At 43.1% G+C, this 72,089-nt stretch overlaps 3 protein-coding genes and 1 long non-coding RNA gene across 4 annotated transcripts; 1 reads left to right on the plus strand and 3 right to left on the minus strand.

Annotated features, from left to right (window-relative positions):
• Positions 1-5,398: 5,398 nt before the first annotated feature.
• LOC139421984 (uncharacterized) lies at positions 5,399-12,905 on the minus strand. Its single transcript, XR_011635693.1, has 3 exons — positions 12,751-12,905; positions 6,520-6,936; positions 5,399-6,235 (listed from the first exon to the last, which is right to left on the minus strand). It is a non-coding gene; the product is annotated as an uncharacterized lncRNA (long non-coding RNA).
• Positions 12,906-18,501: 5,596 nt separating this feature from the next.
• LOC139421985 (uncharacterized) lies at positions 18,502-21,127 on the minus strand. The gene is made up of 3 exons (XM_071173125.1): positions 20,159-21,127; positions 19,682-20,041; positions 18,502-19,462 (listed from the first exon to the last, which is right to left on the minus strand). The coding sequence occupies exons 1-3, from the start codon at positions 20,739-20,741 to the stop codon at positions 18,885-18,887; spliced, it is 1,521 nt and encodes a 506-aa protein (XP_071029226.1). The 5' UTR covers positions 20,742-21,127; the 3' UTR covers positions 18,502-18,884.
• Positions 21,128-24,422: 3,295 nt separating this feature from the next.
• Positions 24,423-37,837, plus strand: LOC139421986 (insulin receptor substrate 1-B-like). The gene is made up of 3 exons (XM_071173127.1): positions 24,423-24,804; positions 26,468-29,770; positions 37,766-37,837. The coding sequence occupies exons 1-3, from the start codon at positions 24,444-24,446 to the stop codon at positions 37,771-37,773; spliced, it is 3,672 nt and encodes a 1,223-aa protein (XP_071029228.1). The 5' UTR covers positions 24,423-24,443; the 3' UTR covers positions 37,774-37,837.
• Positions 37,838-51,051: 13,214 nt separating this feature from the next.
• On the minus strand, positions 51,052-53,313 carry LOC139422445 (asparagine-rich protein-like). Its single transcript, XM_071173620.1, has one exon. It carries the CDS (start codon positions 53,311-53,313, stop codon positions 51,052-51,054), a length of 2,262 nt encoding a protein of 753 aa, XP_071029721.1.
• Positions 53,314-72,089: the final 18,776 nt, after the last annotated feature.

Here is a 72,089-nt window from a genome sequence, read left to right on the forward strand (position 1 = left end):
CAGAGGGAGGTGTTAAGTCCCAGGGTCCTTAGCTTAGTGATGAGCTTTGTGGGCACTATGGTGTTGAATGCTGAGCTGTAGTCAATGAACAGCATCCTCACATACTGTAGGTGTTCCTTTTGTCCAGATGTGAAAGGGCAGTGTGGAGTGCGATTGAGATTGCGTCATCTGTTGGGGCAGCATGCCAGACCATAACTAAATGCTTTCATATAAACAATGTGGCATCACTGGCATGGGACCTTCCATTCAAAGAATAGGGATATTCCACTTGGAATGCAATGTTTCACTTACACATTACAACTACAGCTGAGAGCTGTGCAGCAAAAGTTTGATTGATGAGGACTATGCGAAGAAGACCTAAAGTTAAAAGTCTGTCTACTGAAAACCCTCAAAATAATAGATTTTAAGGTAAGGGTTGGGGTTGGGGTTAAGGTTAGGGACATCGCAAGGATCCAGAAAATGGATCTGGTAACCCAGAAGTAAATTCGGTCAGCTGCGTGATTAACTCTGTCTGTGCTTCTGTGTTCATGCTGTAGGTGCAGAGGAAAAGGTGAAGCGAGAGGATTTTCTCTGCTCAAAATCCAATAAATGGCCTAGCTGGCTTCTGGTTGGCAGGTCATTTGACAGTCACCCAATAGCGCCCGTACTACACTTGGTTTGTTGGCAGGTGCCGCTGCAACTGCGAGTCACTCAATAACGCCCCACTGGATAAACCGGTGTCAGTGTCAGATCTGACTGCCTAACTAATCTAACTCACTGTTGCGCGGATCTGCATCACAAACATTTTGGAAGCTGTTTCACTGATTCTCTTCCATAACTCCACCCCATAGTTACTGTTGCTATAACCAGCAGTTACTGTTCCTCATCTGTGTGGGAGCAGTTCGTGGGAAAAGGGGAGAGATTGGGCAAAGTACTGCAAGCTAACGTTAGCTAACAAGCTAGCAGCTAATTCTGTGGCTATATATTGCATGTAACTAGCTAACTAGTTAGCAACTCGTTTGTTACTGTATAAAATAGTATATGGACGTGTTGATTGTATTCTCTGAACTAATAGCTTCAGCACCTTGGTCAGTTAGTTTCCAGGCCAATAAGCTAGCTAGCAAGTTGTGTGGTCATTTAGCTAGATAGCTGCTGTGCAACATAATCAAAGCCATTTACAACCTCTAAACACATCATTGGAAAGTGTCAAGTTGTGTGTATATGTCAGCATTTTAAGGGATAAGTAGATAAGACAATCTACTGAAATCATTCTGGTTGAACACATTTTGGCACACAGTGACTGGGAGAAGAACCCCTTAGGCTGCGTTTCATTACAGTAGGCTATTTGAGTTTGTCCTTGGTGAGACAGTCTTTACAAATACTGCTGGTTTATCATTTGATAAAGTTTGTGCAGGTCCTGTTCTGACTGGAGATGTCCACCTGACTGCCCCTCCAACACCATATTTTGTGAAACAGTAAAACTTGCTTGTGTAACGGATGTGAAACTGCTAGCTAGTTAGCGCCCGGGTATGGGCGAGGGGACGGTCTAAAGTTATACTGTTACACTTGACTCAATACTGTCAATGCCGCTAGCCCTTAGTATAGCTATACTGCATAATTACTTTTTCTTTGCAAATGTCGACTGGAAATTCAGAGGCATAATAGCCGATAAGTGTTTAGTTAGTTTATTGCTTTGTCATGCCCATGCCATAGCAATCAGTCTGCACAATTAACAAATAATTGTATTAGTGACCTGTGATAGAGACATTGTTCTACAGGTAACAGTCATTCATGTCCTTGGAATCACTGGTGTTCAAGAAACATGTTATAATTTACACAACATGTTCAACTAAGTTTCCTTGATAATGGTTTCCAACATACAATTGCCAGAACTTCATTGAAGAGCAAGAACATTTTTGTATTGTAATTCTATTTGTAGAACACCTTATTGAACATGCGACTTGTTTCTGGTAACAAAGTGGCAATGTAAATTTGACTGAACAGTTTCGCAATAGTGGATAAGTCTTCCCTCTTCTTCCTCATCAGTACAGTTAGAAACATTAGCAGTAGAATTGGGGACAAAGTGATGTTCCTCCTCTGTTTCTCTCAGCTATGGAGACAGGTCATCAGCCTGAAACATCTGTGAAAAAGGAGCACAACTTATGTATTGGTTAGCATGTGTGGAAATTTAAAACAGAAGAGGTCAGTCTAATGCACCAGGGTAGTCAAGGACAAATGAAGTGTGAATGAGACTTTCTGTGTCCCGATTCACCACCCTTCTCCCCCACCATACATTTATAAACATTGAATTGATGTCGTCATTGGCTATAGAGGGAGTTTCCATCATAAAATCCATGACACTGCACATTTTGGGAGATGGGTGGACAATCAGGACTTACGCCTTACGCCTTTACCCTAAGTCAAAGTAAGCACTCATACAATCACCCTCATGGGCTTAAAAGGAATAGACGGGTGTAAGGAATATGGTGGAACTGCAGTTGGTCAGTGAAACAACTACCTTCTCATAGTTTCCTGAGGGTTGGAACACAAAATAGATAAGTTGAAAGGCACAGTTTCAGGTCTCGAGCAAATTAACTTGTATAGAAAATACTTTTCTTCCAAAGATAACTTTTGTAGCCTTCAAATATCACATCAGAAAAATGAAACTTCTATCAGACTATTTCCAGTCCATATCATAGGTCATACCCTTTCAGAGACTCTGGTACTGTCTCCACTGTTAACTTCTTGGTGACAAGGGGCAGTATTTTCACGTCCGGATGAAATGCATGCCCAAATTCAACTGCTTGCTACTCATCCCCAGAAGATAATATATGCATATTATTAGTAGATTTGGATAGAAAACTGTTTGAATCATGTCTGTGAGTATAACAGAACTTATGTAGCAGGCGAAACCCAGAGGACAAACCATTCAATGGTCAACCAAACCATTCAATGGGTTTTCATTGGGAATCCAGATTTCTAAGGGACCTTTATGCAGTTCCTACCGCTTCCACTGGATGTCACCAGTCGTTAGAAATTGGTTGATATTTTTCCTTTGTGTAATGTAGAAGTACGGCCATCTTGAACGAAGGTCACTTGAAATGTACTGTTAGATAGAGGCGCGTGACCAGAAAGGTAGCATCAGTTTGTTATCTTCCTGTATTGAACACAGATCATCCCGTCTTCAATTTTATCGATTATTTACTTTGAAAAATACCCAAAGTTGTATTACAAAAGTAGTTTGAAAAGTTTACAGGTAACTTTTGAGATATTTTGTAGTCACGTTGCGCAAGTTGGAACCAGTGTTTTTCTGGATCAAACGTGCCAAATAAATGGACATTTTGGATATATATATCGACGGAATTAATTGAACAAAAGGACCATTTGTGATGTTTATGGGACATATTGGAGTGCCAACAAAAGAAGCTCGTCAAAGTTAAGGCATGATTTATAGTTTTTATTTCTGCGTTTTGTGTCGCGCCTGCAGGGTTGAAATATGTTTTCTCTCTTTGTTTACGGAGGTGCTACCCTCAGATAATAGCATCGTTTGCTTTCGCCGAAAAGCCTTTTTGAAATCTGACATGTTGGCTGGATTCACAACACGTGTAGGTTTAATTTGGTATCTTACATGTGTGATTTCATGAAAGTTTGATTTTTATAGTAATTTATTTGAATTTGGCGCTCTGCATTTTCACTGGCTTTTGGCCAGGTGGGACGCTAGCGTCCCACATATCCCAGAGAAGTTAACAATTGACAATATTTATTTGGTATGTATACAAGGCAAAGGTAAACATGTCGTCCCCCACAAATGATTCCGTCCCCTTGGGCCAATTGAGATATTGCGTGTGATTAACACATTTCAGTTATTTACTATAGTTCCTGCCTTGGGTCAATCAGTATAATTATCTAAATGCTGGATCTCTATGGCAAGATGCATCATTCCCCCAAGTGCGGGCAAGTGTTGTCTGAGATATTGTGTGTGACGAATGTATGAATGGACAGAGACATATCCACAGTCTACTACCTCATTTCATTGCGGGGGACAACAAAACCCTGACTTGTGTGGTGGAAAGTAAAAAACAGCATAGTATGCCTAATTAAATAGCATAGTATGTAATGAATTAATTTCCTCTACATATTCTCCCTTTTGAGACTAAGTCTCAACCTAATAGGAAATGACTTACAAGCATTTCCATCAAACAAGCATTAACATGAGGGGAAGGAGGGAAAGTAGAAGACTGGTCACTATGATGGTAGTGGCCTTTAACTTTTTCACACCACCAACATATGGGTGTGATCATTCTACAGTGGTCCCTGCAGCGTACGCTCAAACCGATGTGATTAGAATGCTTATTTAGAACGTCCAGTTTTGATTGGTGCAACAGTCAGCATTTGAGCTGACCACACTGTTTTTTTCACAGAAACATTTTGCACAAACACAGTCCTTATATAGTTATGTCCAGAATGTGACCAGTTTATTTTTGGATGCAATGTTCAGACATTCACAGAAGTAGCTACAACATAACACAATCATCCAAACCGGAAAATGTAGGCTAAATTTATCCTAGCGCTAACTGAGGAAAGATTGACGTAACATAAGCATTCATATTTTCATAACTCTCGGTTGACAGAAACTACAGCAGGAATTAGCTAATAGCAATTACTATATAAAAATAATCACATCATGGGTGAGCTCACCATTGATCTAAATAATTTTGTAAAACACTTTCTAGAAATTGAAAGTAATCCAACAATGGGTTGTATGTGCACGCCACCATGTTAGTTTTTTTCTCATCAACCAAAGATAAGAGGAGACAAGATGGGTTTGGTCTGTTTATAGTATGCATGTTGAAGTTGTGTTATGGATTTTTTTTTAAATCAATAATGACTAATTATGTATACATATCAATCAGGACTGACTAATCAGAATACTATTATGTACTGTATATGTATGAATTTTCTTTTAATCCTAGTACTGAATATGTGTGTAATTATAATCAAGAATTAGAACAATGACTGTCTGTTCCGTGGTAGAAATGAATGAATCGTCAGACTGGCTAGAATGCTTATCTACACAGGAAGACCTTGGCTCAGTCATAAATTATCTAAATTGGTGTGGGACGATGCGGGAAGGCTTGAGAACTATACTGCCATTGTACCAGAGTGGAGAAGAGACGGGACAGTTCGAAAACGAATGACGTCATTTTCAGTTTATAACCTGTGGTAAACTGTATCATGTTCAGTACTCTCGAGAATAAACGCTACTGATTGATTTTGAGACTGGTCTCTGTCCATTTTATGCAAATAAGGGTCTTACAAATTCTTAGGAGTGGGCAGTGTTTAATTGAATTGGTTAAATAAAACATAAAGGAATTGAATTCCTGTAACAGTGTGTCGTCTACCATCGTTCACATCCCATCATTCACTTCTGGAAGTTTACTCAAAAAGTGAGTGAACCCTCCCTCACCTCATTTTGTTATAAAATCCTTGGTCCGACAGACGTTTACGTGAAACCCAGAATGCGTTGTATTTCAACAAACATGGCTCCACACATAACTGGAATTAGCTTAGCTCATCATAATCAGTACAACCTTCATAAAAGTATTTTACACACATAATGTGTCCATTACAATCTATGCAAGAATCGGAATGCATGATTTGTCACCAGTACTTGAAAACGTGAATAAAACAGTATATAAATAAATAATTACCACACAAAACATTTTCTGATAATGATGTATCGATACAATTGGCACGTGCCGGCAGTCAATCACGTAACCTCTCACTCCCACTCTGAGCGATTCAGTGTTGTTCTTTATGTATGTAGCTAGTGAGCTAAGCTGTAGCATTAGCAATGTCTTTCAAAAGGAGACAACTCACAAATGCGGAAAGATTTTTTACAATTCTGACAAAGTCAGGAATCAGATTCTGACAGTGACAATGTGGAGCTGCCCCCCAACCTTCTAGCCATTGAGAACCCTGGATCTGAGAACCCCTTGTCCCCTGACGAAGCCCGAGGTCCCTTTGAAGATGCTGGTGTTGACGGAGGCAGACTGACAGTGGATAATGTACAGGAGGTCTGTGGTAGCTGGAAGGCTGCCAGCCATTTCCTGGCCCTGCTGCTTGCTTTGATGAGTCCCAGTCTGGATTGCAAAGCCCCTTGCCATTTCCCTCTGAGGCAGAGTGCTTCATGCTGTTTCTGACAGAGGAGCTGGTGGGAGACATACTAGAGGAGACCAACCGCTATGCCTTGGAGCTGCAGAAGAAGAGAGAGCCAGGAGTGAGGGGGAAATTCGCTAAAAGGGTGACAATCACAATTAGTGAAATGCATACCTTCCTGGTGACAATCCTTCTCATGGGAATAGTAAAACATAACTCTCTAAGAGAATACTGGAGCACAGATCCTATGTTCGCAACTCCCTTCTTTGCCACCCTCTTTTCCCAAGGCCGCTTCCTATTTCTGCTGCGATGCCTGCATTTTGTCAACAAATCTACTGCCAACCTAAATGACCCGTTACACAAAATACGAAATGTTCTTACCAGCTTGACATTAGCATTTGGTAGGGTATTTGTGCCATACAAGGACCTATGCATTGATAAGTCCCTGATGTTACGGAAGGGTAGGCTGGCGTTCCACCCAAAAGGCAAAGGTTTGTGGTCAAGTGCTTTGTTATGTGCGACGTGAAGACAGGATTTGTCCAGGACATTATAGTTTACACAGGATCCACCATTGACATCCAACATTATGAGGGGCTTGGGGTGTCTGGTTCCACGGTGATGACCATGCTGGCTCCTCATCTCGGCAAGGGACACACTTTGAATGTGGACAATTGGTACAGCAGTCCCACACTCTTCCAGCAAGTGTTTTCTTGCTGTGTTTTCATCCAGTACTGTTAAGGAGTGAACGCTAGGATATTAAACCTGGCCTCAATCTTCAACTCCAAACATGTCCAGTTTCTGAAAGTGCAGAATAAAGAGGAATTATTAGTAATTAGAAAACAATATCAGGATATAGCAATAAAACAATATTACAAAGAAGTAACACTGCTATAAAAATTATAAAATTGTATTGTCAAAATCAATAATATGAGTCATATAACAGTAAGAAACAGTAACTGTTGAGCTCCACAAGAGTGCAGGGCAGAACAGGGCTATGCTAAACATGCCAATTGAAAACAAACCATGGTCATAAGGCCAGGGTAGCTTCAAAAGCCAGCACAAGCTAATACTTCTCCGACGCAATTATCATTGTTTTACAGAGCTAATAGAAGAATGTATGTAGCTACATAAGCACGATTTACTCAAACACCATAAAGGTTATGAAATTAGTCATGTTACCTTGCGTGTCCGCGGTTATAAGGAATACACACACATATATTATGCTCCAGACATACTGTGAGCTATAGTAGAAACAACATAACGGCATACAGAAACTTGTACAATGTAATAAGGCACTTACTTTGTTAGAAACGCACACATGTTCAAAGTTATTATAATTTAGTAATGAAAACAACAATGAAGGTGAAGCGGAAAATGCTAAAAAGTTTGTGCAGGTCCTGTTCTGACTGGAGATGCGCAAATGTCTGCGTACTTGATCTGCTGGGGCAGAACTCACGCTGGGGCAACCGCTAGATATATTTGGAAGTCAAGTGTGAAAAGGTTAACTCTACCTTGGGAGCACCATTTACAGAATCTTCGCAGTGGGCATGGCCTATGCACATGCTGCACCATTAACTCAATGTTTTTAGATGGGTGTTATGGATTATCATCATCTCCATCAGACATGTAATCAGGCATAGGGAATTCATCCGGTTTTACTGCACAATTTCTTAACACAAGATATAATAAGCATTATTGCAAAAAAGACAACTAAGCCATAAATCAACCAATGGAATATTGTAGCTCCAATAAGACCAAATAATGACTGAACCCATCCAAACGGATTCCAATCGTTGTCTGGTTGGTGTTCATTTGCGAGATCACAGCTGAGCTCTTTCAGATGTTTCACATTTTTCTCTTATGTCATTGGGCCAACTCACAATAGCATCTCTGAATTCTTTATTAGATTGGAATTTTCCGTCAGCAGGGAAATGCTGCCCAATTTTATCCATGATTAGATTTATTTTCATATTTGAGCCGAATTTGTAGAATGTTCTCACACTTCTTTAAGTGCCTCTATGGCTTTGCTATAGTTTACCTCTTCTATTCCAACTTTTACGGGCGTGTCAGAGACAATGGATGACATTTCAATGGTGGTTATTTCTGTGCCTCTCTCAACGGTGTCCAGGGTGTTTAGATTTCCTCACTCACGGTTTTAATATATGCCAATCTTAACCATTTTCCAAGGTAGTGATACCCACTTCCCCGGAGAGTAGGTATGGTATTTGTGCCTGTTGATTGGTCATGGCACCTGATACCTTGTATTAGAACCAATACTGAAGCTTCTGCCAATTTACTACTGGAGAATATGGGAGACCTAATGTCTTATACCATTCTCACGCTTCAAATGTCACTGTTGTTGACAACACATATTACCAAAATTAGGGTCCATCGTCCATCCATAATACAAATATCTCGTCAATACACACACACTCAGGAAACAAAAACAAACACACTCCCTCAAAATACTTTTTAATCACTCTATGTAATTTTACATTTTGTACCCACATGGTAGTTCCTCCAATGCAAATATCCATGTAGGGTTTAAATGTATAGCTGGTTTCCCAATCATAACCAACTGTTCTACCAGTCAACTGATTCAATTATTTTCTTTAACAATGTTTTCTAACCTGCAGGAATGTTTTTCTATCTTCTATCTCAGGATTGTGCCCCGGGATCACATAACTCGTAACCATGTCATGTCATCCCATGTCTGCTTCTGTGCTCAACAGAGAACCCCCCTACCCTGCTCCAACAGGGCAAGTCGTCCCAGAATTTCTCCTTTAATTAAAGATATCTCTGCTGCAACAGAGTTCCTAATAAAAAATTATAGGACTTCCCCTATTAGAAATAACTGAGTTTCTAACTAGGGGTGTCTTTTGTGCCAACAAAAGACTTAAAGTGCACAATCTGTTCCCAGAACAGGATTTTCTATGATGTTTGAAAGACAATCAGTCTCACTCTTAACTCCGTATGTTCGGGATGGCGTATCCGTCCACTAACGCTCCCTGCCGGGTTCGAGGCAGGTCCCTTTCTGCTCAGCTTAGTGTGGGCTCCCTAAGCCACGTCTAACGCAGCCTCTGTGCGGAGATAACCTTGGTCACCCCGGGAACGAACAGCAGACGGAGTTAGCCATCCTATGTCTTTGCCAAATTGTGATGGGAATTCTAACCAAAAGAAGAGAGACTGTAGATTTCTTCAAACAGTAAGATTTGCAACAATGAGATTTGCAACAATGGAGTAATCAATAATTACTCATATAGTTCAGAGTTGAATGCCCAATGAACAGTTGGCTCTCTCCTTTTATAGAAAGTACATCCTCGTATCTATGTGACAGTTGCAGATGTGCATAAACAGTGCCAGTGAACAGAGTTGTAAAAAGTAGTTTAGCTCATCTGTGCAGATCAAGATAGCTGATATCGCCACCATTCTATGTTCCTCCCTGCAATTCCCACATAGCTAAATTCCTGCCGATTGTAAACACAGGTCACATACTGCGGTCGTACCCAAACGGCTCCTAAATCTGTACGCTCGGATTTATGACTAAGTCACACAAGACAGGTTTGTAACAGTAAAAAATACTAGGATATAACAATGTAAAATTCTTTAAGTAAAAAACAGCATAGTATGTCTAATTAAACAGCATAGTATGTAATAAATTAATTTCCTCCACATTTGCAACAAGCAACATGTCATATACAAGAACTCAGTGGGAGAGGATGGGACTACAATATGAATAGAATTAAATGTCATGCCGTAGAGTATCCCGTATGTTCTTTTGTTGGCATAGAGGTGGTTGAGAGAGCACACAAGGGCTACGTCCCAATTCTCCACCCTTCTCCCTAAGTATGCACTTCTTGTCATGAATTGAAAAGCATAGGATTGGTGTAAGCATTGAAAGGAGGGCGTTTCCATTGCTAAATCCATGAAAAAAAGTATAGAAGTGCACACATTGGGAGAAGGAAGAGAACCTGGACACAATTCAGCAACACAATGTAAGTCCAACTCATTTGAGTACTGCCTATGAGGAGAAAGAGTGTTTCACACACAGTCTGTGACACATGATGTGTCTTTGGGTTGCACAATCAGTGCCAAGTAATGACTTACAAAGACTTGGAATCATAGAGTTAGATACAGTACAGAATCTATACCTGTATGCTTGCAAGCCCTCTACCTCCTATCTATCCAAGCAGTAGTACTTAATATGGGACACCATGTTACAGGGCCGGCGAATCAGTTAGACAGGCCTTTGAATTCCACATTTTTCACGGGATCTCCTATGTGCGCACGACAGTGAAGAACCACCGTACCTGTTTAGCTAAAAGAAACAAAAAAATTTGCATGTTATTTTGGCATTACTTCATGCATATCAGTTTGCAAACAATGTAAAAACATGAATAATAATCCTTGAGTTTAATAAAGCCGCATACAAACATGGAGGCGTTTCAGCCTAGCTCAGTGATTTCTGTGGTGGAGGGGCAGCCATCGAAAGCACAGAGCGTAGGTGTTATTAATTTTCTCTAGTTGCACCATGATTGGCTCAGTGTTCTGTCACTCATGGGGACACAACATCACTGCAGAATCTTCAGGAAGAGCTAGGCAGTTCAAGCCCCCTTGGGTGCTGCCATTGATTTACATTAGAAGTGCTCATCCACGAAGGTTTAAGGTCATTGGCCATAGATATAATGATGCCAAATCACGTTATATCTAAGGTAGCTTTGATTGGACTGATCATGTCAACATCATACTTTCAAAATCTTATCTAGCAAGGTAGCTATCTAGACAAGCAGTCATCGTCATGAATACGCTTGACAATCTACTGGCAAATCCTTTTCAATCCTTGTCAAATGAAGAGAAATTATAGATAAAACGTATCGGTGCTCATCGCCATTGGACATAAACATTAACCAACAAGTCGGAAATCCCAAATTCAACAATGAGTGGTTTGGAATGAACCAGTGGCTAACTGCAATGCAAAGCAATCACTATTTTGCTTCCCCTGCTTGCTATTCGAGGAGAGAGTGTGTGGTCCAAGTCTGGGTTTAAGTATTTAAAATATCTGTCTGAAAGAGTCACTTTTCCAAGCTTAAAAGGATAAACATTCACACGCAACACCATGGGACAGAAAAGGTTGAATAGATTGGCCAGCTGTCAATCCAGCATGACTTCTGCCGTGTTCAAAACAACTGGGAACTTAGAAATCAGAACTTGGAAATATCTAACTTCGGTGTATTCAAGACAACTGGGAACTTAGAAATCAGAACATGGAAATATCTAACTTCGGTGTATTCAAGACAACTGGGAACTTAGAAATCAGAACTTGGAAATATCTAACTTCGGTGTATTCAAGACAACTGGGAACTCGGGAAAAAACTAACTCAGACTGGGAAAATATGCGGTCATCCAAAATATGCGGTCATCCAAATTCCAAATCGCGAACTCTGGTCTCTTTCTAGAGCTCCGACTTTATTAAGACCTGAAGATCACTGACGTCATGATTCAACCTTGTTTTTTCTGAGTTTCCAGTTATCTTGAAAGTACCATATATCCAGAGAATGCCAAACTTTAATGACAAAGTGTGCCCACAGAAGGTCTGCCACGCCACCTTCCTGTTCAAGTGAGCACAACACAACAACGGTCCAAAAATAAGCCTATGTCTTGTATGCTGCTGTATAAATTATGTATTATGCCAGGGATATATGTATACTGTAGCTAAGACAGTAATACTAAGTGTATGTTGTGTAGTAAGCTGTTAGTAGCCCATGTGTCTCACCCTAAACATTTAGTCCCCCTCTCCCTCTCAGATCTTAGCCTATAGCCTACAGTTCGGACTTGGTGGTGCACGTTAAATAAAGGTTAAAACAACAACAACAAAAAATTTTTATTCTATAGCCAGTTTTAGAAAAATGTCATCATCGAATATTCTAAAAGCTTTCATTGTCTGTTTATATGCCCCTGTTATTTATCCTACATTTCTGACTTAGTGTACAGGGAGAATACTGTAAGAACGGCCCATGTTCTGAATTCTGTCGCTGTCCATTTCAAAAGTGCTGAGCAAATAGGCATATTGTCTGTCTGAGCTCGCTCATTAATGTCTTAACCAAAATTATGGCTTGCCTCGTCCTCTCATCGTCCCCTTGTTATATTGCCTATATAGGTCTGTCTCATTAGTATCTAATTAATATTTTTAGGCAATGTTGGAATGATGCATTTCTTTGTTTTGCTTATTTTGTTTATTATAATTAGCTCATATGCTTTTCTCCACAAGGAGGGGATACTATAATGTTGTTCGGTCTGTAACCATGTTTTGAAGAGAAAGTTCAGTAATAGACCCATGTAATTCAAGTTGATTTTACGAGGGTTGTGTTGATTGCGCAATGCAGTCTCTGCATCGGCATAGGCCTATTGCCTGTAAGTGGATCCTCATGATTGTTCCCTTCCTTTTTTGACCACATAGGCATAATAATAATACTAATCTCGATGCGGTAACACATGGCAGCCGGTGCCAAATGTAATATCTAAATTACCCTGCAGTAAACGCCTCAACATCTTGCTGAATTTATCTGAACTAACACCGATCTGAAACTGGGGGAAACGTAGTCGAATATTTACCTTTTCTACGCCGTTGGGTGGACGGCGTTCGCGCATGTTGGATGCATCTATGTCTTGTCGTTTGTCGTTATCCGACTGACCGGTGTTGCCAGGGGAGCCATCTTCTGCCTCTCCTCCCCTATCGGATAGCGGAGTCGAAGGAGCACAACAAGAGGAGCAAGGCAATCAATGATGGTCGCATGTCGAGAGCCATGGAAGCCGAAGACAGCATCCTCGTGCAACGCAGTCTCCACTCCGAATGAGAAATTGATGATAAAAAGATTGTGGGGGCTGCTTTGTTAGACTTCAGTGCGGCTTTTGACGTTATCGATCATAGTCTGCTGCTGGAAAAACGTATGTGTTATGGCTTTACACCCCCATGCTATATTGTGTAAATAGAGTTACGTGTCTAACAAAACACAGAGGGTGTTCTTTAAGCCCAGACTTGGACCACACACCCTCTCCACTGAATAGCAGTCCAGTGATTGCTTTGCAATGCTTGCAGTTAGCCACTGATTCCTTTCAAACCACTCATTGTTGAATTTGCGATATCCAACTTGTGCAATGCTTATGGCCGATGAGCACCGATTCGTTTTATCTATCATTTTTCTTCATATGAAAAGGATTTGCCAGTATATTGTCGACTTGATTCATGATGATGGCTGCTTGCTAGCTAAGATTTTGAAAGTATGATGTTGACATGATCAGTCCAATCAAAGCTACGGTAGATGTAACGTGATTTGACGTCATTTTATATGTAGCAGGTGAGTCTTCTTGGATGGGCTCTTCTAATGTAAATCTATGGCAGCACCCAAGGGGCTTGAATTTTCAATCTCTCCCAAATCAAATATTATTGGTCACATACACATGGTTAGCAGATGCTAATGTGAGTGTAGCGAAATGCTTGTGCCTCTAGTTCCGACAGTGCAAGTAATATAACAATTCCACAACTACCTAATACTCACAAATCTAAAGGGATGGAATAAGAATATGTACATATAAATATATGGATGAGCGATGACCGAGCGGCATAGGCAAGATGCAACAGATGGTATAAAATACATTACATACATATGAGATGAGTAATGTAAGATATGTAAACATGATTAAAGTGACGTGTTCCATTTATTAAAGTGGCCAATGATTTTGAGTATGTATGTAGGCAGCAGCCTCTGTATTAGTGATGGTTGTTTAGCAGTCTGATGGCCTTGAGATAGAAGCTGTTTTTCAGTCCCAGCTTTGATGCCCCTGTACTGACCTCGCCTTCTGGATGGTAGCGGGTTGAACAGGCAGTGGCTCGGGTGGTTGTTGTCCTTGATCTTTTTGGCCTTCTTGTGATATCGGGTGCTGTAGGTGTCCTGGAGGGCAGGTAGTTTGCCCCCGGTGATGCATTGTGCAGACCGCACCACCCTCTGGAGAGCCTTGCGGTTGTGGGCGGTGCAGTTGCCGTACCAGGCGGTGATACAGCCCGACAGGATGCTCTCAATTGTGCATCTGTAAAAGTTTGTGAGGGTTTTAGGTGGCAAGCCAAATTTCTTCAGCCTCCTGAGGTTGAAGAGGCGCTGTTGCGCCTTTTTCACCACATTGTGTGGGTGGACCATTTCAGTTTGTCCGTGATGTGTACGCTGAGAAACTTAAAACTTTCCACATTCTCCACTGCCGTCCCATCAATGTGGATAGCGGGGTGCTCCCTCTGCTCTTTCCTGACGTCAACGATCATCTCCTTTGTTTTGTTGACGTTGAGTGAGAGGTTATTTTCCTGACACCACACTCCGAGTGCCCTCACCTCCTCCCTGTAGGCTGTTTCGTTGTTAGTAATCAAGCCCACTACTGTTGTGTCGCCTGTAAACTTAATGATTAAGTTGGATGCGTGCATGGCCACGCAATCATGGGTGAACAGGGAGTACAGGAGGCAAAGCCCCCACACCACTAGAGAGATATCTTCAACCAACAACTTACTACCCTGAAACAAGGCCAGTATAATACACAGAGATCTCCCCCACGGCATGAGCCCGAGGGGTGTGCCAACCCGGACAGGACGATCACGTCAGAGACTCAAGTGATGCACCCCTCCTAGTGACTGCATGGAAGAGCACCAGTAAGCCTATGACTCAACCTCTGTAATAGGGTTAGAGGAAGAGAATCCCAGTGGAGAGAGGGGAACCGGCCAGGCAGAGACTGTAAGGGTGGTTCGTCACTCCAGTGCCTTTCCGTTCACCTTCACACCGCCTACTTTTGTTATCCAACGATTTAAGACTGGGCATAATAGGCTACTGTCCCGATAACCTTGACCTGTCCACAGCCTTCCAAATACATTTTCAGATAATCTCTCCCATCCCTAAAAAAGTCACCACACAAACAAGCTGAGTGTCTGGATGTGGGTACAAAATACAAATGTCATTATGCCCTAGTGCACACATTAAAAACAGAAATAGGTTAAGTAACAGAGTAGGCTACAAAGGCTGTTTACACAGGCAGCCCAATCCTGATATTTTTTCCACTAATTGGTCTTTTGACCATCAGATCTTTTTCAGAGTTGATCAGATACCAATTTGTTTAAAAAAATTACTTAATAAACCTGCCTGTCTAAACGCAGCCAAAGTGCATCTCTGAATGGCTCCATGCATTCATCCAAACCAGTCTGGACAGGGTTGATCTTTATGCATGGATGTTTACATATGATGTGTTTATATTATTGGAATATTGCATTGTGAATAACCTTTAGTATAGGCCTAAACAGTAACAAAGGAAAAACGTGGCATGCTGGGAGAACGGCTGTGGATTAGTTTCTTCCAAATGTTGTGATTCATATGTATACAGTGGATATGTACAAATGATCCCCAAATTGATAGTACAATGTACACACATATGTACAATTTGTGAGTGTGTGATATGGGGGTCGGAGACATTTACAAACAATGGCAACACTGCCATGTTGCACTGATCCTTTCTGTTGAAAAACCGCATCAGTGGCTGTAGCAGATGCACCTGCCCCGACTTCTGTCTGCCGTCGGTTGCTTCAGCCTTACTACTTAAACAAGCCCAATAGATAATCTTTGATACTGTTAGAAATTGAGAGTTGCCCACCCTTGCAAAAGGCCATCCCTAGTTACCACAGACAAGTCATTAACCATGCACATTTCTACAATTTATCTTATTACATTATAGTTGACATTTGAGTCATTTTGCAGATACTCTTATTCAGAGTGATTTACAGCAGAAATTAGGGTTAAGTGCCTTGCTCAAGGGCACATCGGCAGATTTGAAACCTAAACTTAACTTCTGATAGCACGTGATTATATTCCATTCTGTGGAACTTTCTGTCCATTGATGAACATAGTGTGTCCATCAACTCTGTCACATGTCCTGTGGTTACATTTGCTTCTCTCTGGCGGCTGGCTGTGATTTGCTGCAGACCCTTACACAGGAGTATCATTTCTGAAGCTGTCTAATAGCTGAAAAGAGAGAACAGTAACTTATTAGTTCAGGTTCATGTTTTGTCTACTGATACTACGTTCTCATCTACTGTTCATATACATATATAATACTGGATTAAATAATGATGTAGTAATAACTGCTTACTGTACCTCTCTCCACTGAACTCCACAGTGACCTGCTCAAAGGGTTCCTGGACTCTGCACACCTCCTCCACCACCTCCCATTCCTCTTGGGTCAGAGCATCAACAGGTGCATTGACAATGGCTAGGGTAGAGATGATGGCATCCTTTGACTCAAGAAACCGCTTCAACATATAAAATGTTGAATTCCACCTTGTAGTGCAGTCTTGTTTAAGCCTCAACTCAGGCATCCCCATCTGGCGTTGTGTAGACTTTAGTTTTTCAGCACCTACTGTGCTCCTGTGGAAGTATTCCACGGCTGCTTTCACTTTATCCACAGTGGGCTTCATCACCTTCAGAGCATCTCTTACAATCAGGTGTATTGTGTGGGCAAGACATGGATGATGGGTCCATTTTAAAATTTTCATGGCTTTGGTTATGTTAGCTGCATAACCAAATGCATCCAAATGCTACTGTGCTTCCGACTCATTTTCCAGCTGTTGTTTTCACAGCTGTCCTTCCTCTCTCTCCTCGCTGCTAAATGTGTGACTGTGAGTGAGTTGGCTCAGCCCTCCCTCACGCTTCTTTGGTTCATTGGTTGACACTGTGTGTCTGATTGACAGGAACAACAGGTGAGGCTGTTAGTCTGAGCAGACAGTCAGAATGAATGTGTGTGCTTGAGCATTTAGGCCAATATTATATAATTTTTTTGTTCTTTGAATTAGTTAATTATATTCATTTAAATCTTTTGATTATTCATACCTTTATTTTTAAATATTTTTATAAAAAGATTTGTCTCCTCTGATATGCGAGCCGGCTCCCAACGTTCACCTACAAGAGCCGGCTCTTAGAGCCGACTCGTTCGCGAACGACCCATCACTAATGTAAATACGTGCTGTTTCAGCTGCCAGTACCGCTTCTGTTGGATCTGCTTACAGTCCAGTGAGGAGTGCAGGAAATATGAGGAGCTGTACTGGTCTCTGTTCTGCACTAAACCCACAGTAGGCAGGCAGGTGTTCACCACGTAGCACTTGTTAGTGGCGAGATCATTCTGGATTTCTTACATACTCTTATTTGATTTCTTTATCCTGCTCTAGAGCTAAAACAATTTAAGCTATGAACACGAATCCATCTTTAAAACATAGACAGCCCCAACTTTTTTGATAGCATTTATACTTTTTGAAATATATTTTTTGAAATAATCTCCAGTGGATTTCAATGGCAATAAAAGGGGCCATAAACTTTAATGGAAAAAACACATTTTCTCCTCTTTTACTGTTTAAGCTATAAACACCTAGTCTGGCTGATACCAACCTCGAAGTCCTCCTGACTTCTGAGTCTGGAAAGGATGTTTGATGTTGTCGGCACGATGCGTTGATAATGAAAGGGTGGTGCTTTTACCGGTTGGTTTTCCTCTGTGTCTTTCTCACTCAGACACCCACAGGCTCAGCCACAGAAGCCCCCCCCCCTGAAAAAGTCAAGGGGTGTGAATACTTTGAAGGAACTGTAAAATCCTTAACTAAAGCTGAATCCTACATGTACAAATTACCTCGATTAACCTGTACCCCCGCACATTGACTGAGTACCGGTGCCCCCGCTGGGTGCTGCAGCGGTCTAAGGCACTGCATCTCAGTGCTAGAGGCGTCACTACAGACCCTGGTTAGATTCCAGGCTTATCAAAACTGGCCATGATTGGGAGTTCCATTGGCCCAGCGTCTTTAAGGTTTGGTTGGGATAGGCCGTCATTGTAAATAAGAATGTGTTCTTAACTGGACTTGCCTAGTTAAATAAAGGTTAAATAAATAAAAGGAGGGTAGGAAAGGAAGGATGCAAAAAAAATATAGCCTCGTGATTGTTAATTACATTTTTTACTTTAGTTTATTTAGAAAATATTTTCTTAACTATTTCTTGAACTGCTTTGTTGGTTAAGGGCTTGTAAAGTAAGCATTTCACAGTATGGTCTATAAGTTGTATTCGGTGCATGTGACAAATAAAAATGGATTTGAATCATTGAGGAACTCCCAGATCAGTACAGTAGTTGGCAGTAATGCTCCTTTTTAGACTTGACCCTGTTATTTACATAGCTGTTATTAGCCAATGCTGTTGTACATGACACTAGAATCATAGGAACAAAATGTTTGAAGATCATGTTTCTGTATTGCAAATGTGATTGATATGACAGAATATATTCAGCAAGAGATAGACAAAGGACGTATTTGTTTTGTGGGGTTTTAATACAGAAACATGTCAGTTGGCAACAGTAAAATAAGCAAGCCATCGTACAAAACACTAGCTGAGTAAATGTGTATGGGAACAGATTGTCATATTTAACAGGATATTTCAAGCCGGACATTTGTCTATACATCATCAATGATGCACCTCACCTTGTATGAACCACATCAACTGTGCTGCACTCAAAGTTCTGCTCCCTTTGCCCCCAATTTGAATTATTTCTGTTCCTTCCGTTAAAAGACAGACTAAATTTATTTTAACATGTACAGTAAGCTAATACCATTTTTTTTACCAGTCTCTCTGTATATCCCCAGTGCTTTCCTTGCTTCCTGTTTTTCCTTCCATTAGTCTTTCATGAAGACCTTATCAGCCGACCCCTCCCATTGAGTGAGTGCGTTGGTGAAATCGCAGCCCCCCACAGTTTCGGAAAGTTTTCCCACACTGGCTGCAGGTGTAGGGCTTCTCTCCTGTGTGAATGCGGAAGTGTCTTGTGAGAGCCCAAGAGTGACGGAAGCGTGCATTGCACACGGTGCAGGCATAAGGCCTCTCTCCAGTATGAATACGCTGATGGATCTTCAGGTGCTCCATGCGGTTGAAGTCTCGACCACACAGGGAACAGTGGTACGGGCTCCGCCCAGGGGGGTAGAGGTTGCGCTTGGGGAGCTTGTTCATGTCCTTCGGGTGAACAAGACTACGATGTCGCCGCAGCTCCTCAGACAGATGGAACTTTTCTCCACAGATCTTGCAGATGTGCTGTGCTGCAGCCATGTTGTTCACTTCATCTATCTGAGGGCTGTACATCTGATGTGAGTGAGAGGTGGAGGCCCCAGCAGTCTCTCTGGGTGGGTACTGCTGCTTACCAAAGCCTGCATGGGGACCTGTGGCTGAAGAAGACGATAGGATGTCCAAGTCTGGAATGTCTGGGTTGAAGATTGGGGAGTCCGCTACAAAGTCAAATGAGAGAAAATGGATTAACCACTTGAAAAACTATCAGTCACCTAACATGAGGTCAAATCCAGTTACTACAGAACTCTTTGGGCTGGTTTCCCAGACCCAACTTAAGGCTATTCCGGGACTAAACATTCTCTATTGAAATAGATTTTTTTTTGTCCGGGACTAGGCTTAATTTGTGTTTGGAAACCAGTCTGTAGTGAGGGACTTACATAGAGAGTGGCTAGTGGAGGGGGTGAATGAGTCTGGATCCCTGTGAGGGAGCTGCAGTGCCTCCGGCCTCCAATCCTCCAGCAGCCTAGTTTGAGCCAAGGAGAGACTGTCTGGACAGTAGTCCTCTTCTCCTCCTTCGGTGTGGGGACCAGAGTTCCTACTGCATCCCAGGTCTGCAGACTCCACCTTCACTTCAACCAGACACTTCACCTCTGCATTCTTTGTGGTAACTTCAGGGAAGGGATGGCTGTCAAGTGTGGATGTGTCATGTCCTGCGGTTGTCTCTGTGCATGCTCGGTTAAAATGTTCAGCATCTTCATGGGTGTCTGAGTACATGTTTGGGAGAACCGCTTTAGTCCCTGTAACGAAATATCGATAAGGAGATCATGCATTATAGCTTTGTGGAAACAATACATTACATAACATTTAAAATGTGAATAGTTAGTTCAACAGTAGTGAATGACAGTCCAACTTACCAGCTGCATCTCTTTGACTTAAGGTCGACTTGCCCAATAAATCTGGTTTAATATCTTGAGTGCAGATACGACCATCCTCACGGATCTCACAAAACGATTCGTTAAGATATGCAGGGATATCAGCAACTTCTGATTCAAATCCTCCATACCTATCCTCAACATTTTTTGTATGAAGAGACTGATTGGATTCATGAACCCCATGCTCTCCTTCTCTTCCCGATTTGATTGTATTTTGTGAGACGTTTAGAGAATTCAGCTGCTGATGAACCTGTTGAATTCTACTATTGGTACTGGCTTTGTCCCCTATTATTGATTCTACTTGACGTTCCTCTCCTCGCGCTGCACATAATTCAATTTCGGCCGCTTGCAAGCGAAACTTTAGTGACTTATTGTCCCGCAGCGTCTCGTGCATTTGATCCCGCACGTCCCTCAACACTTGGCCGACTAGTTTTGTAACCTCAACCACCGCTACCTCCACTGCTACTCCTAATGCATTTTGTATAGTAGCAGTCAATTCATCCTGAAACGAAAATGATAATTCTGCTACCAACGCCGTGTTTGGAGGACTCACGTTTGCCGACATTTTCGTGTTACCCTCGAACAAATTCTGACCTCAAGTCATGAGTTATTAATAATACTAAAGTCCAGAGATGTTTTCAAACAAGATAGCTAGTAGCTACGTATTTTAGCTTGTCCTGTATGTTAAACAACTGGCTGAGTGCATCTGGAAGTGTGCCCACGTTTGTTTGGTGAAAGCTGCTAACTCCCACCCCTTGCCTCTGACTGAACGCTGTCCCTCTGCTTGTTTAGTTCACTTACCTAGCAAGTACATAATTGAGTCTGTAGCTAACACTTAGTCACAAAATAATTGAAAACTATAATTTCAAGTGGCATTTAAAGAATTGTTGCATGCTTTCCAGTTAGCATCTTTCCTTGAATAATAACGGAAGTTTCTTCTTCCTGTTTGCTGTTAGGGCCAACCATTGTCTATACCTTCACATTGCAGCCTATACCAGCAATATATTTCAAGAGACTATATGATAGATCATATAAGTAGAATACTTAACATAAACTCAGAATGTGTAATATACATGTTGGATATTGTGTTTTTATCAAGTCGTGTGAAATATATTGAGTGAAAAGCAACGCAATGTTAAACTCTGGCTTGAGTGTTTGTTGGCCATCTATTTCAAATCAAATGGTCATGTTCGAATGGCTAGTTACCACAGCCACAAAGTCATGACCCCCCCACCTATTTCTACAATTTACCTTCTTAAAATTTGATTTTAAACATTGACCATAACCGTAACCACACTGCTGACCTTGTGTCTGACCTTTTAATACCAAAAAGCTACTTTTTGTTTTCATAATTTTTTACGATACACTTTGTGGCTATGGTAACTAGTGGAAACCGCGAGTACGAGATCGCATAATGCATCCTTCCTTTCCTACCCTCCTTGAAATGACGACTACTGGCAAATCAGAGTGAGTAAATCATTAGTGTGATCATTGTGAGGAAGGAGGAATTGACACATTTTTAAAGGGCGTTGGAATTCTGTAGGCCTACAGCTATAAAAATAGCCTTATGCCTTTGTTAGACAAAATGCTATTATTGACTGTATGATTGATTGATAGATGAGGAGGATGATGATGAGCAATTGATGTTGTTGCTGCTACAGTAGTAGGCCTAAGGTTATTGTTATCATTTTCCATCATTGACTTTTCTTACATTTCCTTCCTCCTTGCCTAATGTTACCACGTATTTTAGCAGTGGTGGAAAAAGTATCAACTTGTCAAACTTGAGTAAAATTAAAGATACCTTAATAGAAAATGACTGAAGTAAAAGTGAAAGTCAGCCAGTAAAATCTTACTATAGTATTTGGTTTTAAATATACTTAAGTATCAAAAGTAAATGTAATTGCTAAAATGTACTTCAGAATCAAAAGTAAAAGTATAAATAATTTCAAATTCTTTATATTCAGCAAAACAGACGGCACCATTTTATTTGACATTTTTTATTTATGGTTAGCCAGGGGCATGCTCCAACACTCTTGATAAGTGTGAATTAGACCATTTTCTTGTCCTGCTAAGCATTCAAAATGTATCAAGTACTTTTGGGTGTCAGAGACAATGTATGGAGTAAAAAATACATAATTTTCTTCCGGAATGTAGTGAAGTAAAAGTTGTCAAAAATGTAAATAGTAAAGTGAAGTACAGATACCCCCCAAATATGTTTACTTAAGTACTTTACACCACTGTATTTTAGTGATTGCAAAGATGAGAGCAGAATTTCCTATGATATTAATTTGAATTCCTATAATTTAGCAATTCTTAAGGCGAAAGGGGAATGGGATTCCAAAGAGTCAACAGGCCTCTCACCTGCAGCCACACAATGACACAGATCATTTAGAGCTGTTCAAACCAAGCGCAAACTCATTCCATTAATGGCCAAGTAGTGTCTGGTTTTTGTTTTTACCTTTCAATGAAGACCTAGTAGGCAACTAGGTGAGGGGAGTTATTTAGTAATTAGTGATCTTATTCATCAATCAAGAACAAGGGAGTAGCGAAAAGCCATAGACACTCTGCCCTCTGTGGGGGAAAAAGTAAGTCTATGGAAGGGGGTAAGACCCATGAGCCTCCTAGGTGTTGTATTGAAGTCAATGTACCCAGTGGAGGACAGAAGCCAGCTGTCTTCCGGCTACACCATGGTGCTACCCCACAGAGTGCTGCTGAGGCTACTGTAGACCTTCATTGCAAAACAGTGTGTTTTAATAAATTATTTAGTGATGTGAATATATTTAGTATAGTTCTATCTAAAAAGGATAATTTTTTAAATGTGTCACTGTTTTTATTTTTATGAAATTCACAGAGGATGGTCCTCCCCTTGCTCCTCTAAGAAGCCTCCATTGATAGACAAACAAAACAAGGATAGCAATTCAAATGATGTATATACAAATTTAATAAAAGGGAAACACTGCCATTTATTAAGATAACTAAGTTATTGCAGGGACATGTGGTGTGGGAGAGCCATTGTCTTTACACTGTACCACTCAGGGGGGGGGGGGGGGGGTATTTGATGTAGACATCCCCCACACTACCTCCTGGAGGTAGTGTGGGAGACATCTCTTATTAAAGAGAGGTTTGTTTGTATCTAGATCGTTCTCTTTACACTACCCAAGTATCTCTCCTGGACATAGTTTGTCTTCAAAAGTTATGTAGTGTAAAGAGGCCCTTAGCCTGTTGGACCTGGGTGCTGTTCATCCTCATGGTGCTGAAGCGTTGACCGCAGCGCTGTTAACATTTATGACGTTGAAAAACTGACGTGAAGCTGTTCACGGCCGTGGGTGCTGAATCAGCATCGATCTTTTTGCTTTCAGCGCTGACTACCGTGCAGGCTGCTTGATGCATAGCCCACAGAATGTGCAAAACCCATAAAACCCATACAGGGAGTGACCAACAGGTGTCGCAAACGCTCTGATGAAAACATGATTGAATAAATCTGTCAATGGTCAGAAGGGATACCGCATTGAATAATTAAAAAATGTTAGGTATGGAAATTGAATGATCTGACTCACAAAAATATAATCCGTAGATGTCTGGTCTTATTTTCTCTTTTTGACTAGTTAAGGGGTATATTTCTGTAAGTACATATAACGGCTAAATAGAACACGACTTAGCCTAATTGGCTAACTTGGATATGTATTGATCAGTCCATCGATGGTAAAACATGCGATCTAAAATAGCCAATATTTCTGTTTTTTTAGTAGGCCTACAGTAAACAAGAACCCGAGATCCTGTATTTTATGATAATTAACCTTAACTGAACGCAATGTCCTTTCAGTTTTGCCCCACTATCAATCTCAAGACCCAAACAGTCATTTGACTGACGTTTCAATAGAAGTGTGCAGCAGATGAACATGCATAGAGGAGCATCAATGTGACAGTCAATGCAGAGTAGTAGTAGGCCAGGCTACAGTAAACAGACGGAGTAGGAGTGGGCATAATACTCCATCCACCAAGCAGCATAGGCTGGCTATAGGGACCAGTGCAGGCGTCACTCGCCGCATGTGCCAGTCTGTGTGTGCTCGCAGACGTGAGAAAAGGTGGATTTATAGAAATAACATATGTTCAAATTAGCTCGCTTTTTCTGAACGCACGCGCGTTGGATGCTTCACTATATGGAAACGATGAGAAGGAAAATAGTAATGTGGCTATAATAAATGAATAACCTGCTCGTTTTAGTGGGGGTGATTTTAAGCAAGCAAAACAAGAGACCTGCCTAGTAATGGAGAACGAGGCTGCGGAGCTGCTACAGCAGCAGCAGAGCTACGAGGACGTTCGGAAAAGCGGGTATCTCCGCAAGCAGAAATCTATGCACCGGCGATTCTTCGTTTTGAGGGAAGCCACGGAACAGGGCCCTGCCCGTCTAGAATATTATGAGAATGAGAAGAAATTCCAAAGCAAGTCACCTGTCCCGAAAAAAGCGCTGAATCTGGAGACTTGCTTCAACATCAACAAGCGGGCGGATTCCAAGAACAAGCACATGATAGTGATGTATACCCGCGGGGAGAGCTTTGCCATTGCAGCAGACAGTGAGGAGGTCCAGAATGAATGGTACCAGGCCATGCTGGACCTTCAGTGGAAATGTAAGCCATAGTACAAGGGTTTACTATACATGCTCAATTTTCCCCTTGCGCGTTTAGTCTGCATGGGCCAATGTTGGTCTAGCCATTCTGGATTGACATCCATTTGACATTTACATCTGTAACGCGACATCATGTTAAGGTATCCTTTATAGCCCATCACACGTGTGATGCTCTTTGTAGTGTGTGTATATATATATATATATATATATATATAGTACATTGAATACAGAATATTGCTATTATAAATCAAGATATGAGCAGGTGCATGGCAGTTCAAATGGGGTGGTGGACCACTGCTGCACGCGCACTGTCTCAGCAGTATAATAACCATAATAATAATGTTTTTCATCATTTAAATTTTCCTGCATGTTACCCTACAACATTATTGCAAACGTGCATGAACCAGCATATGGAATTGTTGTATTCTTATTTGCGACCAAATAGGCTGCAGGACGCCATCATTCATAGCGCATAGTCTAGGCTACTGCAGAGGATGCAGCCGAGTAGTCCGCTGTATGTTTTTATTTTTCTACACATAATTCTGCACGTCGTGCGCATAACCTACATTTCTGTGCTATGGCGTTGGCTGGCATGGGGGAGAGCCGCAGCATCTCCGTGTTTTCATTTGGAAACGGGTTTCTATTCGTTTCCGTCGTGTTTAAAGTAGGTTGTTATGCTGTGACACTAACTCCCACTGCTATCGTTTCAGTAGTAATATGATATAAAAAAATAAAATAATGATTGTAATAATGTGGCACATCATTTCCTCAACATTACGTTTGTCTTTATTGTAAGGGCGTAGATATTGTATTTTCTATTTATATAGGCATATGCAATTGGGTCGTTCCACTAATTGGGTACCTTTTAAGTAGTGTAACTTGGTCCCAAAAACGTTTGATATTACCTAATTTTAACATCGTCAAAGAGCACATGTTCAACTTAATAAGAAACGTTTTTTCCATCTCAAGAGGTTAAATAAAAAAAAAGACTATATTAATTGTTTCGTTGAACAACCCAATTTAAGATACACTATAGAGAACAAGGCTACACTAACACATATGTTGGTTTCTTGAGTGGAGCATGAATGTTGCTAGATGAAACATATCTGGAGTTACAATGTTGATGGTCAGTAATAACTTTGTAATTAGAGTATTGACACCTTGTAGGTTATAAAGATTGATAATTTTCATGACTATAAACAGTCTTTATTGCACCAACCCAATAATGTTAAAGAAATGGTTTTGAAAAATATGCCTTATTCAAACAATATTAAATGTCACTCCACCACATGCTCTTAACCATCATGCAGGGTTTTTGTTATATGATACTGTCTTCAAAAATAGTGTTTTATGAATGCGTTCATGCAACAACACCTGCCTGCGTGAATAATGGGGCTAGTAATGTGTCTCTCACATGGACAGCGATTTTTAAGCCAGTTAAGGTGCGGCGTTTCTAAATGTGCTGTATGTGCTACAACTGACGTTCCTTCTGACCTTGACACCATAGGAATATTGTATACAATATTTTGGTCTCCTGTCTGTCAACCGTCATAATGTTCTGTCTCTCTGTGTGTGTCTCTCTCTGTCTCTACACTGTATATCTCTTTGCATAGTTTTTTGTCTTGCTGTGTATTGATATGTGTCTTTGTTGTGATTCTCTGCAGGTAAAAGCCCAGAGAATTGTGGCAGTGGTGGGGAGTGTGGACTCCCCTCTCCTCCAGGCCCAGCTTTTAAGGAGGTGTGGCAGGTCAAGGTGTGGCCTAAAGGGCTTGGCCAGGCCAGAAACCTAGTGGGCATCTACCGGCTGTGCCTGACCGACAAGACGGTCAACTTCGTCAAGCTCAACTCTGACATGGCCACCGTGGTCCTACAGCTGATGAATGTGCGTCGCTGCGGCCACTCTGAGAACTTCTTCTTCATTGAAGTGGGCCGCTCGGCCATGACGGGGCCTGGGGAGTTCTGGATGCAGGTGGAGGACTCGGTGGTGGCCCAGAACATGCATGAGACCCTGCTGGAGGCCATGAAGGCTCTGAGCGAGGAGTTCCGCCAGCGCAGTAAGTCCCAGTCTGTGGGAGCTACAGCTGGAGGTGGCACCGCCTCCAACCCCATCAGTGTCCCCACCCGCCGCCACCACCCCAACCTACCCCCCAGCAAGGTGGGCTTCGGCAGACGATCCCGGACCGAGACCCCTGGAGCAGGTGGGGCCAGCTGCACCAGCACTTCACCCACACCACGCAACGGATTCCCCAGGGCGCGTACAGCCAGCATCGGGGGAAGGATGGAGGAGGGTGGAGGTGGACCCAGGGGGGCATGGGCAAGTTCCAGTCCCAGCCTGAATGGATCCTGTTCCACTACACCCACCCTGAGACCCAAGCCCACCAGAGCTCCAACCCCAGCTAAGATCACTCTCAGCCTGGCCCGCTACACCCCCAACCCAGCCCCCTCCCCAGCCCCAAGCCTCTCCTCCAGCTCTGGTCATGGCTCAGAGTGTGGACTAGTTGGAGGGGCAATGGGAAATGTAGCCATTTCCTCTTACACCCGTGTCCCTCAAAGAGTCTCTGTGTCGGGCTCCCCTAGTGACTATGGCTCCTCAGACGAGTATGGCTCCAGCCCTGGAGAGCACTCCCTGCTTGTCCCCAGTCTGCCAGCAGGGTCCCATGGGGGGATGGGACACCATGCTCATGGAGAGAGCTCTTCCAGCTACATAGTGATGGGCCAGAGAGAGAGCCTCCCTGGGTCCCATCAGCGTCCTCAGGGCCGCAGGATGCTGCGGCGCTCCTCCAGCAGGGAGTGTGAGGCAGAGCGCAGACTCCACAGCAAGAGGTCCTCCCTGCCCCTGGCTGCCCACGAACGCCTGGCCCCTCGTAGGAAGGAGGAAGAGGATGAGGATGAAGAGTACACTGTCATGTCGCAGAGTATTAGCAGGGATGCCTTTGTGTCACAACGTGGATCAGGGGGCTCGGCAGCAGGGGGCTCGGCAGTGGCAGTCGTGGTTGGGGAGACCCGGGCGAGGGCTGATGGGGTCCGAGGAGAGGTGGGAGGAGGAGGAGGGGCACCAGTGGACAGTGGCTACATGGCCATGTTACCCAGAGTGACAGCTTCTCCTGTTTCCCTCTCTCTATCTGTGGCCGTGTCTGACGTCGGTGCCAAACCTGGGGCTGATGATGAGTACATGGCCATGACTCCCAACAATAGTGTGTCTCCCCCCCAGCACATCTGCCTGCCTGTCTCAGAGGGCTACATGGTCATGTCCCCCAATAGCAGCTGCTCCCCAGACTTGCATGGAATGGCCATGTGGGGGAGCAGGGGCAGCATGGAGAGCCGAGCTGGCAGTGACTACATGAACATGTCTCCTATTAGCATCCGCTCAGCTTGCAGCACACCCCCCTCCCAACCTGAACAGAACCAGTTACAACCCAAGATGGTCTACTCCTACTTCTCTCTGCCACGGTCCTACAAACACACACTCTCTACACGCTTCGAAGATGACTTAGATCAAGGGAAAAGAAAGGAGGGGGGTCATCATGACCACGACGGTCCTGGAAATCGGGGTGGACAAGTGGACTACAGCAAGAGGGACACAGCCACAGTTGGCCCTGCAGGAGGCTGTCAACTCTCCCTCTCCTCTTCCTCCTTCTCTTCCAGCTCAGCTAGCAGTGAGAGCCTGGATGATAGGCCAAAATCAGTGGCAACAGGGGGAGGGCTACGACTAACAAGAACAGGGACAGGGTTCAGGAATGGCGGGTTCAGGAATGGGGGAGCACGCTCAAAGGACGGATCCTATCAGCAAAAACGTGCATCGCATGGCCCAGGGGGACAGCAGATGAAGCCTCGTCCCCTCAGTGTGTCGGTGGACATGTCTAAAGCTAACACTTTGCCAAGGGTTAAGGAGAATCTCCTTCCCACAGTGCCTCAGAGCCCTGGGGATTATGTCAGCATAGTGGTCAGGGGTGGTGACATGGGGTGCAGGAGAAGAGACCAGTGGGGGCCAGAGCATGGACTGTCAGTGACCCATGGAACCCAGAGGCCCCTGCACCGTCCAGCTCTCTGCCACAGTGGCTCCACCAACCTCCCCCGCAGCTTCTCTGTACCTCTGGCCACCTCCGCTGCCTCTGCTGAGTACGTCAACATGGACTTGGGGATGGGGAACTCCCCTTGCCCATCCCCCCGGAGCCCTGTTAAATCACCTTTCAGCCTGCCCCCAGCCATCGCCCCGAAGCCCCGAGTTTTGGCCCGTAGTAGGCCCTCTCCTAGGGCAGCAGAGGGCAATGTAGGTGGGCATAGGGCGGCAGTGCCAACAGACTTACTTACATCATATACAGACTACACAGAGATGGCCTTCAGCGTGGGTTCAGTGCCTAACCCTGCAGCGCCTGCCATGCACGCTGCCCAAAGATCATCAATGGAGCAGGAAACAGGCTTGGTCTTTCCCTCAGAAAAGTCCTATTCATCTCCTGCCCAGAAGCAAAGCAGCAGGCTGGCCAGAGACAGGGTTGACAGGGGCGACCAACTGGGACGGAGACGCCACCGCTCTGAGACCTTTATCATGACTCCTCCCTCTCTCCCCTTCCACCTATCCTCCTCAGGCTCCTTGTTCTTGGAGATTGCCCAGGCAGCATCGCCTCATCGGCACGGAGGGCTGGAGGGGGGTTCACCGTGGGAGAATGCACAGGCAGCTATGTCTCAATGTGCCATTCCTGCTGCACCTGTAGCCCAGGCTTCATCCTCTGGGTCTGCTGAACAAGGCCTTAACTATATTGATCTGGACCTGGCCATTAAGGACAGCTCTCAGGCTGGACTGGAGGGGGGAGCCACCATCCCCCACAACGTCTTCACATCCGTCCACAGTGGGGTAGTTGGGGGAGGCATGACTGGTTTGGGGAACAACCCTGGCTATGCCAGTATTGATTTCTGCAAATCAGAGGAGTTGAGAGCACATCATCAGAGCAGCAGGAAAGATGTAAAAGGTAAATGTACTCTATCTGTTTTCACCAAATGCACACAGAAATTAGTATGTTAGCTATCAAAAATATGATCAGTAGTAGAAATCTTTGTTATTCTGTGTGATGGAATACATTTCTGGCACACAATTGCTTCAGTGTTGGCTGGCCTCCTAAAATGACTGCTTGAGTTGAAAAATACATCTTATTTCACCATCAGAGTTTGCAAGGGTATTTACACATAGGGAAGCATGTACAGTTTTCAACCACTCCACAAATTTGTTGTTAACAAACTATATTTTTGGCAAGTCGGTTAGGACATCTACTTTGTGTGTGACACAAGTCATTTTTCCAACAATTGTTTACAGACAGATTATTTCACTTGTCATTCACTGCATCACAATTCCAGTGGGTCAGAAGTTTACATACACTAAGTTGACTGTGCCTTTAAACAGCTTGGCAAATTCCAGAAAATTATGTCATGGCTTTAGAAGCTTCGGATAGGCTAATTGACGTAATTCGAGTCAATTGGAGGTGTACCTGTGGATGTATTTCAAGGCCTACCTTCAAACTCAATGCCACTTTGCTTGACATCATGGGAAAATCAAAAGAAATCAGCCAAGACCTCAGAAAAAAAATTGTAGACCTCCACAAGTCTGGTTCATCCTTGGGAACAATTTCCAAATTCCTGAAGGTACCACGTTCATCTGTACAAACAATAGTTAGCAAGTACAAACACCATGGGACCACACAGCCGTCATACCGCTCAGGAAGGAGATGCATTCTGTCTCCTAGAGATAAACGTACTTTGGCGCGAAAAGTGCAAATCAATCACAGAACAACAGCAAAGGACCTTGTGAAGATGCTGGAGGAAACAGGTACAAAAGTATCTATATCCACAGTAAAAATAGATCTATATCGACATAATCTGAAAGGCCGCTCAGCAAGGAAGAAGCCACTGCTCCAAAACCGCTTTAAAAAAGCCAAACTACGGTTTGCAACTGCACATGGGGACAAAGATCGTACTTTTTGGAGAAATGTCCTCTGGTCTGATGAAGCAAAAATAGAACTGTTTGGCCATAATGACCATCGTTATGTTTGGAGAAAAAAGGGGGAGGCTTGCAAGCCGAAGAACACCATCCCAACCGTGAAGCACAGGGGTGGCTGCATCATGTTTGAGGGTGCTTTGCTGCAGGAGGGACTGGTACACTTCACAAAATAGAGGGCATCATGAGGCAGGAAAATTATGTGGATATATTGAAGTAACATCTCAAGACATCAGTCAGCAAGTTAAAGCTTGGTCGCAAATGGGTCTTCCAAATAGACAATGACCCCAAGCATACTTCCAAAGTTGTGGCAAAATGGCTTAAGGACAACAAAGTCAAGGTATTGGAGTGGCCATCACAAAGCCCTGACCTCAATCCTCTAGAAAACTTGTGGGCAGAACTGAAAAAGCATGTGTGAGCATGGAGGCCTACAAACCTGACTCAGTTACACTAGCTTTGACAGGAGGAATGGGCCAAAATGCACCCAATTTCTTGTGGGAAGCTTGTGGAAGGCTACCCGAAACGTTTGACCCAAGTTAAACAATTTTAAGGCAATGCTACCCAATACTAATTGAGTGTATGTAAACTTCTGACCCACTGGGAATTTGATGAAAGAAATAACAGCTGAAATAAATAATTCTCTCTACTATTATTCTGACATTTCACAATCTTTAAATAAAGTGGTGATCCTAACTGACCTAAGACAGGGATTTTTTACTAGGATTAAATGTCAGGAATTGTGAAAACTGAGTGTAAACGTGTTTGGCTAAGGTGTATGTAAACTTCCGACTTCAACTGTAACACCAACAATCCTTCTCAAACGACCTCAAACAAACCCTGTCACCTTTTTGTCCATCTATGAGAGGTTGTCGAGACCAGTGGTTCCCAAACTTTTTATAGTCCCGTTCCCCTTCAAACACTTAACCTCCGGCTGCATACCCCCTCTAGCACCAGGGTCAGCGCATTCGCAAATGTTATTTTTTGACATCATTGTAAGCCTTCCACACACACAATATACTATACATTTATTAAACATAAGAATGAGTGTGCGTTTTTGTCACAACCCGGCTCGTGGCAAATGACAAATAGCTCCTATTGGACCAGGGAGCAAATAATAACAAAATAATAATCAATAATTTTGCTCTTTTTTTCTCCATCTTACATAGAAAACCTTATTTGTTAATCGAAAATTGTGAATAACTCACCATAGGTTAATGAGAAGGCTGTGCTTGAAAGGATGCACATAACTCCGCAATGTTGGGTTGTATTGGAGAGGATCTCAGTCTTAAATAATTTTCCACACACAGTCTGTGCCTGTATTTAGTTTTCATTCTAGTGAGGGCCGAGAATCCACTCTCACATAGGTGCGTGGTTGTAAAGGGCATCAGTGTCTTAACAGCGGGATTTGCCAAGGCAGGATACTCTGAGCGCAGCCCAATCCAGAAATCTGGCAGTGACTTCTGATTATGTTCAATTTTCACAGAACTGCTTGTTGCAATTTCGATGAGGCTCTCTTGTTCAGATTTCGGTAAGTGGACTGGAGGCAGGGCATGAAAGGGATAACGAATCCAGTTGTTTGTGTCATCCGTTTTGGGAAAGTACCTGCGTAATTGCGTACCCAACTCACTCAGGTGCTTCGCTATATCATGTTTGACATTGTTCGTAAGCTTGAGTTAATTTGCACAAAAACAAATCATACAGTGATGGAAAGACCTGTGAGTTGTCCTTGTTAATACAGACAGAGAAGAGCTCCAACTTCTTAATCATAGCCTCAATTTTGTCCCGCACACTGAATATAGTTGCGGAGAGTCCCTGTAATCATAGATTCAGATCATACAGGCGAGAAAAAACATCACCCAGATAGGTCAGTCATGTGAGAAACTCGTCATCATGCAAGCGGTCAGACATGTGAAAATTATGGTCAGTAAAGAAAACTTTAAGCTCGTCTCTCAATTTACGAAACGTGTCAATACTTTGCCCCTTGATAACCAGCACACTTCTGTATGTTGTTAAAGCGTTACATTGTTGCTTCCTATATCATTGCATAGTGAAGAAAATACACGAGAATTCAGGGGCCTTGCTTTAACAAAGTTAACAATTTTCACTATAGTGTCCAAAACATCTTTCAAGCTGTCAGGCATTCCCTTGGCAGCAAGAGCCTCTTGTGGATGCTGCAGTGTACCCAAGTGGTGTCGGGAGCAACTGCTTGCACACGTGTTACCACTATGTCTCCCTGTCATAGCTTTTGCACCATCAGTACAGCAGCTACGTTTTGCTACATACGGACCGTTAGTGTAACAGTTAATGTGATTGAATGTTAATTATTTGACTAGGCTACCTGTATATGACATTGTGTTGTTATTTCACTGAACACACGATGGTTTAATTTTATTTTTGGCAGTGAAACGAGGCTACTCGGGCGAGAAAAAAACCTCACCCAAATGTATAGCCCCGTTAGAAAATATAAATGGGTTGTTTGAAAATGTGAAGAAAAAAAAGTATATATATACAGTATATATATATATATATATATATATATATATATATATATATATATATATATATATATATATGTAAGTATTTATATATATATATATTTTAATGTGAATCCCATTTTATTTTGGCGTTCCCCCGACGGTATTGCGTCGGGGGTACTTATTCCCCAGTTTGGGAATACCTGGTCTAGACAATTGATTGTGCTGGGTCATGAAAGCTAAAGTGTAGCCCATTGATGGCTGGAGAAATAAGGGCTTTCATTGTACAGGGGTTACAATAAGATCTGTGTGGCACTCAACTATGATTTAGCATTATTAACATTGGTTGCCTTTTTAACACAGCAGAGGTTGTCATTTGTAAACTAGGACTGTTTTAGTTTGTAAAAACTTGATAAAGGCTAACCCTGGCCCCACCACCCCTGGATTACACAGGGATTAGATTGGGGAGGGGGACAAATACACACCAGGTTTACCTCCCCATTAATTCTAACCAAATCCAATGAAGGAATTCTTACTTCTGGAGAAACGCACACAAAAGAGTTTAAGAGTTAATGTTTTGTTGTAACCCTTACCCTCTTAGCTGTTTTTCATGAGGATTGCCGTTATAAAAGCTTGTGTTACTGTTGTAAGGACACCATCTTCTACAGTGTTTACCGCTGGTGTAATTAATGAACACTTCTCACGTCAAGGAGAGCCTTTGGGTGATGCACCGTAAGCCGTGTATAAAGAACTGAAGTGGAATACAGGTTAGGTTACATGACATCATCCTTTAGCATTCTTCAATCGGATGACTGAAGTTGAACCATAAACTATGACATGTCTGGTGGTCAGCAGGCTGTACATCTAACCATGCCCTGACCAGTGTCAGTGGTCTTCGTCACCTGTGGTAGAGATTGTTTGCTGTCAGTGTATGTCAAAGGATTACTCATGAGCCCTGTGTCAGCAGCATGTACACAGTGTGTTACAGAGCCTGGAGAAAGGAGCCAGATATTTTGGGTTCTTTGATTTTGCTTACGTCAAAGGAAGTCTTATTCCCTTTGTTTCCTTAGTGATGCCAATGAAAGTGTTGTTGTTTTCACTCTGCTCCCCATTGCCCAGTTCTACTGAGCATATTCTCTCTTTTTCATTTCCTCCTTGTTGTGAAACCATTTCCTTAACCCCAAGGTGCTTATCCTTCAGTGTGTGATTAAACAGCCCAGTCAGCTCTTGTGTGGTAACAACAATTACCAAGCATAAAGTGGTTACTCCTCTTAGTGCAATGTTCAGTTCCTCACCCAGCCAGATACACTTGATTTATGGATCTTTGTTTTTGCCCTAAAGCGTTCAGCCATGTCTGATGTGTACATTGGCTTCCCGTCTGTGAGAAGTGTTGAGCTGCCTTCCAGGCTGAGATTTGTATAGCTGCCTGCCAGGCTCAGGGTTGTCTATAGAGAGTCTTTCGTAATCACAAGTGGGCGTTCAGAGAGTGAAGCCAATTGATTTGTCTACTGGTAATGAGCCATTTCAGATGGGTGGAGGTGGAGGGGTCAGGATTGTGGCCAGGTGTTTGTGTTGATGTGTGGGTGGCTTGTTGGCTTTAGACTTTCACGTGGCAAATGCTGTAGGATGTTTTTGTGTGTGTGTGTGTGTGTGTGTGTGTGTGTGTGTGTGTGTGTGTGTGTGTGTGTGTGTGTGTGTGTGTGTGTGTGTGTGTGTTATATAGAAATGGAAGCCAGAGTGTATTTATATGATCCAATGACTGGAGAATTTATGTTTATCAAAGGGAACAAAACTACATTGCAATGGAGGATGATGCAAGAGGTGAGAGAGGTTTATGGATTAACATTGTCATCTGTCCACTCTGGTTGAAGGTATACAGTTTATTAGGTACACCCATCTAGAACCTGGTCAGACCCCCCTTGCCTCCAGAACATCCTGAATTATTCGGGGAATTCTACAAGGTGTCGGAAATATTCCACAGTGATGTTGGTCCATTCTAACAGAGTCATGTTTCGGAGGACTCATGACTCCTGATCTTCGCCTCGCCCGAGTCCGTAGGGGAGTTGCAGCGATGGGACAAGACTGTAAAAATACCAATTAGATATCACAAAAGGGGTACAAAGTACACAAAAAAATGTATTTAAAAAAATGTAATAGATGGTGGTACATTTATGCTGTGAACACCCATTCCATCGCATCCCAAAGATGCTCTGTTGCGTTGAGGTCTGGGGACTGTGCAGGCTGCTTAAGTACACTAAACTCGGTGTCATGTTCCAGGCAATGTTTTTCCACTCCTCAATTGTCCAGCTTTGGTGATCACATGTCCTCTGGAGACGCTTCTTCTTGTTTTTAGCTGATAAGAGTGGAACCCGGTGTGGTCGTCTGCTGCAATAGCCCATCCATGAAAAGGAAAGGAAAAGGGGGATACCTAGTCAGTTGTACAACTGAAGGATCAACGAGTTGTGCATTCCAAAATGCCGTTCTGCACACCACTGTTGTACTGTGCTGTTAGTTGTCTGTTTGTGACCTGCCTGTTATGCACGATTCTTGCCATTCTCCTTCGACCTCTCACGAACGAGCTGTTTTCGCCCACAACACTGCCGCAGACTGGATGTTTTTTGTTTGTTGCACCATTCTCTGTAAACCTTAGACACTGTCTTGCGTGAAAAGCGCAGCAGGGTGGCCGTTTCTGAGAAACTGGATCGACAATCATACCACACTCAAAGTCACTTAGGTCACTCCTTTTGCCCATTTTAACGTTCAATCAAACAGTAACTGAATGCTTCAATGCCAGTCTGCCTGCTTTATATAGCAAGCCACGGCCACGTGACTCACTGTCTATAGGAGAAATCAATTTTCGTGAACCAGGTGGTGTACCAATAAACTGGCCTGTGAGTGTAAATAGTGAGGGATGAATAGTTAGTTTTTAGTTAGTTTATGGATGTTGAAATATTGAGTTTTTATGGGAACAGAATGCAGATTCTTTGTTAACAGATGAAATATGAGCGAGAGAATAGAGATGAGAACTCTTGAGAAGGGAGGTACGGAGGACGAAGAAGGCCTTGTTCCAGCTCTTTACAACAGTGCTTGTGTTGAGAGTTCCAGCACTGACTAAGGTCACTATACAAGCAGTAATGTAACAGTAGCAGTGGAGGAGGCAGATGGGGCTGTTGAGCAGAACAGAACAGAACCACTCCAACCTGAGGTTGAGTCATCAGGTCTTTTGTATGTGCTTCCTGTGATGTAGAAGAGTAGTGGGGGACCGTAGGCTACTCATGGTGGTGGAGGCCCAATGCCATGCTTATAAACCTCTTTGAAAACTGTTTCTTCAGACTTGACAAATAAAATGTATTTTTAAAAATTCATGATCATTTGATTTGGCCACATTATAAGGAGTCCCCTGTTTTTTTGTTGGCTCATATTTAGTGTAGCAGGAGTGGAATGTGTTGTGTTGTTGTTGCCACGACTGAAGCAATGACCAAGAATGCAAAGCGCCCCTTGTTTTGTGATTGGGCTGAGTGTTTACTCCCCTTTGCCGTCTTTGGATCCACTCTTTGTCCCCAAGCTGGTTGTTCCCAAGCAGAACCCTGATATCCTTCTGTTCTACTCTCTAGTGCTGCTCACAACCATCTGTGGTGTATTGGAAACCTTATTATTCAGAGTAACCAATCATAATAATTCCAAAAAGGGTTATGGTTTTAATTAACTAATAGTAATTGGGTCACTGCCCTCCAAAGATTGTGATTGGCTAATGAGATGCAAGGGAGGGGGTCACCTGGGAAGGCAGTAGGGTTATTAGTAGGGCTGAAGCAGCAAAGAGTGATGGCTAGCTGTGTTAACTGTGTGAATGTGAAATAAACGTGTTCCGTTGTTTTACAATTAGTGAAGTCTTGGAGTCATCAGTAAAGAACCCAGCATCTAAGATGTAACACCATCCACTCAAACACTTACGTGTGAGGTCATTAATCACAATGGTCCTATGAATATTCTCTTTTCTCCCTGAATTTTCTGTTGTTTTTGTGTCAATTAAAACAGCATTGTTTAAGTGATACACTCTGAGATGTAATGTTATTTTAGCTTTCAAAAGCCATGCTTTTGTAATGCTGAAAACAAGACAAAAATATCATTATTTGATGCAGCTTTCAAACATGTCACATAATGAAATGGGTGGGGGGAAGGGAGAGGGAGAGGGGGGATTCAGTCTAGCTCACTCTCAAACAGACTGAAAAGGAGACAGACAAAGGAGTTTCCCAGTGGCATTGTTAATGACCTGTGTACAGACAGCGAGGAAAACAAAAAACAAAATCTATTGATTGACATTACAGTTACGTGCGCGTGTGAGACAGATAGAGACAAAGAAAGAGATCTCCTTTTTTTCGGGCGTCTCAACCATTTTCCCATTAGGCTTCTGAGGTGATTGTAAATCCTAGATCCTAGACCTCTCCTTGATGGTACTGCTAGGATGTTTGTTAACACCCATATTTATTCTTCCTTTCTTTCAGAATGTTAATGATACATCTTCATGTGGACATTACTCCTGGGATTGAGCAGCACTGTCCAACACTCCTCCTTCTAACCATGGTGGGGTTGGTGGGCAACGGGAGGTTTCTCACTGGAAGAGGAGTAACAGAGGTGAAGATATACCCATCAAATCATCATTAACTATTTTGTCATCCTATCCAGTTGTTGCTATCCAATACTAATGTGTGCCAAAAAACTGCTGGTTATAACCAACACGACATGGTTATTTGAGGTAGAAAAATCTAGCCAATCAAGAGTGATTACAGCAACTCCAACCAACAACAAGGATCTAATGATATTTTGTTTATTTTTCCTAAGCATAAACTTCATGGAAATTGTTATAAAAATGTGAAATAGTATAAAGGTGCATACAGAAAACAATATAGTATAAGCTACAAAAATATAGAAATATATATATTATACTTTTTAAAAAGTGCCTAATTTTTGGAGTGTAGCCATTCTTACACAGGGAATGTTGAACAGGTCTGTTAGAAGGGAAAATATGTTGGTCTTGAATATAATTTTGTTAAGAATATTGTGAATACTGTATGTTGAAAATGTAATATAAAGTTATATAGTAAGAATAATCAAACTGCCTTACCGTGTTTGTGAAAGTACTTAAAGAATAGCCTCGTTTTACTTTATGCTGTGCCTCATGCTTCAGTCACAATGAAGGCTCTCGTTCTCTCACTTTCCTGCCTGAACCCTACCAGCTGGATCTCAGCCAACAACCAATGCTGCATAAAGACACACACACACACACACACACACACACACACACACACACACACACACACACACACACACACACACACACACACACACACACACACACACACACACACACACACACACACACACACACACACACACACACACACACACACACACACACACTTTAATAGTCCTACATGTGGTCCAGCTGAGTAGATGAGGTTGATAGTAGTCACATTTACTGCTGAGATACTTGTGTTTGCCAGAACATTATTACACAAACAGGCTGAGAAGGGGATTGGATGTCTTATCAATGTGATTAAAGATTCCTGTATGGCATGTGTGTGTGCAAGAGCATGATTAGAGTGGAGATGGATATCAATTAATTATGATATTTCCAGACCACATGATGGCTTCCCACAGCCTGTCAATTACCAACAGGGTAACTTTCATTTATTTCATAATAATATTCATCCCTTAATCACTTGCTTGTTAAAGGGGCAATCTGCTGTTGCTACATCCATTTTTGGACTTATAAATTGATGATATGTGCCCACTGATTCTTAAAGAATTGAACTTAGAATTGCCTCATGAGCTTCGTTCCTCTGTCGTGTCTCATCAGAACCCCAAATATAAGCTTGTTTTACTCCAACATTTGTAAGCAAAGTAAATGTAAGTAAACCGAACATGGTTAATACAATCATTTTGTTATCATGTATTAGTCCTTGCATCCATCGCTCTGTCTGAATTTGAGAGTGGTTACCTTTCTCCAGCCCCATCCCTCAGCTTCTTTTTTTTACTGAAACAAGGAAAACTCTTTGTTTCACCTGCTAAATGCTGCTTTAAGGTTCCCCCCTCTATATAACCACAGACAATTACAATCATATCACACACACGTCCCATGTAACCTGTTCCCAGATCTGTTTGTGCTTTCTTTCCAACTCCAAATGACCATAGGAGCTGGCACGATAGTAAAAACAGACCAGGCACCAGGGTACATCCTCTGTGTATCCCAAAAGACACTCAAGTGCCTGGCTGCCTGTGTTTTTTGGTGTCCTCACATTCTACCGGTTACCCTCACTCATTCTCACTAGGTTCCCATTCCCTTATATTTCCCTACCCCTCCTGTACCAGTCAGATTCTCTTGCAGAAAAACTATTGGTATTTTTGATGTGGTGGCACAGTTTTATGAAATCACTTTAGTGATTTGAACATAGCCCACCCATTAATGCTAGTGTCTTGTGCTTTAATGCAGAGAAATTTAGTGCCAAAATCCTGTATTACATAGACCAATGGATTACTCATACTTCACTATGGTAGACTTATGCTGTTGTTGCTCTTAAGTTCGTTTCAACATACAGGCTAATGGCATTGCTTAATGGGACTTTTATAATATGCCTTTCTTTCTTCTTCCCTTAAAATGATTCTTCTTAATTTGGGGATTTTCATTAGTGAGTTTCTCTTACCTCATAATCATGTCTAGAGACTCTGAACAGAAGTGACAGTTGGTTGTCTGAGAAGGGTTCAGGATCACACCTTAACTTCCCCAGGGCTGTCTGAGAAGGGTTCAGGATCACACCTTAACTTCCCCAGGGCTGTCTGAGAAGGGTTCAGGATCACACCTTAACTTCCCCAGTGCTGTCTGAGAAGGGTTCAGGATCACACCTTAACTTCCCCAGGGCTGTCTGAGAAGGGTTCAGGATCACACCTTAACTTCCCCAGGGCTGTCTGAGAAGGGTTCAGGATCACACCTTAACTTCCCCAGGGCTGTCTGAGAAAGGTTCAGGATCACACCTTAACTTCCCCAGGGCTGTCTGAGAAGGGTTCAGGATCACACCTTAACTTCCCCAGGGCTGTCTGAGAAAGGTTCAGGATCACACCTTAACTTCCCCAGGGCTGTCTGAGAAGGGTTCAGGATCACACCTTAACTTCCCCAGGGCTGTCTGAGAAAGGTTCAGGATCACACCTTAACTTCCCCAGGGCTGTCTGAGAAGGGTTCAGGATCACACCTTAACTTCCCCAGGGCTGTCTGAGAAAGGTTCAGGATCACACCTTAACTTCCCCAGGGCTGTCTGAGAAGGGTTCAGGATCACACCTTAACTTCCCCAGGGCTGTCTGAGAAGGGTTCAGGATCACACCTTAACTTCCCCAGGGCTGTCTGAGAAAGGTTCAGGATCACACCTTAACTTCCCCAGGGCTGTCTGAGAAGGGTTCAGGATCACACCTTAACTTCCCCAGGGCTGTCTGAGAAAGGTTCAGGATCACACCTTAACTTACCCACATGATGCTTCACTTAACCACCGTAGCTATGGAAAAGTCCAATCAAGAGCTTTGTATTTTACTGGGTATCGTTTTACCTCTCATTTTTTTTTGTGGTGTCTTTTAATGCCTTATTATTTTCTATATTAACTCTCACATGATACAACAGCTGTATAAAGGCGCTTTTTTAATCTAGAATAAACATAATTCTGTCAAGTCTGAATACTCTTTGTGTGGTGAACTGCAGAGATGTGTTCTCTGTGGCTGTAGTGTGTTCAGCATAACGCATAACGCCATACAAAGTGATGTAGAAATGAGACATATATATATATATATACTGAGACCCCTCATCATATTAAAATACATGCCAATAGTTGTGGGAAAAGGGTATGATATGTACAATCATGGTAATAATTCCTATTACCAAGGAGAGAGCTGTATACTTATTTCAATGCTATTAATATTACAATGACTGACAATGATGTATAATGTATTGTAAAGAGGAGAAGGGGCAGGATCTATGGGTATGTACAGTATTCTGTGTATAAGGGAGTAGGCTTCAGGGGAGGGATGTGGGCATGGGGTTCATGAAAATGTTATGGAAAAGATTTCTGTTCAAAACAGAATAATGCTGATGAGTCTTGCCTGTGGTGTAAACAATGTCACTTTGTTTCTTGGAAAAACGGAGGAATGAAATAGAAAGAACAAACTTTATTGTGTGTCGTGTCTGTTTCCTAGATCAATGGCAATGTTATTCAGATCAAATTCATTAGAGCCACTAAAGTGGTTCAACGTGTCAACAAACAAACCAGCCAGTCTAGACTGTAATAAGCCATCAGTGAGCCAGCTGAAATAAGGATATGCCTGGGGGACAGAGGGGTGCTGGTTGGCTGTACATGTTTATTATGCTCGTCTTCCTGAACACAGACAGTCACAATCCTTCCTACTGTATGCAACTTCATGACATCAGAGACTTCTGAATCCTCACAACATACACACTGGTTGGTAAGGACCGTGTAACGCACATATACACAGTTTTAGTCAATTTTTTATTTGCTAATTGTTTTACCTTTTACCTCTGCATTGCTAAGCATTTCACAGTAAAGTCTATACCTGTTGTATTCGGCGCACGTGACAAATAAAATTAGATATGATTCGATTTTGATTTATTCCCAAACCTACAGGATAATAGTACTTTATCTGAGTTGAAATTGAAATGTGATTAAGCATCAGATATAAACAGTGAGGAGATGACCTATTAATCATAAACACAGGACTTTGACATGTCTGGTCACTTTAAAATTGAACAAAGAGTGAAATAATCGTTTTTTTTCTTGTGAACACAGAACGTAGGCCTATTATGGACGAAGTTATCCAATAGGAAAAACAAGATGAGGGGATATACAATATATATTATATAACTGATGTTGACGTTTCAGCTCTGAGGCCTTTCTCAATACCAATCACAAAGTGATAATGACAAAGTTTGTTACGGATAAACTCATTTGACTCAATGTCTCAACATTACAGTTATATTTCTGCATAGACTCAAAGCATCTGGGTTTGGATTCAAATAAACATGTTTATTCGTTTTCAATGAGACGTGTTGGGATGTAAAACTCAGATGTTTCTGCCACATTTTGTTGTGCTTCAGCCATCATTTAAATGGTGATGAGAAGCCTAGCAAGCTTAACGTTTTCTCCATAGGTCTTCTTCTGCATGTACAGAAAACATGTGTGTAAGCATGTTTTATTCATGTTTTCTTGTCAACAGTATTTTTGCCTCGTTTGCAGACTTTATTGAATCTTTATGAATACATATAGCGCCATCTAGCGTACACTGACAAGCATTTACCCTGCAATGCAGGGTCGATTAAAGCCATGTAACTCCCCAAAGCAGGACATTTTATAGCTGGACAATCTTTTAAAACTTTTCTTTAAAATTCAAGGAAAATCTGATATCCTCTTTGAACAGAATGCGTTGCATCTCATTGATTTCCAGTTACATGTTGTGGAGAGGCCTTCCTCTCACACACCCACACCTGACTCTTCCTTTGGTCCAGGTTAATTGAGGGCTGGGATCCTCACATTCAGCCGCATATTCAGCATCCTCCTGAGGATCAAACAAAGGTAATAAAGGAAGTTATTAGGAAATATTTCCTTTAAAGGCCCAGTGCAGTCAAAAACATGATTTTTATATATATATTTCCACACAATGTGGTTGGAATAATATTGTGAAAACATACAATTATGATAATTCCCTTTCAGTGTAAGAGCTGTTTGAAAAGACCGACTGAAATTTTATGTCTGTTTTGGTGGAGTGGAGTTTGGCCTGCCTGGTGACAACACACATTTGTTAATAGACCAAAAAAAAGAGAGTTCCAAATCTTTGTGCCAAAAACAGATCGTTTTCAGGTTTCCCCTCCCAACTCAAACCACTCACAGACAGTCCTGAAACAATCTTGCTTGAGAAGTTGCTCTTTGCTAAGAAGCTATTTTTGTTTATTTTTGACAATTTTAATTGAAAACAATCACAGTAAGGCACTACTTAATTCGATTTTGAGATAATTAAAAAAAAATATATATATATACAGTGGGGCAAAAAAGTATTTAGTCAGCCACCAATTGTGCAAGTTCTCCCACTTAAAAAGATGAGAGAGGCCTGTAATTTTCATTATAGGTACACTTCAAAAATGACAAACAAAATGAGAAAAAAAATTCCAGAAAATCACATTGTAGGATTTTTAAGGAATTTATTTGCAAATTATGGTGGAAAATAAGTATTTGGTCACCTACAAACAAGCAAGATTTCTGGCTCTCACAGACCTGTAACTTCTTCTTTAAGAGGCTCCTCTGTCCTCCACTCGTTGCCTGTATTAATGGCACCTGTTTGAACTTGTTATCAGTATAAAAGACACCTGTCCACAACCTCAAACAGTCACACTCCAAACTTCACTATGGCCAAGACCAAAGAGCTGTCAAAGGACACCAGAAACAAAATTGTAGACCTGCACCAAGCTGGGAAGACTGAATCTGCAATAGGTAAGCAGCTTGGTTTGAGGAAATCAACTGTGGGAGCAATTATTAGGAAATGGAAGACATACAAGACCACTGATAATCTCCCTCGATCTGGGGCTCCACACAAGATCTCACCCCGTGGGGTCAAAATGATCACAAGAACGGTGAGCAAAAATCCCAGAACCACACGGGGGGACCTAGTGAATGACCTGCAGAGAGCTGGGACCAAAGTAACAAAGCCTACCATCGGTAACACACAACGCCGCCAGGGACTCAATCCTGCATTGCCAGACGTGTCCCCCTGTTTAAGCCAGTACATGTCCAGGCCCGTCTGAAGCTTGCTAGAGAGCATTTGGATGATCCAGAAGAAGATTGGGAGAATGTCATATGTTCAGATGAAACCAAAATATAACTTTTTGGTAAAAACTCAACTCGTCGTGTTTGAAGGACAAAGAATGCTGAGTTGCATCCAAAGAACACCATACCTACTGTGAAGCATGGGGGTGGAAACATCATGCTTTGGGGCTGTTTTTCTGCAAAGGGACCAGGACGACTGATCCGTGTAAAGGAAATAATGAATTGGGCCATGTATCGTGAGATTTTGAGTGAAAACCTCCTTCCATCAGCAAGGGCATTGAAGATGAAACGTGGCTGGGTCTTTCAGCATGACAATGATCCCAAACACACCGCCCGGGCAACGAAGGAGTGGCTTCGTAAGAAGCCTTTCAAGGTCCTGGAGTGGCCTAGCCAGTCTCCAGATCTCAACCCCATAGAAAATCTTTGGAGGGAGTTGAAAGTCCATGTTGCCCAGCAACAGCCCCAAAACATCACTGCTCTAGAGGAGATCTGCATGGAGGAATGGGCCAAAATACCAGCAACAGTGTGTGAAAACCTTGTGAAGACTTACAGAAAATGTTTGACCTCTGTCATTGCCAACAAAGGGTATATTACAAAGTATTGAGATAAACTTTTGTTATTGACCAAATACTTATTTTCCACCATAATTAGCAAATCAATTCATTAAAATTCCTACAATGTGATTTTCAGAATTTTTTTTCTCAATTTGTCTGTCATAGTTGAAGTGTACCTATGATGATCTTTTTAAGTTGGAGAACTTGCACAATTGGTGGCTGACTAAATACTTTTTTTGCCCCACTGTATATATAAAATCATGACATGAAATAGAATAACTTATGGAGGATATCTGCTTTTCTAACTTCTTAAACATTTCAAGGAATTTGTTGTAATGCATTGCTTGGAAATATGGTTGAGATCTTTACCATAAAAGAAGACAGTTGGTGAACTCTCTTTAGTATTCATAATCTATAGCAGAAGAGAGTAATGATTCACTGCAGTAAATAACTGACACAAATGGGACAGTGCCCTCTATTGAATAAAAGGTTAAAACAAATATGTGGGTAAACAACAACATCAATAAAACTATGTAGGTGTTAAATAGTAGACACACAGAAAGTGTGGGCCCCATAGCCTCATAACATAAACCAAACCAGATTGTGTGTGCGCACGTGCATGCTTGCGCGCGGACAGCCAGTCACAATGTCCCCATCACCTCTCTACCCCTCCATCCCTCCAGCTCCTCCAGCTCCTCCACCCTCCATCCCTCCAGCTCCTCCAGCTCCTCCACCGTCCATCCCTCCAGCTCCTCCAGCTCCTCCAGCTCCTCCAGCTCCTCCACCCTCCATCCCTCCAGCTTCTCCAGCTCCTCCAGCTCCTCCAGCTCCTCCACCCTCCATTCCTCCATCCCTCCATCCCTCCAGCTCCTCCACCCTGCATCCCTCCAGCTCCTCCACCCTCCATCCCTCCAGCTCCTCCACTCTCCACCCTCCGCCTCATCCCTCCATCCCCTCCAGCTCCTCCACCCTCCATCCCTCCATCCCTCCAGCTCCTCCAGCTCCTCCACCCTCCATCCCTCCATCCCTCCAGCTCCTCCATCCCTCCTTCCCTCCAGCTCCTCCACCCTCCAGCTCCTCCACTCTCCACCCTCTGCCCTCACCCCTCCATCCCTCCAGCACCTGCACTCTCCACCCTCGGCCCTCATCCCTCCTTCCCTCCAGCTCCTGCACTCTCCACCCTCGGCCCTCATCCCTCCATCCCTCCAGCTCCTCCACTCTCCACCCTCCACCCTCATCCCTCCATCCCTCCAGCTCCACCACCTTCCAGCTCTTCCACTCTCCACCCTCCGCCCTCATCCCTCCATCCCTCCAGCTCCTCCACCCTCATCCCTCCATCCCTTCAGCTCCTCCACTCTCCACCCTCCACCCTCATCCCTCCATCCCTCCAGCTCCTCCATCCCTCCAGCTCCTCCACCCTCCATCCCTCCAGCTCCTCCGCTCTCCACCCTCCGCCCTCATCCCTCCATCCCTCCAGCTCCTCCAGCTCCTCCACCCTCCATCCCTCCATCCCTCCAGCTCCTCCATCCCTCCTTCCCTCCAGCTCCTCCATCCTCCAGCTCCTCCACTCTCCACCCTCTGCCCTCACCCCTCCATCCCTCCAGCACCTGCACTCTCCACCCTCGGCCCTCCATCCCTCCAGCTCCTCCACCCTCCATCCCTCCAGCTCCTCCACCCTCCGTCCCTCCAGCTCCTCCACCCTCCATCCCTCCAGGTCCTCCACTCTCCACCCTCCGACCTCATCCCTCCATCCCTCCAGCTCCTCCAGCTCCTCCACCCTTCATCCCTCCATCCCTCCAGCTCCTCCACCCTCCAGCTCCTCCAATCTCCACCCTCTACCCTCATCCCTCCATCCCTCCAGCTCCCCCACTCTCCACCCTCCGCCCTCATCCCTCCAGCTCCTCCACCCTCTATCCCTCCATCCCTCCAGCTTCTCCACCCTCCAGCTCCTCCACTCTCCACCCTCCGCCCTCATCCCTCCATCCCTCCAGCTCCTCCACTCTCCACCCTCTGCCCTCATCCCTCCATCCCTCCAGCTCCTCCACCCTCATCCCTCCATCCCTTCAGCTCCTCCACTCTCCACCCTCCGTCCTCATCCCTCCAGCTCCTCCAGCTCCTCCACCCTCCATCCCTCCACCCTCCAGCTCCTCCACTCTCCACCCTCCACCCTCATCCCTCCATCCCTCCAGCTCCTCCACTCTCCACCCTCATCCCTGCATCCCTCCAGCTCCTCCACTCTCCACCCTCATCCCTCCATCCCTTCAGCTCCTCCACTCTCCACCCTCCGCCCTCATCCCTCCATCCCTCCATCTCCTCCATCCCTCCAGCTCCCCCATCCCTCTAGCTCCTCCAGCTCCTCCATCCCTCCAGCTCCTCCAGCTCCTCCATCCCTCCAGCTCCTCCAGCTCCTCCATCCCTCCAGCTCCTCCAGTTCCTCCAGCTCCTCCATCCCTCCAGCTCCTCCAGCTCCTCCATCCCTCCAGCTCCTCCACCCTTGCAGCTGCATTGATTTGCTGACATTCCAAACCACTAATTAGGTCATTTAGAAAATGACCCTCCCTCTAGCCCCTATTGTCTTGTCTCTCTAAAACCACACTTCCCTTCCTCTAGCCCCCATTGTCTTGTCTCTCAGCCTCACCATGGTCTCTTTCCTATTATTGGCCTCATTCTGAATCAAAACCCCTACCACTCCATCCTAGCCCTTCTCATCACCAATGTGATGTTAGGTGTGCTACACATGAGGACACATTGGGGAAGGGATCACACCCACATGACCGTGTCGAACTGAGGTTGTCATTGATAATGTGTGTGGTGTGGGTCTGGATGGAAGTGTTTGTCTGATGTGTGAAAATACAGACGCAATATTATGATCACACATGCATGGATGGACGGACGCACACACACATATTGCAACAAAGGACCTCATCCACAGATGTGGGAAGGGGGCCCTCTGTATGTGTGTGTGTGTGTTTGTGTTTGTGGTTCTCTGTGTGTGTGTGTGTGTGTGTGTGTGTGTGTGTGTGTGTGTGTGTGTGTGTGTGTGTGTGTGTGTGTGTGTGTGTGTGTGTGTGTGTGTGTGTGTGTGTGTGCGGCAGCCCCGGCAGCTCCCTGAGGTGTAGAAGATTAGAAGCAGTCTCTCTGGAGGGGTCATTAGACGCCACTGATTATCTAACTACCCCTGAGCCCCCCCCGTCACCCTCAAATCCCCCACACTAGCCCATGCTACCCCCCCCATATCTCCTCATCCCCCCCTGGGGGTTGAGGTAGGGTCTGGTGTATGTGGTATGTAGTCATCTGATATGATACGGAGTATACTGGGGGTTTAGAGGGGTTTTTAATGGATTAACAGTTCTCCTTGCACCCGTCAACTCTCACCACCAGGTTACAGTCATTGAAACGGTTTGTAGTGTTTTGAAGATGCATGGGTTTTTAAAGAAGACACACCTGATTTAGCATCAGTCCTACCATAAATCACTCCCTGATTAGAAGGCAGAAACAAAACCTGCAGATCTGCAGCCCTTGAGGACTGAACCTGTGCACCCATGCCTGCTCCCATATGCCTGGTTCAAGTTCAATATTGCCATCTTTCCACAAATCCTCTCCCTGGTCCTCCCTGCACCAGTCATGTCTCACCACCAGATGGCAGTCACAGACAGAGTTTGGCTAATGAGCAAGTGGGCAGGCAGACAGACACACACACACACACACAGTTACTGTGTTTGGCAAAGGGCCATGTTTATATTAGGCACAAGTTATTTTTCTAATTTGCACCTGATGTTCTCCTTAATGAAGACAGAGGAAAATCCCTGTAGAGAGACAGAGCTGTGCTAGAGCCAAGTCTCAGGACAGAACGTCATAGGAAAATGCAGTAATTAAGGCATCAGAGTGTACACACAACACACACACAGCATACACACACACATGTTGAGTATGAGAGGATCATTTGAACAAAGCTCTTTCCCTATTTAAGATTTTTGAAACAAAGAAAGCATGGTGCAGTCTGTCGAAATGTCAACCATTATGACACAATGGCGCAATTAAAGGTGCTATTTTCAATTGAGGGGGATATGATTACCTTCTGAATAAATACATCTGAGTAGAATCAATGTAAAACGGGTCACGTACAGTATGAGAGAGAGTAGTTGTGCGTAAAGTACAAAAAAATGTGTGTGTGTGTGTGTGTGTGTTTGTGTGTCTATGTGTTTGTGTGTCTGTGTGTGTGCTCCATGTCAGGTTGTGTTCATTAGAACCAGCAGAGTGTAGCCCATAAGTCAGTACTGGGTCTTTCCTGTACTAATCGTCCTACTGCCATTAGGAAGTGTCCATTAGGCTTCTTTCTCTCCCCTCAACTAACCTTATCTTTACAACACCTCAGAGACTATTTCCTTTTCTCTTTGTTTCTCTCTCTCTTTCCCCTTCCACTCTCTATCTCTCTCTCTTTCCACTTCCACTCACTCTCTCTCTTTCTTTCCCCTTCTCTCTCTCTCTCTCTCTCTCTCTCTCTCTCTCTCTCTCTCTCTCTCTCTCTTTCTCTCTCTCGTTTCATAGGGTGCCATGTGCCGCTGTGTCATTCCTAGCTGCAGGGCATTGGAAAGGGGGATTATATGAAGAAAAATATAAAATATTAAAGTCTCACTCCTCCAAGTGGAGAACACTGGGAGCCACTTGTAACATGGTCCCAAAAGAAAGAAGAGCAGAGAGAAGAGAGAGAAAGAGAGGGTGATCAGGGGTAGAGGTCAATGGATGGGGTGAGTGTGCAGAAGAGAAAAACACATCCGGGACGTGTCCTCAAGATGATTAGCCTGTATGGGACCTCTCCTCTCCTCTATTTCCTTCCCCTCTACTCCCCTCCACTAAACTCCACTCCCTTCCCCTCCCCTCCTGTCCTGTCCTGAGCATCGCCAGCCATATTGGTTTCATACATAATGATGAACTATCTGGGCTATCACTGGTGCTTTAAGGCAGTATAGGTGTGTAGGTGTGTGTCTGTGTGTGCTCATCTGTGTGTGCTTGCATGTACTGTAGTGAAAAGAGCAAGCCTTCACAGTACAATGTGCCTGTCACTGTGAATAGACTACGATGGGATCAGAGCAGGTACGCAGTGCTATATTTGTAAATCCCAAGAGATCACAGACGCTGAGGGACTCTGTGATCCACCAATAACAGACCATCAAACTGACCATCAAACTGACCATCAAACTATCCGTGTGGGAACCAAACAATTGATTCCCGTTCAAAATACAATTTTCCCTAACCTTAACCCCAAACCCTAACTCTAACACTAAGCCTAACCCATTACCCAAACCCTAATTATAACCCTAAACCTAACCCCTAAGCCTAAAATATATGGGGGCCGGCGAAATGCCCCCACTTTTCATGTTTTACTATCTTTGTGAGGATTTCTTGCGAGTAAAACAAAAAACACACACACATATGACATGGGCATATGATACAGAAACTGCCTGGCTAAGAGTTAACACAAGATGGGGCTCGAACAGTGGGAGAACGAGAGAGAGAGAGAGAGAGAGAGAGAGAGAGAGAGAGAGAGAGAGAGAGAGAGAGAGTGAGAGAGGAGAGAGAGAGAGAGGGAGAGAGAGAGAGAGAGAGAGAGAGAGAGAGAGAGAGAGAGAGAGGGAGAGAGAGAGAGAGGAGAGGGAGAGAGAGAGAGAGAGAGAGAGAGAGAGAGAGAGGAGAGGGAGAGAGAGAGAGAGAGAGAGAGAGGAGAGGGAGAGAGAGAGAGAGAGAGAGAGAGGAGAGGGGGAGAGAGAGAGAGAGAGAGAGAGAGAGAGAGAGAGAGAGAGAGAGGAGAGAGAGAGAGAGAGAGGAGTATGAGGGAAAGAGAGATGGGTGATTGACTGTCATAATAACACAGCAGCTGGGTGGAAATTGAGTGAAAATCGATCCATTTGATTTATAAAGCCTTTTTTGTTTATATCAAACAACTTCACAGTTACCCTGCCTAGAACCCAAAGAGCATGCTGAAGCACAGTGGCAAGGTAAACTCCCTAAAAAGATGGAGAAGAGATCTTGATAGCAGTCGGACTCAATGGGATAAGATGGACAGGAGTGGCTGTGTTAAGATCCAGTAAGGGGGAGGTTGATGGTGAGGGGGGTGTAGGTGGTGAAGGATCAACGGCATGACCAGCTGGACTTAAGTCAGGGTGTCCTTGGGCTGTGGTGTCTTCAGCAATTGCAGTGGAAACAAACAGAGAGAGAGAGAGAAAGACACGGTTAGTGGCAACATGCTGAAGACAACACATCAGATAAAGCAGTCTGAACACCCAGCACATATAAACTATTGCAGCATAAACATTGCAAAGAGGGGTGGTCAGAGTCACCTGGGATGAAGCCAATCAGGAAGGGAAGTTAGTTAGTGTTAGGGTTATGGCTGGGGTTAGGCTTGAACCATGATGTGGACATGAAGCTAGGGTTAGAGTAAGGGTTTTTGCTAGGGTTACTGTTGAACAGTAGTGTGGACATGAAGGTAGGGTTAGGTGTAGAGTTATTGCTAGGGCTAGGGTTGAACTGTGATGTGAACATGAAGTTAGGGTTAAGGTTGGGGTTATGTCTAGGGTTGGTGTTGAACTGTGGTGTGGACATGATGCTAGGGTTAAGGTTAGGGTTATGTCTAGGGTTGGTGTTGACCTGTGATGTGAACATGAAGTTAGGGTTAAGGTTAGGGTTATGTCTAGGGTTGGTGTTGACCTGTGATGTGAACATGAAGTTAGGGTTATGTCTAGGGTTGGTGTTGACCTGTGATGTGAACATGAAGTTAGGGTTATGTCTAGGGTTGGTGTTGACCTGTGATGTGAACATGAAGTTAGGGTTAAGGTTAGGGTTGGTGTTGAACTGTGATGTGGAGATGATGCTAGGGTTAAGGTTAGGGTTATGTCTAAGGCTAGGGTTGACCTGTGATGTGAACATGAAGTTAGGGTTAAGGTTAGGGTTATGTCTAGGGTTGGTGTTGACCTGTGATGTGAACATGAAGTTAGGGTTAAGGTTAGGGTTGGTGTTGAACTGTGATGTGGAGATGATGCTAGGGTTAAGGTTAGGGTTATGTCTAGGGTTGGTGTTGAACTGTGGTGTGGACATGATGCTAGGGTTAAGGCTAGGGTTATGTCTAGGGTTGGTGTTGAACAGTGATGTGGACATGATGCTAGGGTTAAGGCTAGGGTTATGTCTAGGGTTGATGTTGAACTGTGATGTGAACATGATGCTAGGGTTATGTCTAGGGATGGTGTTGAACTGTGATGTGAACATGAAGTTAGGGTTAAGGTTAGGGTTATGTCTAGGGTTGGTGTTGAACTGTGGTGTGGACATGATGCTAGGGTTAAGGCTAGGGTTATGTCTAGGGTTGGTGTTGAACAGTGATGTGGACATGATGCTAGGGTTAAGGCTAGGGTTATGTCTAGGGTTGATGTTGAACTGTGATGTGAACATGATGCTAGGGTTATGTCTAGGGATGGTGTTGAACTGTGATGTGAACATGAAGTTAGGGTTAAGGTTAGGGTTATGTCTAGGGTTGGTGTTGAACTGTGGTGTGGACATGATGCTAGGGTTAAGGTTAGGGTTATGTCTAGGGTTGGTGTTGACCTGTGATGTGAACATGAAGTTAGGGTTATGTCTAGGGTTGGTGTTGACCTGTGATGTGAACATGAAGTTAGGGTTATGTCTAGGGTTGGTGTTGACCTGTGATGTGAACATGAAGTTAGGGTTAAGGTTAGGGTTGGTGTTGAACTGTGATGTGGAGATGATGCTAGGGTTAAGGTTAGGGTTATGTCTAAGGCTAGGGTTGACCTGTGATGTGAACATGAAGTTAGGGTTAAGGTTAGGGTTATGTCTAGGGTTGGTGTTGACCTGTGATGTGAACATGAAGTTAGGGTTAAGGTTAGGGTTGGTGTTGAACTGTGATGTGGAGATGATGCTAGGGTTAAGGTTAGGGTTATGTCTAGGGTTGGTGTTGAACTGTGGTGTGGACATGATGCTAGGGTTAAGGCTAGGGTTATGTCTAGGGTTGGTGTTGAACAGTGATGTGGACATGATGCTAGGGTTAAGGCTAGGGTTATGTCTAGGGTTGGTGTTGAACTGTGATGTGAACATGATGCTAGGGTTATGTCTAGGGATGGTGTTGAACTGTGGTGTGAACATGAAGTTAGGGTTAAGGTTAGGGTTATGTCTAGGGTTGGTGTTGAACTGTGGTGTGGACATGATGCTAGGGTTAAGGTTAGGGTTATGTCTAGGGTTGGTGTTGAACTGTGGTGTGGACATGATGCTAGGGTTAAGGCTAGGGTTATGTCTAGGGTTGGTGTTGAACTGTGGTGTGGACATGATGCTAGGGTTAAGGCTAGGGTTATGTCTAGGGTTGGTGTTGAACTGTGATGTGGACATGATGCTAGGGTTAAGGCTAGAGTTATGTCTAGGGTTGGTGTTGAACTGTGGTGTGGACATGATGCTAGGGTTAAGGCTAGGGTTATGTCTAGGGTTGGTGTTGAACTGTGGTGTGGACATGATGCTAGGGTTAAGGTTAGGGTTATGTCTAGGGTTGGTGTTGAACTGTGGTGTGGACATGATGCTAGGGTTAAGGTTAGGGTTATGTCTAGGGTTGGTGTTGAACTGTGGTGTGGACATGATGCTAGGGTTAGAATGTGGGTGAATTGTAAATGTTTTTCCAGTAGTAATAGAAAGACATCATGGTGAGACCATGACGTCTGTGCGAGGGAGCGTAACACAAGTTAGTCCGCCAATATATGATGACTGCAACCGGAGACTCTCCACTTTAAACTCAGGCACAGGCTTAACAGTTTAAACTGTTTAAAGAAACCTTAAGCCTGGACCAGGGAGGGGTGAACATGCCTTTGTTGATAGATAGATAGCTCTGATCAAGGGTCTAGAATTGTTGGCCTTCTAAAGAAACCAGAGAGCAGGGTCATATCAGGGCTCTGTGCTGTAGAACTAACTGGGCTGGAGCTGAGAATGATGATGATGGCAGATGGTTTATTGACTGCTGTTCCCCCTGGAGGGGTTAGATTGTGTAATAACCCACCTACTGGTTTACACACTCAACACTCCACCCCTCTCCAACCCTCATTACACAAACACACACACTCGTACACGCACACACGCATACACACACACAGGCACACACACACACACAGGCACACACACACAAAGGCACACACACACAGGCATACACGCACACAGGCACACACGCATACACACACACAGGCACACACACACGCACACAATAATTTGACAAAAGAACATGCCCTGATATCAACCCAAAGGCAAAACACTCAGAAATAAACCATCAAGGATATCAAAACAACTACTTTGCCAGTATATTTCCATAATGTATCGTATAGTATCAAACGGTAGCTAACCGTATTCCACAGAATAAAGTAAGTTACCTCTTTCTCTCAATCTGATGCAGGCAATCTGTTAGTCAACGGCTGTCTTACTGGCACCACCATCTCACCCTGAGTGTGTGTCTCTGTGTGTGTGTGTGTGTGTCTCTGGGTGTGTGTGTGTCTCTGTGTGTGTGTGTGTCTCTGGGTGTGTGTACGTCCTCTGCTGCTCATCCAGAGATTTTCCAGAGTCGCTCTACGCTCTCTGCTCCAGGGCTCGAACTCCCCTTTCAGTCCTGCCATCACACACCTGCTGTTGGCATAGTGGCGAGGGGGGGAGCAGTACACAATGGCAACAGATTGTGCTATTTGTCACAGTAAGGACTGTGGTAAAATAATATACTAGTACCCTCTCCTCCCCCTTCATACCCTTTTCAAAGAATGCCAACAAGGGTCTTTTATCAGCGTCTGTAGGGTACAGTGCATTTGGAAAGTATTCATACCCCTTGACTTTTTCCACATTTTGTTACATTACAGCCTTATTCTAAATAGATTACATTATTTCCCCCCCTCATCAATCTACACACAATACCCCTTAATGGCCAAGCAACAATTAGCAAATTTATTAAAAATAAAACCCAGAAATATCACATTTACAGTGCCTTGCGAAAGTATTCGGCCCCCTTGAACTTTGCGACCTTTTGCCACATTTCAGGCTTCAAACATAAAGATATAAAACTGTATTTTTTTGTGAAGAATCAACAACAAGTGGGACACAATCATGAAGTGGAACGACATTTATTGGATATTTCAAACTTTTTTAACAAATCAAAAACTGAAAAATTGGGCGTGCAAAATTATTCAGCCCCCTTAAGTTAATACTTTGTAGCGCCACCTTTTGCTGCGATTACAGCTGTAAGTCGCTTGGGGTATGTCTCTATCAGTTTTGCACATCGAGAGACTGACATTTTTTCCCATTCCTCCTTGCAAAACAGCTCGAGCTCAGTGAGGTTGGATGGAGAGCATTTGTGAACAGCAGTTTTCAGTTCTTTGCACAGATTCTCGATTGGATTCAGGTCTGGACTTTGACTTGGCCATTCTAACACCTGGATATGTTTATTTTTGAACCATTCCATTGTAGATTTTGCTTTATGTTTTGGATCATTGTCTTGTTGGAAGACAAAGGTCGCAAAGTTCAAGGGGGCCGAATACTTTCGCAAGGCACTGTATACACAGGTGTGTTCCTTTCCAATTCATGTCCAATCAATTGAATTAACCACAGGTGGACTCCAATGAAGTTGCAGTAACATCTCAAGGATGATCAATGGAAACAGGATTATCTTGAGCTCAATTTCAAGTTTTATAGCAAATGGTCTGAATACTGATGTAAATAAGGAATTTCTGTTTCTTATTTGTAATAAATTTGCAAAAAATTCTAGAAGGCCTTTTTTGCTTTGTCATTATGGGGTATTGTGTGTAGATTGCTGAGGAAATTGTTTTATTTAATCCATTTTAGAATAAGGGTGTAACGTAACAAAATGTGGAACAAGGCTTGCATGTACGTTAGATTATGCTGATCTGGTTTGGCTGTTCAGGAAGCAGTAGCCGTGACAGCTTTAAAGCAGGCTGTGGTTACAATGTTGAGGGCCATATCTGATCTTATCAACGTTCTCATTTTACTCAACACTAGAGTGGAGAGATACTACAACTGATCATTTCACATTAAGAGGTACTTAACACTCCTATTATGTTGCGGGTCAATTTGACCCATTTCCACTTTTGAGTTGTCAAAAATACTAGTTAATACTTTTTCTCCATGAAATTAAATTTAAACCTAACTTCAAATTGTGGACACACTGACGTGATGTGCAATGTCTGTAGATTTTGTATACAAACATGATGTTGTGGTTCATTTTGACCCGGAGGCTTTCACCTGTATAGATATTGGCACAGGTCCAAAATAAACAAGTGTCTTTGATATATTTTGTTTTGACTGGTTCTGGTTGCACTTTTATAGTTATGTTTGGGTGAAAAGGAGCTTTCCCAAGCTTCTCCTTCTCAGTGCGAGAGCAGCATCTCTCTGACACAGACACTCAAAAATGAGCTCCAAACAGAAAATGCTTGTTTGTGAGAAAGGAAATATGTTTAACAAATGGTTCTTAAATATAGAGTTTTTTAAAATCAAATGTTCTTGTATTTCTTCTTTTTAAAGGTCTGACATGACAAAATAACGTTTGGCCTGTTTTTACTTGATTCTTTGACTGTCTTGAATGTGTTTAAACTGTGTGGGTCAATCTGACCCATTTTTTCAGCAAAGCACAAGGGTTAAACAAACTATTAAACTATATATTTACATAAACTTGTGCAGAGTGATTTAAGTGTGATACTTGTTCGTCCTTTGAATCTAGACAATAACACATGTAAACTTGCTTAATCAAGTTCTTAAGGTGCAGTTGTTGCTGTCACAAATCAACTCAACAAAGCATGGTGTCTTTTTGTTTTTCATATACATTCAGGTCCAAAATGATTGGCACCCGTGATAAAGATGAGCAAAAAAGACAGCATAAAATTACTAATATAAATACTGAGCTAAATTGTATCAAACCTACCACTGGTGTGCATGGTCAAAGAACTGCATTTCAATGTCATTCAATGTAAATTCCTGGAGTTTGTTAATTATGGATCCGCCCCCTTTTCCCCCCAATTTTCGGCTAAAATGACATACCCAAATCTAACTGCCTGTAGCTCAGAACCTGAAGCAAGGATATGCCTATTCTTGATAACATTGGAAAGGAAACACTTTGAAGTGTGTGGAAATGTGAAATTAATGTAGGAGAATATAACACATTAGATCTGGTAAAAGATAATACAAAGAAAAAACCATGCGTTTTTTGTATTTTTTTTCTCATCATCTTTGCAATGCAGGAGAAAGGCCATAATGTATTATTCCAGCCCAGGCACAATTTAGATATTTGGCCACAAGATGGCAGCAGTGTATGTGCAAAGTCTTAAACTAGTCCAATGAACCATTGCATTTCTGTTCAACATTTTGTATCAAGACTGCTCAAATGTGCCTAATTTGTTTATTAATAACTTTTCAAGTTCATAACCGTGCACTCTCCTCAAACAATAGCATGGCATTATTTCACTGTAATAGCTACAGTAAATTGGACAGTGCAATTAGAATAACACAAATTTAAGCTTTCTGCCAACATCAGATATGTCTATGTCCTGGGAAATGTTCTGGTTACTTACAACCTCATGCTAATCACATTAGCCTACGTTAGCTCAACCATCACGTGGGGGACCCACTGATCTTGTAGAGGCTAAACAACATTGGCACTTGCGTTGGAACCGGTGCTATAGTCAGATGACATGAAAATAGAGCTATTTTTGCCACGCACATAAGTGGTGGGTTTGGCGTCGAAAAGAGTAACCATATGCAGAAAATAACCCCATACCTAGTGTAAAATATGGTGATAGATTTTTTGATGTTATGGGGCTATTTTTCTTCCACTGGTCCTGAGGCCCTTGTTAAGGTCAATGACATCATTAACTTTATCCAGTACCAGGACATTTTATCCAAAAACCTGGTTGCTTCTTGGCCGGACGTGGATCTTCCAGTGAGACAATAACCCCAAGCACACATCAAAATCCACAAAGAAATGGTTAATTGACCACAAAATCAACATTTTGCAATGGCCATCTCATTCTACGTACTTAAACTACATAGAAAACGTATGGTTTGAATTGAAGAGGGCAGTCCATAAGCGCAGACAAAGGATATCAAGGTTCTGGAAAGATTATGTATGAAGAAATGGTTTAAGACCTCTCCCAATGTGTTCTCTAATCTCATAAAACATTTTAGAAAAAGGCTCAGTGCTGTTAGCCTCATAAGGTGAGGTATTGAAAGGTATTGAAAACAGGAGTGCCAATCATCTTGACCCTTATCTTTTTGAGAAAAAGTATTACTTGTTAAACAAAATCCCTTTATTTGTTAAATTGTATTTGTATAAAATAATATAATTTAAAAAAATGTAGAGCTTACAATATAGCTCGTTATTTGTATTATTTATTTTATACAGTCTTTTTTGCTCATCTGTTTTAAGGGTGCCAATAATTTTGGACCTTACTCTATCTCTTTAACCAATGTGAAATTCAAATAAAACCCAGTGATTAACTCTATACGACCATCTAAGTGGTGCAAATTGATTGATGGTGTGTGTGGGTGCGTGCAAATGTGTGTCTATGTGTGTGTGTGTGTGTGTGTGTGTGTGTGTGTGTGTGTGTGTGTGTGTGTGTGTGTGTATGTCCCATGGGACTGTCTGCTCTGTGTTCCAGGTAATGTAGTGACAGGGACTGGCAGAGAATACAGCGCTAAGCTAACAAGAGGGGAGCTCCATCCATCTTTCCCAGTCAGCTCCCAGCCAGGATATTGATCGCGAGGGAATCACACAAAGCTGTTTCCAGACCGATCCCTGACTCAAACAGCCTGGTGACAAGACTCCCAACATGCTCTCCCCCTCCCGGGAACACCTTAGTGACACTTTGGGAACGTCTTGGGATTTAGGAATGGGAACCATAAGGATTTCTCAAGGAAAAGATTTTGTCTCAAGACTTGGGGAGCATCTCAATACTCTAAAGTGGCTTCCTGTCCTTGTTTCTTCTCCTTTACTTTGCCTGTACTGATCTGAGAAGCCAGAATAGATGACATCAATATAGTGGACGCATACTATGTCAGGTGTTTGCTTTCATCTGTCCAGTTCTTTGACATCAATGCAGATGAAGAAAAGGGACAAGGAGGTGTATAACACCTCAACTTTAGAGTATTGACACTCATCCCAGGACTTTGCTATTTACGCTACAACTAATTTGTGCAGATTATGGAAAGGAAATGAGGACGACACCTAATATATTTTTTAATGTCTCCATAGATTTGTGTGGTTGCATTTCAGGTGTGTTTCAGTGGCTTTAGCATGAGTCGTTAGAGATATTTCCCTACCAGGTCAGTCAATAGCGGTGACATGAAATCTGCACCTAACACTTTAGCATGTCCTCCGTTATTGGCATTCACTTCAACACCAGCAGCAGAGATATTGACAAGCAGTGTACAGCTACCATTATCACTATAATCAGGATCACTGCTCTGATGCAAGTGTATGTGGTTCACCACGATACTCCATGGAAGATGTTATTATAGTGCTAGAGATAACCCAACACCAAACATGGAGAAAATACTACATCTATTTATAGTAGCAGCAGCAGATGCAATAGAAGCAGCAGATACACTACATTTCCAAAGGTATGTGGACACCTGCTCGTCGAACATCTCATTCCAAAATCATGGGCATTAATATGGAGTTGCCCCCCCCCTTTGCTGCTATAACAGCCTTCACTCTTCTGGGAAGGCTTTCCACTAGATGTTGGAACATTGCTGTGGGGACTTGCTTCCATTCAGCCACAAGAGCATTAGTGAGGCTAGGCGCTGATGTTGGGCGATTAGGCCTGGCTTGCAGTTGACTTTCCAATTCATCCCAAAGGTATTTGATGGGGTTGAAGTCAGGGCTTTGTGCAGGCCAGTCAAGTTCTTCCACACCGATCTCGACAAACCATTTCTGTATGGACCTCTCTTTATGCACGGTGCCATTGTCATGCTGAAACAGGAAAGTGCACAAAGGGCACACTTACACAAGTACTAATCAGTGGGAATAGGGGACAGGTGTGCGTAATGAAGTTCCGGAGGGATCCGTGACACCCAGACCATTATTCCTTCTCCACCAAACTTTACAGTTGGCACTATGCATTCGGGCAGGTACTGTAGTATTCTCCTGGCATCCGCAAAACCCAGATTTGGGCTACCAGATGGTAAAGCGTGATTCAACTCTCCACAGAACGTGCTTCCACTGCTCCAGAGTCCAATGGCGTCGAGCTTTACATCACTTCAGGACTCGGCGGTCCCATTCTGTGAGCTTGTGTGGCCTACCACACCACTTTGACAGTTGGTTCCACATTGAAAGTCATTGAACTCTTTAGTAAGGCCATTCTACTGCCAATATTTGTCTATGGATTTGTCTCAATTTTACACACCAGTCAGCAACAGGTGTGGCCAAAATAGCCAAGTCCACTAATTTGAAAGGGTGTCTACATACTTTTGTATATATAGTGTAATAGTGCATACAATATGCTATTTTCATGAATGGGTATTGTAGACTTAATAACAACATGAAAAAGTCAGATGGTCTGGTGGAGATGTTCCACAGACATGGACTGACAGTCCAGACAACATGCAGAGACAGTAAGGTCATTAGTACAGTTAATACTGTTGAAGGAAGGACAGAGACAGATATGTCCGGGAGCTATAGATCTATGGTGCATTATCTGACTCTCAGGGGAACCCACTAAACGCCCTAACGAAACAACGACTCAAAACACAATGGAAACACAACAGTCAAATAGACAGAGGATGGGATGGGTCTGTGCCCAAATATTTCATTTTTTAAAATCCCCCACCAACACTCAAGGCTGGTCATGTGATACACACACGCCAGAAAGGACACACACAAACACACAAAAGGAATGCTGGGAAGAGTAGGTATAGACACGTGTCACACAATACAACACAGATAAGAGAAGAGACCGTCGGTTTAGACTGACATGATTCCTCTGGCCTTAACACAAAGACACATTGGGAAATGCCACATCACATCACACCACACCATACTACGCCAAGAAAACCTGTTGGGGTCTGAAACTGAAGTAACAATGGAGAGAGAGATAGAGATTGAAAGTGAAAGAGATAAAGAGGGAAATATCAATGGAGTGAAATGACATAAATGAGAGGAGGGAGGGATCGAAAGAGAGAATAATAAGAGTACAGCAAAATATAATTTCACTCATTATCTGGTGGCTGTGTTAAAATATGCGCTACAGTGAATCTAAGCAACAGTATAGAGATTATTAGTCCTTGCAATGAGTAAAATTTGCCACCATGTGCCTTAGTGTGTGTGCAGTGAGGCTGACTCTAAGGCGTACAGACACTTCCATATGGCCCAATGACAAATATCTTGCCGCTGATCACTTGGCTGACCTGCAGGTTCTATTGTTCTGCTTCAATCAGGCATTGTGGGAAAGGGGCCCCAGGGTCAGGGGTTACCACGGAGATTCATATACATGCCTTGTTCTCCAGCTAATCTCTATACTGTTGCTTAGATTCACTGTAACACTATACACTTCCAGGCCTTTGAGTTTATTACCAGACTTAGAGGAATAGAGAGGATAAATTTAGATAAGGCGGGGAGGCACAGAGAGAGAGATAAAGAGAGAGACCGAGAGAGAGAGTGAGACAGAGAGAGAATTAACAAAAAACAGAGCAAACTAGAATGCTATTTGGCCCTAAACAGAAAGTACACAGTGGCCTGACCACTGTGTACTTTCTGTTTAGGGCCAAATAGCATTCTATTCTAAGGAAAGCTTTGACTATATACAGAGTCAGTGATCATAGCCTTGCTATTGAGAAAGGCCACCATAGTCACTGGGCAGCTCGCGGCTGGGGTTCCTTTTGTAGTCTGTAATAGTTTGCAAGCCCTGCCACATCTGATGAGTCAGAGCCGGTGTAGTTGTGTAGTAGAACAAACACCATTGAAAATACAACTAATTTTTATGTCTATTTATTTTCCCTTTGGTACTTTATAATAACTATTTGCACATAATATGACATGTCTTTATTATTTTGAAACTTTGGTGAGTGTAATGTTCATTAATTTTTTTATTGTTTATTTCACTCGTTTATTATCTATTTCACTTGCTTTGGCAATATGTTTCCCATGCCAATAAATCCCTTACATTGAATTGAATTGAAATTGAAATTGAAAGAGAAAGAGAGAGAGAGAGAGAGAGAGAGAGAGAGAGAGAGAGAGAGCGGGAGAGAGAGAGAGAGAAAGAGAGAGAGAGAGAGAGAGGGAGAGAGAGAGAGAGAGAGAGAGAGAAGAACAAGATCAAGGAGTGAGTGAAAGGGGCAAAGATTAAGAGAAACCTCTGACTATGCAGACAGACAAACAGTCACAATGTTCATCAAGCTAAAAGCACAACAGCACACACACAGAGTACCACATAGAGTCCCAGCTGACCCTAGGGCCATTGTGTCCCGTCAGTGGGAGTAAGCTGTAATGAATATAGGCTAAGCTTGTAATTAGTAGGGCAGGGCCCAACCCTCTCAGCCTCTCTGCCCAGCTCACAGAGTCCTGAGCTGGGCCACAGCACGGCTATGCACAGCACACTGCCAGGCATCCCAGCTGACACAGCAGCTCCACACCACCATGGGCCTTGGGGGATACCTCTACCACACCGCCCATCATATGTCATGCCTGGAGGGGTGGGGGGTGTTGGAGAGGAGGGGAGGGGAGGGGGGAGTTATATGAGCATGCCTATAAATCTAGAGATAGTCCTCATCATCCTCCCATCTTCTCTCCCTCGTTTCATCCCTCAGGGCAGTTTTTACTCCCCCCCCTCTCCCCCTCTCGCTTTCACGTAATCCCTCTTTCAGTCACGATCTCTCTTTCTCTTTCTCTCCGTATGTCTGTGAATTTAAAAGTCACTGACAATCTGCCGCCTGCTGGTATTGCTGGGGTAAATGACATGCTGGCAGACTAAACGTATTGCACCAATGCTGGTTATGCCTCTACTTTATCTTCTGTGAATGTGTTCTTTTTAATTTCATATAATGCTGCAATAATATTTTTATCACCTACACACACACACACACACACACACACACACACACACACACACACACACACACACACACACACACACACACACACACACACACACACACAGCAGGAATGAATCCACCCAGGACCGAGGCTGCGTCCAGGCCTCTTGGCCTGCGGAATGGCCTCTTGATTGTGAGAATGTGTAAGGAACAAGGAGCATCCATTATACATCAGTGGCATCACTTATTAATCCTGCTACCCTGTCTGTCTGTAAACATACAGCCTACAGCCTCCCTCTCATCCTCACTACGCTGTGTGTGTGTTTGCGTGTGTGTTTGTGTATCAAATAAAAAATGTACACTGCACACTGAGCATAATAACAATTAAGACACTTTTTTGATTAAAGGTATTTGCTCTTGTAAAATCAATCACAATAACATGAGATTTACCGCTACTCTAACGACTAATTTCAATGTTTGGATTCATTCAGTCAATACAATATTGCATGTTTAGTTTTCTTTAGAGACTTCCGCTATCTGTCTAATAGCCTGTTATGAGACTAACGTGTTTCTGAAGGCTGGAGATAAAAACCTCTCCGTTAGAGAAGCAGCTTGTCACCAGTTACTGTATATAGCTGATTCAACAGGCTATATATTTCTATCAATGCTCCTCTCTTCTTAATGGTCTCTGAACTGCTGATATCAACAAAACACATTAATGCACCTGGCTATGAGTGAGATGGTCTGATGATGTATGGATCAAGTAATATAGAGTCTCTAAAACGAATAGACACGCTGGGTCACTTGCAGTGCTTTTTGTTGTTATTGTCTTTATTGAAGGACTGTCTGTCAAATATCAATACGGTACATTATATCCATGCACTTCATTTGAGGGCGTTACACAGGAGAATATTGTAGAGGGTTTTTAGAGCACTAAATTACTAACCCTGTGTTATGGGTTAAAAGATGTTGCAGACATTACACTTCCTACCTACCTCAGACAACATTGACTTCAAATACCAAATTCAGCCAAGGTGCTACACTGAGGATATTGTTGCTTGCTGTGTATGGCCAACCAAGCATAACAACTGCCTAAAAAGAAACAGCTCCACAGTGACCAGGCAGGGCAGGATTATGGGCCGAACACTAAAGCTGTCAAACAGCCAATCAATATCCTCCTCTACGTTATGACCAACTCCCATGATTGCAATGACAACATAATTAGTGTTGCGTTTCACCAATCAGATCCATTACAACAACATAATATATATTTTGGGGGAGTTATGTATATACAGTGCCTTCGGAAAGTGTTCAGACCCCTTGACTTTTTCCACATTTTGTTACGTTACAGCCTTATTCTAAAATGTATTCAATCATTTTCCCCCCTCATCAATCTAAACACAATACCCCACAATGACAATGCAAAAACGGATTTTTGGAAATCTTTGCAAATGTACATATTTTTTAAAACAACATGTAATTTCACATTTACATAGGTATTCAGCCTCTTTACTCAGTACTTTGTTGAAGGACCTTTGGCCATGATTACAGCCTCGAGTCTTCTTGGGTATGATGCTAAACACTTGGCCCACTTGTACTTGGGGAGTTTCTCCCATTCTTCTCTGCAGACCCTCTCAAGTTCTGTCAGGTTGGATGGGGAGATTTATTTTCAAGTTTCTCCAGAGATGTTCAATCGGGTTCAAGTCCGGGCTCTGGCTGGGCCACTCAAGGACATTCAGATACTTAAATGTTTTTTTTTTAAGTGACTTGTCCCGAAGCCACTCCTGCATTGTCTTGGCTGTGTGCTTAGGGTCATTGTCCTGTTGGAAAGTGAACTTTCGCCCCAGTCTGAGGTCTTGAGCTCTCTGGAGCAGGTTTTCATCAAGGATCTCTCTGTACTTTTCTCCGTTAATTTTTGCCTCGATCCTGATTAGTCTCCCAGTCCCTGCAACAACAAAAAAGCAGCCCACAGCATGATGCTGCCACCACCAGGCTTCACCGTAGGGATGGTCAAGTTTCGTCCATAGGTGACGGTTGGCTTCAGGTCGAAGAGTTCATCCTTGGTTTCATCAGACCAGAGAATCTTGCTTCTCATGGTCTGAGAGTCTTTAGGTGCCTTTTAGCAAACTCCAAGTGGGCAATTATGTGTTTCTTACTAAGGAGTGGCTTCAGTCTGGTCACCCTACCATAAAGGCCTAATTTGTGGAGTACTGCAGAGATGGTTGTCATTCTGGAAGGTTCTCCCATCTCCACAGAGGAACTGTAGAGCTCTGTCAGAGTGACCATCGGGTGCTTGGTCACCTCCCTGACCAAGCGCCTTCTCCCCCGATTGCTCAGTTTGGCCGCCAGCTCTAGGAAGAGTCTTGGTGGTTCTGAACGTCTTTCATTTAAGAATGATGGAGGCCACTGTGTTCTTGGGGACCTTCAATGCTGCAGAAATGTTTTGTTACTCTTCCCCAGATCTGTGCCTCGACACAATCCTGTCTCGGGGATCTACGGACAATTCCTTCAACCAAATGGATTGATTTTTGCTCTGACATGGACTGTCAACTGTGGGACCTTACATAGACAGGTGTGTGCCTTTACAAATCATGTCCAATCAAGTGAATTTACCACAGGTGGACTCCAATCAAGTTGTAGAAACATCTCAAGGATGATCAATGGAAACAGGATGCCCCTGAGCTCAATTCCGAGTCTCATAGCAAATGGTCTGATTACTTACGTAAATGAGATATTTCTGTTTGTTTTTTTGTAATACATTTGCTAAAATTTCTAAAACCCTTTTTTTGCTTTGTCGTTATGGGGTATTGTTTGTAGATTGCTGAGGAAAAGGTTTCACTTAATCTATTTTAGAATAAGGCTGTAACGTAACAAAATGTGGAAAAAGTCAAAGGATCTGAATACTTTCCGAAGGCACTATTTGACTAATAATTAAACTATTTGATTGGCTGATGAGGATCAATAAATCAATTAACATTAACTAATCAACAAATTGTGTTTATATTTTCCCTCTGGGAAGGACAGCTTGACTGACATGTAGTAGCTAGTAACTGTAGTGTAGTATATTAGAGTCAGTCACCTCAGGGCACAGGCTATACTGAGCCTCTGCAGGGAGGACTCCAACTGACCAGCAGCACCTGTCAATCAAAAAACACTGTATAGTCTATCTATTATATAGTCTCTCTCTATCAGCTCTGAGTGAGTCTGAGTGGGTTAGGGATGTACCGTAAGACAAAAACACACTGTATGTGCATAGCACACACAAGTATGTAGACACCATAAAGACACACACGTGTACACAGTACATACACACACATGTAGTACATTGCTTGTTCTGAAAGACAGAGGGGAAGAATAGTTTTGGTAATGGACTAGAGAAAAAAAGAGATACAAAGACAGAAAAAAAGAGAGACACAGTGGAAGAGAGAAAGGTAGAGTGAGTGAGACAGGGGAAGACAGCAGCGCAGGGCGACGAGGTTGGTCCCTCATTGCCCTCTGCTAGCTCTGCTAAGTGGAAAAGGCTTTTTTCTCTCATCCTCTGTTTTCTCTGTCTACCTTTCTATTCATTAAATATTCACCACTCCATTCCCCACTAATTGTTCCCAACAAGCCGGAGTGCCCTGCCTGCTGGAATTAAATTATCCCATTAGCGGCTGTCTCCGTAAGAGCAGCTAACCCAGAATGTGTATGTGTGCGTGTGTGTGTAACACGCAGGCATGCACAAATGGACACACCCACGAGCACACAGTGTACACACTCTCTACCTCTCCCACATACCCAACAAAACTCAGGCTGAGTGATACTAGATGCTATACAGTAAAAACACAAACAGAACATATTGCAAGCACAAATATTCTACATTTACACAGATTTTTACATTAACACACACACACACACACACACACACACACACACACACACACACACACACACACACACACACACACACACACACACACACACACACACACACACAGGCCCTCTGAGAGCCATTTAGAGTTTAAGCAAATCTAATAAAGTAAATCTAATACGACTGTAAATGTATTCAATACTTCTCTTTCTGAACAAGGAAGTTCAAAGAACAACATGGAGACAGTACAGAGACTCACCTCTCCTCTGAGTTAACTCTGCACGACTGCCGCCACATAAACTTACACTCAACACGTTCTAATTGGGTCAAACTACAACAAACTGCATTCAATGTACATTTACTCCTCATACTGTTCTGTACTCATAACCTCTGCCTTTTGTTCACCGAATGAAGATTGTGACTAAATGATATGCTTGCTTATAGACACTACCCACCATGAATACATGCATAAACAGCCCATTATCAGCCTGAAAACGTTATCCTGGCAGGTTTTTGCAAAAAGGTAAAATGTCACAGAAGCTGATGTTTTTCTCAATACATTGCAGTCAATGGGAAAAAATGAGTGTCACGGGGTTGATGCTTACAAATTGTCAATACATTGCAGCCAATGGGAAAAGATGAGTGTCACAGGATTGATGCCTAAGTGAATACATTGCACTCAGTGGGGGAAGATCAGCATCACAATATGGACACAGAGAAAGTAATTACAAATATGACACCATCCTTCACTCCCTCCCTTCCTCTCTCTCTCTCCTTCTCTCCCTCTCTCTCTCTCCTTCACTCCCTTCACTCCCTCCCCCTCTCTCTCTCCTTCTCTCCCTCTCTCCTTCACTCCCTCCCTCCCTCTCTCTCTCTCCTTCTCTCCCTCTCTATCTCTATCTACAGTTGAAGTCGGAAGTTTACATACACTTAGGTTGGAGTCATTAAAACTTGTTTTTCAACCACTCCACACATTTCTTGTTAACAAACTATAGTTTTGTCGGTTAGGACATCTACTTTGTACATGACACAAGTCATTTTTCCAACAATTGTTTACAGAGAGATTATTTCACTTAGTATCACAATTAGTATCACAATTCCAGTGGGTCAGAAGTTTACATACACTAAGTTGACTGTGCCTTTAAATAGCTTGAAATAATCCAGAAAATGATGTCATGGCTTTAGAAGCTTCTGATAGCCTAATTGACATAATTTGAGTCAATTGGAGGTATACCTGTGGATGTATTTCAAGGCCTACCTTCAAACTCAGTGCCTCTTTGCTTGACATGGTGAAATCAAAAGAAATCAGTCAAAAAAATTGTAGACCTCCACAAGTCTGGTTCATCCTTAGGAGCAATTTCCAAATGCCTGAAGGTACCGCATTCATCTGTACAAACAATAGAAGGCAAGTATAAACACTATGGGACCACGCAGCCGTCATACCGCTCAGGAAGGAGACGCGTTCTGGCTCCTAGAGATGAACGTACTTTGGTGTCGAAAAGTGCAAATCAATCCCAGAACAACAGCAAAGGACCTTGTGAAAATGCTGGAGGAAACAGGTACAAAACTATTTATATCCACAGTTAAACTAGTTCTATATCGACATAATCTGAAAGGCCGCTCAGCAAGGAAGAAGCCACTGCTCCATAAAAAATCCAGACTACAGTTTGCAACAAAGATCACACTTTTTGGAGACATGTCCTCTGGTCTGATGAAACTGTTTGGCCATAATGACCATTGTTATGTTTGGAGGAAAAAGGGGGAGGCTTGCAAGCCGAAGAACACCATCCCAACCGTGAAGCACGGGGGTGGCAGCATCATGTTGTGGGGGTGCTTTGCTGCAGGAGGGACTGGTGCACATCACAAAATAAATGGCATCATGAGGATGGAAAATGAGGTGTATATATTTAAGCAACATCTCAAGACATCAGTAAGTAGTTAAAGCTTGGCCGCAAATTTTATTTTTTTATTTTTTTATTTCACCTTTATTTAACCAGGTAGGCAAATTGAGAACAAGTTCATGGTGGCAAAGTAAATACAATATAGCAAGTAAAACACTGGAATGGTAGATTTGCAGTGGAAGAATGTGCAAAGTAGAAATAAAAATAATGGGGTGCAAAGGAGCAAAATAAATAAATAAATAAAATAAATACAGTAGGGAAAGAGGTAGTTGCTTGGGCTAAATTATAGGTGGGCTATGTACAGGTGCAGTAATCTGTGAGCTGCTCTGACAGTTAAAGCTAGTGAGGGAGATAAGTGTTTCCAGTTTTAGAGATTTTTGTAGTACGTTCCAGTCATTGGCAGCAGAGAACTGGAAGGAGAGGCGGCCAAAGCAAAAATTGGTTTTGGGGGTGACCAGAGAGATATTCCTGCTGGAGCGCGTGCTACAGGTGGGTGATGCTATGGTGACCAGCGAGCTGAGATAAGGGGGGACTTTACCTAGCAGGGTCTTGTAGATGACATGGAGCCAGTTGGTTTGGCGACGAGTATGAAGCGAGGGCCAGCCAACGAGAGCGTACAGGTCGCAATGGTGGTTAGTATATGGGGCTTTGGTGACAAAACAGATTGCACTGTGATAGACTGCATCCAATTTGTTGAGTAGGGTATTGGAGGCTATTTTGTAAATGACATCGCCGAAGTCGAGGATTGGTAGGATGGTCAGTTTTACAAGGGTATGTTTGGCAGGATGCTTTGTTGCAAAATAGGAAGCCAATTCTAGATTTAACTTTGGATTGGAGATGTTTGATATGGGTCTGGAAGGAGAGTTTACAGTCTAACCAGACACCTAGGTATTTGTAGTTGTCCACGTATTCTAAGTCAGAGCCGTCCAGAGTAGTGATGTTGGACAGGCGGGCAGGTGCAGGCAGCGATCGGTTGAAGAGCATGCATTTAGTTTTACTTGTATTTAAGAGCAATTGGAGGCCACGGAAGGAGGGTCTTCCAAATAGACAATGACCCCAAGCATACATCCAAAGTTGTGGCAAAATGGCTTAAGGACAACAAAGTCAAGGTATTGGAGTGGCCACCACAAAGCTCTGACCTCAATCCTATAGAAAATGTGTGGGTAGAACTGAAAAAGCATGTGTGAGCAAGGAGGCCTACAAACCTGACTCAGTTAAACCAGCTCTGACAGGAGGAGTGGGCCAAAATTCCCGCAACTTGTTGTGGGAAGCTTGTGGAAGTCTACCTGAAATGTTTGACCCAAGTTAAACAATTTTAAGGCAATGCTACCAAATACTAATTGAGCGTATGTAAACTTCTGACCCACTGGGAGTTTGATGAAAGACATAAAAGCTTAAATAAATAATTGTCTCTACTATTATTCTGACATTTAACATTCTTAAAATAAAGTGGTGATCCTAACTGACCTAATTTTGACTAGGATTAAATGTTAGGAATTGTGAAAAACTGAGTTTAAATATATTTGGCTAAGGTGTATGTAAACCTACGACTCCAACTTTAGGTATATATATATATATATATATATATATATATATATATATATATATATATATATATATATATATATATATATAGAGAGAGAGAGAGAGAGAGAGAGAGATTGGAGATTGGAGAGATCAGCTGAAAGAGCTGAAAGAGCAGCAATGCTTAAATTGGTGAAAGACCCAAACAGACATATCAAATCAAATTGTATTGGTTACATACATATATGTAGCAGATGTTATTGCGGGTGTAGTGAAATCCTTCACTTCCTAGCTCCAACAGTGCAGTAGTATCTAACAATTCACAACCATACACACAAATCTAAAAGTAAAATAATGGAATCTAGAAAAATATGAATATTAAGACCAGCAATGTCGGAGTGGCATTGACTAAAATACAGTAGAATACAGTATATACACACAGTATGAGATGAGAAAAGTAGTATGTAAATTGCTCGGGCGGCAGGTAGCCTAGTGGTTAGAGTGTTGGGCCAGTACCTGAAAGGTTGCTGGATTGAATCCCAGAGCTGACAAGGTAAAAATCTGTTGTTCTGCCCCTGAACAAGTCAGTTAACCCACTGTTCCCTGGTAGGCTGTCATTGTAAATAAGAATGTGTTCTTAACTGACTTGCCTAGTTAATTAATGGTTAAAATAAAAAAATGCAAGTGGCTACTGTTCCATTATTAAAGCGGACAGCAATTCCATGTCTATATATATAGGACAGCATTGTTGAGTTACTCGGCAGTACCTGGCTAGTGATGGCTATTTAACAGTCTGATGGCCTTGAGATAGAAGCTGTTTTTCAGTCTCTCTGTCCCAGCTTTGATACACCTGTACTGACCTCGCCTTCTGGATGATAGCTGGGTGAACAGAAATGGCTCTGGTGGTTGTGGTCCTTGTTGATCTTTTTGGCCTTCCTGTAACTTTGGGTGTTGTAGGTGTCCTGGAGGGCAGGTAGTGTGCCTCTGGTGATGTGTTGGGCAGACAACACCAACCTCTGGAGAGCCTTGCAGTTGCGGGCGGTGCAGTTGCCGTACCAGGCGGTGATACAGCCCTACAGGATGCTCTCAAACAAAATGTATTCAGCCTCCTGAGGTTAAAGAGGCACTGTTGTGCCTTCTTCACAACTCTGTCTGTGTGGGTGGACCATTTAAGATTGTCAGTGATGTGTACACCAAGGAACTTGAAGCTTTCCACCTTCGCCTCTGCGGTCCAGTCGATGTGGATAGGGGGGTGCTCCCTCTGCTGTATCCTGATGTCCACCATCCTCTCCTTCGTTTTGTTGACGTTGAGGGAGAGGTTATTTTCCTGGCACCACTCCGTCAGGGCCCTCACGTCCTCCCTGTAGACTGTCTCGTCATTGTTGGTAATCAGGCCTACTACTGTTGTGTCATCTGCAAACTTGATGATTGAGCTGGAGATGTGCGTGACCCCGCAGTCATGGGTGAAAAGGGAGTAGAGGACGGAGCTGAGCACACACCCTTGTGGGGCCCCTGTGTAGAGGATCAGTGAAGTGGAGATGCTGTTTCCTACCTTCACCACCTGGGGGCTGTCCGTCAGGAAGTCCAGGACCCAGTTGCATAGGGCGTTGGTTCAGACCCAGTGCCCCGAGCTTAATGATGAGCTTGGAGGGTACTATGGTGTTGAAGGCTGAGCTATAGTCAATGAACAGCATTCTGACATAGGTATTCCTCTTGTCCAGATGGGATAGGGCAGTGTGCAGTACGATAGCATTTGTATTGTTTGTATATCTATTGGGGCATTAAGCAAATTGAAGTGGGTCTAGGGTGTCATGTAAGGTAGAGGTGATATGATCCTTAGGTAGCCTATCAAAGCACTTCATGGTGACATAGTAATTTAGTTCAGTTACCTTTGCTTTCTTGGGTACAGGAACAATGGTGTACATCTTGAAGCATGTGGGGACAGCAGACTGGAATAGGGAGAGATTGAATATGTCTGTAAACACTCCAGCCAGCTGGTCTGCCCATTCTTTGAGGACATGCCTGGAGATGCCTTCTGGGCCGGCAGCCTTGCGAAGATTAACACGCTTAAATGT

The sequence above is a fragment of the Oncorhynchus clarkii genome, chromosome 12 (assembly GCF_045791955.1).
Source record: "Oncorhynchus clarkii lewisi isolate Uvic-CL-2024 chromosome 12, UVic_Ocla_1.0, whole genome shotgun sequence".
Classification (NCBI taxonomy): domain Eukaryota; kingdom Metazoa; phylum Chordata; class Actinopteri; order Salmoniformes; family Salmonidae; genus Oncorhynchus; species Oncorhynchus clarkii.

Bases quoted from the DNA above. Each gene is read 5' to 3' on its own strand.
- LOC139422445 (XM_071173620.1), bottom strand. From the start codon at position 53,313: ATGTCCACACCACAGTTCAACACCAACCCTAGACATAACCCTAACCTT.
- LOC139421986 (XM_071173127.1), top strand. From the start codon at position 24,444: ATGGAGAACGAGGCTGCGGAGCTGCTACAGCAGCAGCAGAGCTACGAG. The intron at 24,805-26,467 runs GTAAGCCATAGT...GATTCTCTGCAG, and splicing joins GCTGGACCTTCAGTGGAAAT to GTAAAAGCCCAGAGAATTGT.
- LOC139421985 (XM_071173125.1), bottom strand. From the start codon at position 20,741: ATGTCGGCAAACGTGAGTCCTCCAAACACGGCGTTGGTAGCAGAATTA. The intron at 20,042-20,158 runs GTAAGTTGGACT...ATTTCGTTACAG, and splicing joins AAGTCAAAGAGATGCAGCTG to GGACTAAAGCGGTTCTCCCA. The intron at 19,463-19,681 runs GTAAGTCCCTCA...TTGACTTTGTAG, and splicing joins CTCCACTAGCCACTCTCTAT to CGGACTCCCCAATCTTCAAC.